The sequence below is a fragment of the Poecilia latipinna genome, unplaced genomic scaffold (genome assembly GCF_001443285.1).
Source record: "Poecilia latipinna isolate Pla-1442-1.1 unplaced genomic scaffold, P_latipinna-1.0 Scaffold3003, whole genome shotgun sequence".
NCBI classification, from domain to species: domain Eukaryota; kingdom Metazoa; phylum Chordata; class Actinopteri; order Cyprinodontiformes; family Poeciliidae; genus Poecilia; species Poecilia latipinna.
The window spans coordinates 1-60,135 of NW_015115619.1; the positions used below are offsets into that span (position 1 = coordinate 1).

At 38.3% G+C, this 60,135-nt stretch overlaps 4 protein-coding genes and 1 long non-coding RNA gene across 9 annotated transcripts; 3 read left to right on the forward strand and 2 right to left on the reverse strand.

Moving 5' to 3' along the window:
* Positions 1-1,660: 1,660 nt before the first annotated feature.
* On the forward strand, positions 1,661-11,819 carry LOC106939855 (pyridoxal kinase-like; the record flags this gene model as incomplete). The annotated part of the gene is made up of 6 exons (XM_015022418.1): positions 1,661-1,774; positions 1,876-1,987; positions 2,875-3,011; positions 3,100-3,166; positions 3,718-8,106; positions 8,187-11,819. Coding segments are annotated over 5 exons (546 nt in total), but the record flags the coding sequence as incomplete, so codon positions are not given.
* Positions 11,820-13,021: 1,202 nt separating this feature from the next.
* LOC106939854 (kelch-like protein 10) lies at positions 13,022-18,525 on the reverse strand. The gene is made up of 5 exons (XM_015022417.1): positions 18,266-18,525; positions 16,540-17,026; positions 15,860-16,453; positions 13,449-13,598; positions 13,022-13,371 (listed from the first exon to the last, which is right to left on the reverse strand). Exons 1-5 carry the CDS (start codon positions 18,397-18,399, stop codon positions 13,066-13,068), a joined length of 1,671 nt encoding a protein of 556 aa, XP_014877903.1. The 5' UTR covers positions 18,400-18,525; the 3' UTR covers positions 13,022-13,065.
* A 753-nt stretch (positions 18,526-19,278) lies between these two features.
* On the forward strand, positions 19,279-33,944 carry plekha3 (pleckstrin homology domain containing, family A (phosphoinositide binding specific) member 3). Its single transcript, XM_015022419.1, has 8 exons — positions 19,279-19,619; positions 23,716-23,832; positions 23,900-24,049; positions 24,153-24,274; positions 24,708-24,812; positions 25,402-25,445; positions 26,199-26,293; positions 30,450-33,944. Exons 1-8 carry the CDS (start codon positions 19,565-19,567, stop codon positions 30,557-30,559), a joined length of 798 nt encoding a protein of 265 aa, XP_014877905.1. The 5' UTR covers positions 19,279-19,564; the 3' UTR covers positions 30,560-33,944.
* Positions 19,884-23,678, reverse strand: LOC106939858 (uncharacterized). Its single transcript, XR_001422932.1, has 2 exons — positions 21,667-23,678; positions 19,884-21,629 (listed from the first exon to the last, which is right to left on the reverse strand). It is a non-coding gene; the product is annotated as an uncharacterized LOC106939858 (long non-coding RNA).
* Positions 33,945-38,429: 4,485 nt separating the features above from the next.
* LOC106939859 (protein phosphatase 1 regulatory subunit 1C-like) lies at positions 38,430-53,152 on the forward strand. 5 transcript variants are annotated; one of them, XM_015022422.1, is made up of 6 exons: positions 38,434-38,699; positions 40,705-40,762; positions 41,916-41,968; positions 42,767-42,821; positions 46,787-46,990; positions 49,347-51,836. In XM_015022422.1, the coding sequence occupies exons 1-6, from the start codon at positions 38,451-38,453 to the stop codon at positions 49,400-49,402; spliced, it is 675 nt and encodes a 224-aa protein (XP_014877908.1). In that variant the 5' UTR covers positions 38,434-38,450; the 3' UTR covers positions 49,403-51,836. The 5 variants fall into 5 exon arrangements, with proteins under 5 accessions (XP_014877906.1, XP_014877908.1, XP_014877907.1 ...); XM_015022420.1 differs by lacking the exon at positions 49,347-51,836 and having other exon boundaries at positions 38,430-38,699; positions 46,787-47,554; XM_015022421.1 differs by lacking the exon at positions 49,347-51,836 and having other exon boundaries at positions 38,438-38,699; positions 41,916-41,953; positions 46,787-47,554.
* Positions 53,153-60,135: the final 6,983 nt, after the last annotated feature.

The following is a 60,135-nucleotide window of genomic DNA, read 5'->3' on the forward strand; positions in this document are numbered from 1 at the left end:
ATATATATATATATATATATATAGCATCTGGGTCCTGTTTGTCTATTTGTATGTTCTAAACTTTGAAAACTTAAAAGAAAATATAGTAATAAAAATAAAAAGGAAAATTGATAAATCAAAACTCCAGTGGAAGCTTGCAGAGAACAAAGTCATGTCAAGAAAGATTTTTCTACCAATTACTGAGAAGAGTATGAATTGTTTTCAACATGACATTTTCCAAATGGGCAGTACATTAAAACAAATTTCTTTTTTTCCAAAATATTTGCTCCTTTTGCATCAAAAACACAACTTCTAGGTTGTACGAAAAATAATTATGCATCTAAATTTGCTGGGAGTGTGAATAATAATTGTTCTAAAATGAATTTGGTCTTTTAATGTGCAGTTTAGTTAAATGTTACATATACCATATTTTCTGGACTATAGAGCACACCAACAAAGTTTAAAAAATAAAAAAATAAAAAAACTGGAGCAGGCTATAAACTGCTAATATCTCCACCGCTCTCAGTTTTTCACCAGGATGGTTTTTCACAAAAGATGCAGCCCTCTGGTTTATTAAGGACGCATCCCTCCGTCTCCAACGCCGAACCATTGATTTGTTCACGCTGAGCTTACATGCAGCAGCTATCAATCTGTACTGCTAGATTGATAGCCTTTAACTTAAAAGCTGCATAATATGAACTTATTCGTGTGGTTTCCTTGATGAGGGGGTTGGAAGCAATTTCTCTGTCGTGCCTGCTGCTAGCATGTGCTTGTTATAAATGAAAATTGACTTCCAATGATTCACTTCCTGCTAAAGTTGGAGAAGAATCTACAGAAAAGCCGCACTAGGCTATAAGCCGCATGGTTCAAAGCGTGGGGAAAAAAGTAGCAGCTTATAGTCCGAAAAATACGGTAGTACTTTTAGAAATGTCTAGGCTTTAAAAATATTTTTCTTTTACACATAATTGTATTTCGGTGCTGTTTCAAGGGGGCTTTCTTTGGATGTCTCTTTGTTTTATATCTAGACTTAATCGCTTAGGATGTGTTCTAAAGTATTAAATCTGTCTTAGCAAGGAATTCACTGCCCCTTATTTGGAGTGAATTAAAATCATCCAGATTATTTGATGATGCATTGTGTTAATTGTATGGGATTGGTTTGTAGTCTCGGCTGTCTTTACATGAATTAACATGGTGAAAAGAAAGGGAACACTCTCTGGCCTTTACTTCATTTAACTGACCATCATCCAGAAGCCGTTAAATCATTGGGTGCACTTAGTGTTTCATCAACACCTATTTAATTTTGACTTGATTTAATTTTAATTTTGACTTGACTAATACCAAAGTGAACTTTTTTTTCTGTAGTTTGAGTTAAACCTGGTAGTCCAGATCAAAATTATGTCCTGAAATGTAAAACTACACTTGAAAGAGGGTGTACTTTCTTTTTCACCATTAAAAAGTATATCTAGGTAAATGGGAAAGTTGCCACAACCTATTCTGGTTGTCGTGGCTTTATAAACAGAAGTTTGTTGGATGTAGCTGAAGATCCCTAGAAAATGTTTCTGGTCCAGTTTTGTCTTGTTTCTCCCCCTACTGGTCTTTCAGTTTCACTTCAAACAGCTTTCTTTCAAAAAGTTGAATTACATAAAACATTTTAATCAAAACTCAACATTTAGTTTGAGTTTTGATTAAACTTGAGCTGTTTTTAGTTTTTTATTTGGACTTGGCTAACTTTCTACTCTGTTGTTTTAGATTATTAACAGGGAAAAACATCAGTTCTCAGAAGGATGCTGTGGAGGTAGTGGATCCAGCTTTCTTAAGCTATACATTTTCTTTTCTCAGCAGGAGTTTCTGATTCATAACTGAACTCTTGTTACCTTACTGTGTGGTGTTTTGTAGGTGATGGACCTTCTACACGCAATGGGCCCAGACACAGTCGTTATTACTTCCTCTGATCTTCCCCCCAGACTGGGAGACCGCTTCCTCGTCTCACTGGGTAGCCAGCGTCATGGTGGGTGGAACACGATACAATATTGTGTGCGTTTCTAAACACGTGTAGAAATTACAATGGTTTACAAAAGTACTCACACCCTTTGAACTTCTCCACAGTTTGAGGAAAATGTTTCACAGTTTTCAAAGTGTTTTATTAATGAACATCTGAGAAGTATAGCTCAGATTTGGCTTGGAACAACGTTTAATCAACTTTGTACATTTAGAAACTCAGATTTTATTATGTGAGGGTATCAGAGTAAAACCGGACTGCAAACAAAGGCAAACCCCAATTTCCAGATTTTTATTTAAGTAATGTAGAACAAATCAATTTTTTCTTTTTTTTTATGTAGAACAGCATCCATCCATTTTCTTACACCCTTGTCCCTTAGTGGGGTCTGGAGGGGTACTGGCGCCTATTTCCAGCGAACATTTCGGGCGAGAAGCGGTGTCACTAGTCTGTCGCAGGGCAACACAGAGACAGACAGGACAAACAACCATGCATACATACACTCACCTAGGGAGAATTTAGAGATACCAATTAACCTGACAGTCATGGTTTTGGACTGTGGGAGGAAGCCGGAGAACCCGAAGAAAACCCACACATGCACAGGGAGAACATGCAAACTTCATGCAGAAAGACCATGGGTCGGGAATCGAACACAGGACCTTTTTGCTGCAAGGCAACAGTGCTACCTAATGTGCCACTCTGCAGCTGTTGAACAACATATATTTACTAATTGAAAAGAAATTCCTCCTAATTATGCTGTACTTAATATCTGTCACAAAAACTGTAAGAATATCCATCAAAGTTTATGGTTAAAATGTGGAAAATAGTCAAAAAGTTCAAAGGGTGTAAATAATTTTGTGAGGCGCTGTCCCATACAGTGTCTCTCCTCTGCTGCTCAGTTCGTCCAGATGGAAGCAGGACGACACAGAGAGTTCGAATAGAAGTCCCCAAAGTGGACGCTGTCTTCGTAGGAACTGGAGATCTGTTTGCAGCCATGCTACTTGCATGGACACATCATTACCCCAATGATCTAAAGGTGTACAAACGCACACAGAAATGCATAGTCATTCACACTCACTCCTTTCAAGTCACAAATGAGAATAATTTGTTTCTGTTTCTCTTAGACGGCCTGTGAAAAGACTTTTTCAGTGATGCACCATGTTATCCAGAGGACCATATCTTATGCTCATGGTAAGTTGTACACAAGTCTTCAATTTTGTTGTTGCGGGACTATTTAATTTCATATATGCCATGTTTCTTGCTGGACTTTACTGTTAAGCAAAACTTTGAGTTGCATGCTGAGTTCTGTGATTCAAGGCGCTTGGTTGGCTACTGGTAACTAGCTGTTAATATACCCTTGCCAGCCAGCTAATATGGTCTTACAATGGTGTCTTAGCAGCTAGTTGGCTTTTTCATGTCCACTAAGGGTAAGTTCAAATTTTATTGGCAGATGGCTGGATATTTTTTTTTTCTCAGCCACTGGCTGACTTCTGTTGCCATAATGGTCTGATGAAACTTCCAGAAACCCTGATTTAAGAGTACACAAAACCCACTTATAGAATTTAATCTAAGTATTTTTACCAATAGGGATCGCAGAATCGGCATTAAAAGCTTTTGTTGTTACTGTGGGTTTATTACGGATAAGCACCAGGGTTTCCATCATACATTAATTGAAACCCGTCACAGTGAAATCTATTTTTCCTTTGCCTCGTCTCCCTTCCTCCCCCCCATCTCTCCTTCAGAGTTGGCAGGTCCCGGTCGGAGGCCCAGTCCGCCTCAGCTGGAACTGAGGATGGTTCAAAGTAAAGCCGACATAGAAGATCCCGCTATAGTAACGGAGGCCACCATCATATCCTAACATTGACATCTCATAAGACTCGCATTAAGTCCCCCACCCTCTTCACCCCATCGACTTCTAAAATACTGTATCTCAATAAATAATAATAAAAAAAGAAAATGCCATTAGCTTCAACATGTCACTATCCAGACGTCTCAAACACTTTAGTATCATAACACCTCCCTCCTGTGATCCTGAAACCTTTATCCCTTTAAGTCCTCAGTGTCGTAACTGTTTAAACCAGACACCCCCCCCCTCCCCCTCCCCCCACTTGTAACTACCAAGTTGTTTTGCCCCGACCCCGTTCTGGAACCAGAGCCATGGATAGACTGAAACTTGGAGCTGACTGGATTGTGCCCACTTATGCTGACAGTAGCTGTGTTTCCATTAAATAAGAAACACAATTAAAATCACAATTGAATAAGTTTAATTAAAAACGTAACATGCCATGATCCTTCAAATACATGTTACATCGCCCCCCCCCCACCCCCCCTTTGTGAGGAGAAGGGGAGTAACACAACAACCACAAAATATTCGACAGAGTCCAAGTGAATGTGATATAAAAGAGGGATTTATTTACAACAAAAATCCCAGAAAGGCTCATACAAGCTGTGGGGGAGAAAGGGACAGTTAGGTGGTGCCAAATTAAAGAAAATAATAAAACAAAACAGGGCCTAACTACCGTCTGTGCTGAAGAAAAGAAATAGAAAACAAAAACCCTGCTTACCTGATCTAACAAGTTTCCACCAAAACTTTACATGGGTGGCACCCACCTACTAACCTAGTGTGTCTAACAGAAAAATACCTACGTGATGGAAATGTACAGGATACTCCAAACTTACCTGGTCCTCTAACTCCCACCACAAACCTTTACACAAAGCACCAGCAACAAGACATGTGTGAGCTAGCCAGCCAGATGGAGCAGGCTCAGTTCCCCAGGTGGGCTGCTTATATATCCAGGCTCCCTAGATGCTGATTGGCCCATGGGTGGAGAGGATCAATCAGGGGAGATCGACACCAGCTTCCCTACAACCTGTGAAGAGATAAACAAAGGAAGGGGGAGGGGAAAGGAAAAGCACAAACAGCCTGGCAGGCATGTAACATACTTCTTTGTTGTTGTTTTTTTGTCAGTTGTAACATCCAGTTGTTGATCATTTGATTCAAAAAAGTATTTCCATTGCAGTTTCCTGGAATAAATCAATTTTGATATAGTCAAAAAAAAAAAAAAAACACCTCATCCTAGTGCCAAAACCTTTTATAGAGAGGATGGAGTTTTTTTTTTAATTGGTGTGTTTCCATGAAGGGAATTTATTTTCAGAATGTCAACTTGCGCAATTATATGGTCAATAGAAACACAGCTAGTGACGCAGTATTGAACCTCACTCTCAGTGTTGCACTTATGTGGAGGCTAATCACACAAGCACAAATAATACACGTTGCCTTGCAAAAGTATTCACTCTTTATGTATTTTGTAGCGCCTGACATACCTTTGCAAGGTTTGTCAGGCGCTACAAAATTATACTTTTTTAATTAGTTATATGTTATCATTCTGATAATGCACAATGCAGTAAACACCACAAAATCTGATATTTAATGTAGCATTTGATAACAAAAATCATTGAAATAAATTAACTTTATTTACGTAGCACCAATTCACCACAATGTCATGTAAATTGTACTTGAGTAGAAAAGTAATTTCATTTCAATCACACGTACATTCCAATATAGCTCAGTTATCAAATAGATAATTAAACTCAGTTTATTGTTGAAATTAGCTTAAAATGTTTCTATCTAAGGAAACCCAGCAGATTGTTTCGAGTCATTGACTTGCGGTCTTCACTTTGCCTGGACAGACTGACGGTAAAACTACCCTTTACCAGGAAGAAATCTCCAGTAGAATTAGTACCTGGCTCAGAACCAGGGGTCTTCTGCCATGACTGACTGGGAGTTTGAGAAGGCAGAGCAGAAAAACAAACAAACCAAAAACACAGGAAAACTAATGTAGACATCATATTAGACCCATTGCAGATAGTATTTCTGAGTTTTTTGGTGAAAATTTAATCCTCTTTTTTCCTGAGATTGCTTGCAGATATTTGCTAGAAAAAACAAGGAAATTTCTGTGATTAATCTCAAAATTTACAGTCGTAACTTTCTATGTTAATGAAAATTTAAAAGTTAGTCACAAGCCCATTTAGAACACTCTCCTGAACCTCTCTGGTGATCTCTGACTCTGACCACAGTGATTAGTCGCTCTAGCTATGGCTCTGTCTTCCTTTTACTTTAACCCCTTCTCCCCCAGTCTTACAGCAGTGACGTAATGGTGACCAAGTCTAACCCTCAACATAAAGAAGAAAAAAAACTGCACAATGTATAGTTGATGTATAGATGTTGTACTATAATTGTATTGGACCATCTGTATGATATCTGATCTGTCTGCTGGACCATTGTGTTAACGCTATTGTAATATAGACCAGATGCACAACAATATCACTAAGCAGAGACCATCTGGGCTGGTTGTGGCACAGCCGGACACGTCAAGTCATTGTAACTTCTTAGTAAATGTCTGATAGTCGTAGTGTCAAGTTGAGCTTATTTCATGAAGAGAAAACTGGGCGGCAGAGAGCTGTTTCCAACCCAGTCGGCTTCCCCAGTGCCATAACCACCCCACATCATGTTGGCCACTTAACGGCCCAGTTCTGACCCAGAACCTTATGTCTTATATCTAACCCTAACCTTTGATATGCTGCCTTTAGCTAAATACATAGATTTTGACTGAAATTATTTGTATTTTCTTTAGATTTAACCACTGATGATGGTGCTTTTATGGCCTCTCTTCCTTTTTTTTATTATTGATGTATGAGTACAACAATCAGCTGCATCTCTGTTAATTACTGCAGCAGCTCAGATGAGGAAGTTATAATGAGTCTGCAGAGTTTCCTGGACGGTTATTTAGTTTGTCTGCTGCAGAAGAAACCCAGCCGTCAAGTTAGGAGGTGTCGTCCACACATAATGAGTTCTGTTTCAGAAAACTAAACTGGCATCTACATCAGAAGACAATGTGGGTATAATAATAACTATGATGATAAAGATGTGAGTATTGAAAGGAGTGACTATAAACATGTTGTGTCTTATTCAGGAAATGTCATACATGTGCACAATGCTGGAGGGCAAACAGGGCATTCTTTTACTTGCCATCCATTGCTGCGCTGCCGCAGTAGAACAATTCTGTTAACTAAATGAAATCTGGAAATGTAGTTGTTAATTCAGTGCAATGCACAATGTGGCAAACGTTTTTCAACAGAAAAACTGTTCAAAGTGATCATCTGGACACAGTGGTGCTTGATTAGCTAATTTAAACATCTGCTCTACTGATGATTAGTAAGAAAGTTGGTGTGGGGGTCGTCTTTTTTTTTTTTTTTTTAATGAACCCAAACACCACCAGTTAAGGCCCTACTTCCCTCTCCCTCATCATTTTTTTTTACTTAGAACTCTTTACTGACCTGTGAAATGTGACTCTCTTAGACCTTTTTATCTAGTTGTAATATTGACAATTAGTAGCAAAACACTGTGTCGCTTTTTCTTTTATATATCGCATGTACGTTTAAGATTTAGCGCCTCATGTTGATAGCTAAAACTAATGGTAGTTATCATCACCAAGCACTTTTTCTTGCTCCTGTCGCAAGCTGCAATGTGGGATAATCCATTTCTAGTGTTGTAGATTTTGAGCAAGCAAATATGAGAGATTTCTGATTCCTTTGAAACAGAAACGTGATGGAGGGGAGCATTGGTGGGTCCCAAGTAAGAACAATCAGGTTGTGCCAAGATAATGAAGCAGATTTTCTTTAGCTGTCCTTGTTTTAATACATCAGTTTGATATGTCAATATTCAGTGGCAAAATGTAAGGACCAAAATTTCTTGTTCAAATTTGATCAGTCAGCAAATTTTTTTTTTAGGAGCAGTAAATTCTTTTGTGTTGGGGTTAAGCTTTAAAATACTTTTATTAGAAAAATATACATTAAAAGCAGAGACTTTAGAAAGCTCTTGAAAAGTCCCACCCAAGTGGATATAAGGTTCTGGGCCGGTTTGTAATTCTGTACTGCTGTTGTGTCTCTATGAAGTGTTCTGTGATACTGCCTTAGGAAGCTAAGATCATAACACCACAGTCCTGCTCATTCAGAGAGAGGTGGAGGGGGGAGGGAAGTATGCATGAGTTGTCTTAAATGTCAATGTTTTTTTTTTTGTTTGTTTGTTTCTTTTTTTTTTAGTTCATGCTCCTTGGTAAAATCTGAAAGATGTTCTGTCCCGAGTGTGTGTGTGTGTGTGTGTGTTTTTTTTTTTTTTTTTTTTTTTTTTAATTTTAAGCTTTTAAAACAGGCTTTAGTTTAGGTTTGTTGGGCCCTGAAATTTGACCAGAAGAGCGGAGCGTGAACAAAAGTATTTACCTTACTCTAACAAGACTTTAATTAAAGAGAAGAAATTAGATTTTGGAGATATAACTGCAAAGCTTTTTTTCCACCTACTGGTAGATATACATAATACATTCTGGTACATACAGGATTCCTATAGGGGTACTTGGAGGACACATAACTACAGGGTGCTTCAGGTTTTATTTTCCATTAAAACATGTTACAAAGTGTTAGCCATGACAGTGTTTATTATAATGGAAACATCCAGTTAGTCTGGGTTTCTTGATTGTAACTGGGGGTAAGTTCAAACAAGTCTTGATGTTTATGGTTGTTGGAGTAAATATTGACAAATGTTTAATTCATAAAGTAAAATCTAATGAATTGAATGAATCATGCTCATCTATTTCTATAGCATACAACCCTGGTAGTATCCAAGAACAGGATGCAACTGGGTGGTAAGTGAATACTCATAACCCCAGTGTACTTACAGGGTACACCTCATGATCCACCTCCTGGTATACCCTGTAAATACAGCAGGTTGTGACCAAATGTAGCCTGTAAGCATTTTTTAAGTAGGCTGCAGGTAAATTTTTAGCACAGACAATCATGTTGTCTCAAAACAGTCTGATGCACTTCAACTGAACGATAGCTGTACTATTGGTACACTCTAGCCAGGTAATGAAGCAGAAAGGGTGTGTGTCCCATGTGTCTCCTTTGACAGTATATTCTTCATTATGTGGGCGTGAATATGGGCGGGCCGTGACAATGCAGGAGCAGTGGTTGATGTTGCGATGATGTTTTGTGTGTGTACCATTGGGCGACTGGTTTCTCCAACATCTCTTGGGATATATTTGTTGCCACAATTGATAGAAAGGTTTGAACCTCAAGGTTTCACCATGGAATTACCAATTTGCAACTTGTCCTCTTCGCCAACTACTACAATCTTGTCGTGGATTGGTTGAGAAGTTGTTTGAGAAGGAATTTACAGGACCAATCAATGAATGCAGTGTGCTGCCAATCAAAACACTGATGTGTGCAATACACGGCTTGCAGTTGTGGAGAAGGGGCTCATGAGAACCAAATAAGAAGTCACCACTTACTTTATTCCAGTCCCCCACTGTATGCAACCCCACCAGTGTTTACCCAGGAGGTATTCTGTAAGAATCGCCAATAGGAATCCTGTAAGTACCATTGGATGTAATAGGCTGGTACCATAGGTACCTTTGAAGGATTGTTCTGACAGTAACATAAGTATGTTAACTTGCAGATTGCCTGTAAATAAGCTGGCAGGTACCATGTACTGGACTGTTTATTGTTGTCCCTTTAAAAGACAATACTCCTTCTCAATTCATAAACATAAGAAGGAAAACTTTGAAAATTGAATGCAAGAATCAGATTTTCCTTTTATTTTCCAGAATTCAGTAAAAAGTCTTGGCTGTATAAAAGATGGCTTTAAATGGATAATGTCCCTTCTTATTACTGTTTTTTCATAAACTTAACTGTGTAATTTTAAAAAGGATGAAATTGTTTAAATTCTTTAACAATAAGAGATTTTTTTTATTCTGGTTTGATTAATCACCTGAATGCAAAGGACATTTTTTTGTAAAGTGAGGTGTTTATTTTAAAGAACAAAATCATATCTTTATTTACCTGGTCTGGGGAACAAACAGCTCTCTGACCAACATTAAAATACAAAATTTTCCAAAAACTGCTGTAGTTTCTCTTGATGTCATATTGTGCCACTGTAGCACCAGTTGTTCGATCAGTAACAGACTGCTGTGTCTTTGTGGTTCTGGCCAACTGTGTCTCTTGGTTCTGTGAGGAATCTCTGCATCCGCTGTGTTCCCGGATCAGAACCCGTCAGCCTTTTGTGTCTGTGTGTGTGAGAAAGTGTTCATACATGTTTAAAGTCTTATGGAGACAGGGTCCAGTGTGTATGAGTGGGAGCTGTTTATATATGCTTTTGGCCATTAGTTGCTGTTCCTACCTTTCCCTCCTCTTTGTTTCCACTTTGCTAGTCATTTTTGGTTTCAGAAACGTTCATCTTCATTAAGAGATTATTGACAAACGAGGTGCACTTTTTGACGTGTCTCATAACTTTGAAAACATGAACTTATTGACCTGAAAACACCTCCCTCCCATCCTATAACACAACTTGAAGGAATGTGGTTCCAAGAAACCAAATAATGACTTTAGTTATGTGGTGCAGCCTGTTTTTCTCCACTTATTCCTAAACGAAGTAAAAACATCTCAAACTGCTCCAAATGGACATTTTTGAGCAGATAAAGTAGAACACCAGGGTTCCTGCACAGGGATGAAATGGAGTATGACATTTTCTTCTCAAATCCCCAGATAAGTATGGAAAGACATTTGTATTTCCATATTCTGTTTATCTTTATTTGCTCATAATTAAATAATGTTATATATTCACATTTATTTAAATCTGATAAGCAACAACTGTTTCCACTGCAAGAATAATTATTATTCTTTACATATATTCTTGTTTTAATTTTAATATTCTTGTTTGAATTTGAAGGCTTAGGCAGAAATATTGAACAAAGTTGGACTCAAAGTGCTGTTACCTTCCAGCAAGAAGGTCCTGAATTCAAATCCTGGCCATGGGACTTTATGCATGGAAGCTGCATGTTCTGTCATGCATGTGTGGATTTTTTCTGGGTACTCCGGCTTCCTCCCACAGTCCAATAACTTCATTTTTAGATTAATTGGTCTCTTACGTGACCCTAAGTGTCAGGGTATGTGTGTGTTTTTGGGGTGTACAATAAATCGGTATCAATAGAAAGCCCCAAATTTTCTTAATATTGGAAAATTGGTGATTGGTTAATACTTCCATGAGAAACCAATCTAATTCGCTAATCTTATCTTCAAAGGTCTGAAAATCAGCCGCAGTACCCTTCTGCTCTGCTGTGAGGTCACATCTTGCACAGTTAGCAGTATTGGCAGCAACAGTTGCCAACTTGGCATCTGACATCGGTTAAAATCGGAAGTAGCATGTCTGGCATTTTAAAGATCGGGATCAGCCAGAAAATTGCAATCGGTGCAGATCTAGACTTAGTTTCAAAATATTGTATTTAAAGATGAACAAATTCTACTTCAACATATTTCCAGTGGTTTCTGAGGTTCAAGTTGTCTGAGATGTAACAAACACTAGAAAAAACATCTTCCACACATTATTCTATAAAGTTCGTTGTTTAAAATCCAACAACAAAAAATAACAAAGTGGAATTGCAGGACTGTCCCCATTTCTGCAATAAAAACATATCTTTAAGTGTTGTCTGGTGAATGTTTCTCTATACATGTAAAACAAAAATAGCCTCAAAGTTGACTAAACTTTGGACCCCCTGGTGCAGGGCTCCAGGTCCAGGGGAAAATGTGCTGGAACCCTGGTGCACAAATTAAAAGGCTGCAAGACCTTAAGCCACTGTTCTACCATCACAATTGCTGCTTTTCTTTCTGCTTTAATATATTCAGACCTGATTAATATCTTCATTTGTGTCAGTAGTGGAAGGGCTATTCACTACTACAAGCTATTGTCAAAATTGAATGAACTAACAGAAAAATGCAGCTTTAGCAAAAAAAAAAAAATTACCTATTTGTCTTGTGCAATAAATGTTTTTATTCATTTCTTCTATTTAGACATATTAAAACTAGATGGGGAAAAAATCATGACCCCATGCACCCATATCCATCCATTCCCCCCTTCCTCATCTCTTCCCTCTCTCTACTTATCCTCTCTCACTTGTTTGGGTTGTAAAAAGCTCCCACATCAATGTGACGTATCACATCCTGTGATCCTCTTCTCTCCTCTCGATCCACAGTTGCAGCTCTGTCATTTTCTTTTCCCTGTTCTCAGTGGCCAAAACAAAAATGGAAGAAATGTAATAATCATTGTTTGGTAACTGTTTTTAGTGCTATGTTTTTGGAGCATTATGAGTATTTTCTAACATGTTACAATAAAAGATTGTAGTGTACAAATTCACATTTATAATATATATATATATATATATATATATGAAAAATGTATGTTCTAATGCAATAAAGAGAGAATAAGACTTCTGAAAAGTTTCTTGCTGTCTTTAAGTTTCTCATTTGTAATTATTGATAGTCTGTGTCGTGTTACTGTTTCATAATTATGTGATTTACAAAAGTATTCATGCCTCTTGACTTTTTGGTGTGTTTCGGGTGATGTGCAGAATTCCAGAAAAGGAACCAGTTGAATTTCCATCTAAAGTGACTTTCCTTATTCCATAAGGATTCATTTTTGATGACTAATAGTTGGTCTGTAAAGAGATTCTACCACCTAAGATAGTTTTATGATCTAACTCTCTAATCTTATCTATTGCGTAATCATCTCATGTTCTTTGATTTTCAAGATGCCATTTGTTCACCAATGTTCTCCAGCAAATGTCTGAGGCCCTCAGAAAAACTGGATTTATGCTGAGATTACATTAGACACAGGTCAGTTTTGACAGGTGAGACATGGAACCAGTTAATTGCAGTGGAATCTAATTTACAGATGTCGGAGGAAAGCAGCATGAACACAAATAGACACATTTCTCAGATTTTTGTTTAGAAAAAAAGTTGCTCTGTCAAGTCCAAATGATCAAGATTAAGAGGAAATCAGAAAGCTATCAAAATGAGTCAGTTTCTGCTTCCAGGTGAACCATATCTGTGCCAGAACAGACAAGATTGCATGTGAAGTAAAAACATAACCAACCAGTATGCAAGTCATTCTGGAGAAGTTGTTATAGCAATCTTCTCATTTTCCTGGTAAACAAAAATCTGTCTAAGATATATCAATGCATTTATTGACATGTCTAAGTTGGTGTTTAGGATACAAAGGCAGCAGCATGGGGGATTCGCTCCACCACACAGCAGTTGACGGCACCACGAGGAGAATCCAGGTCCCGGACAATTTGCCATGTCTTGGTATTTCCGTCATAGCGCTCCACTTTAGAGCACAACTGGTCATTATCGTCTGTGAAACCTCCCACTACATAAAGCTGGTCCTCTAACACCACAGTCCCAAAGTTGCTGCGGGAATGAATCATGGGGTTCAGCATGCACCAACATTTGGTCAAGGGGTCATAAGCAGCAACCTCTGATACGTGCCTTCTACCGTCGTAGCCACCAAGCTGGAAGAAAGACTGGAATTAAGACTAGGATTACAGCCGAGCTCAAGTCATGAACACGTTTCTTTAGCTCTCTTTACCACATAGAGCTGGTCTTTGTAGGCAATGACACCTGCTGCCGTTCGAGCGGTTTCCATGTGTGTGATAAGCGTCCACTGATTGGTGTTAGGGTTGTAGCACTCGCAAGAAGATAATGCATCATCCATTAAGAATCCACCGCATATGTACACCTGAGAATTGGTAAGGGAGAACGGGAATCATTCTTGACAATACCTACATTAGGAATTTCTGTAATTTGATCATGCACAGTCATGTCAGAAGCAAAAATAATTATTCTTTTGCTGGACTTTGTTTTTAACAGCTCGAAGCTTCAGCATTCCCAAGGCCAGGACAAACATATACTAAATTGCTAAAACTATAGATTCATCCCTCTAACTCACTGAATTCATGTTACTATCTCTTCCTTGTCCTCTGGTGGATATATCCATCATGTAGGCATTAAAATTGGTTCTACAAACACTTGTGAAAGAATGAGTTGCCTTTAGGAGCTCAGTGACTCTCAGCTTGGCATAATGAGAATTTTCTCTGTGCATTAAACCCAGACAAGAAATTTCTTCACTGCTAAGAATCCATTCAACTATTAAACCTGCTCTTCCTTGCAGGGTTGTGGGGGGAGGGCTGATGCCTACATCAATGGGCAAGCAGCAGCAGGGTACAACCTGGACCAGACTAACACAGAGACACAGGACAAACAACCATGCACACACAGCTATGAACAATTAGAGAGACCAATTTACCTAATTGTCAGGCTTTTGGATTGTGGGAGAAATCCAGAGTACCTATGAAGAAACCATGCATGCACAAAGGAACATGCAAACTCCATGCAGAAAGACCCCAGGATGGGATTGAAAGTAGAACCAACTGGGAATGGTAGCAACATAGCTGAGAAGTGCTGGCCACAGATCAATGGAGCCTGAAAGACAGAATGAGCGAGACTCCTGGGATGCCATTTTGGAGCATTCTGAGTGAAGACTTGATCTCTGGGGCCATTACTCATGCTCTTCTGGCACTTTGATGGACCAGTCTGGGTTTGGCAGTTGCCTAGCCTACTAACCTCACAATTGCACTTCTTGAAGTGATCAAAGATTCCCAAAAATAAATTTTTAAACCTTGTTAAAAGCCTTCCCTTCAAAAAGTTTAAGTTTTTACTGGTGCAAATGGTGAGCTCACATATGAAATGCTTGGTCTGTTCTGCCATCACTCATAAAAAAGACACCAAAAAACAATCAAAACAAAATACTCATCTCATAGAAAACATTTATCAGACAACAGGACTGATTTAATGGTATATAGATTTTTAGAAGGGGGCTGCACAATTTGTACAATGTTGCTTTGCAACAAGAAGGTCCTGGGGTCTTTCTGCAAGCAGTTTGCATGTTCTACCTGTGCATGGATAAGTTCTCTACAGATACTCTGGCTTTCTCCCACACATACCATTCAAGGTAACGGTGCTTTTTTCCCCCTGAATTGTTCATAGGTGTGAATGTGTGCATGGTCGTTTGTCCTGTATGTCTCTGCATTGCCTTGCGATGGACTGGCAAGCTGTCATGTTTTTTTTAATCTGTTGTAGCCATTCTGAATTAGAAGGTAGGATTGAGACTTTCCAAGTCGGAATTCCAAATTCGCCATGTATTCCAATTGATTTTTTTCTGCTTAGTTCTCAAAATTACAACTTCTTCAAACAGAAGGAACACACCAATATCTGGAAATGAACAGAGTTCCAACCTCCGAGGTTTGCCCATCTTAGATTTCTTCTGATATCCAACATTAAACAAAAATAATCTGAGTAAATACAAAAAGTAATTTGATCATGCACAGATCATGCACTGCCAGATTCTGAGAATTAAGAAATCACTTGAACAGAACCTGAGGAAGGCTACCAGTTTTCAAAAAGTAATACACCAGGCCCTGATAAACAGATGAGAAACAAAGTCACTGAAATATTTCTGTGACTCTACAGATACTCTGGCTTTCTCCCACACATACCAGTCAAGGTAACGGTGCTTTTTCCCCCTGAATTGTTCATAGGTGTGAATGTGTGCATAGTTGTTTGTCCTGTATGTCAAACAACCATGACATACAGGACATGGTTGTTTGATCATGTCCTGAAGGTCTTTTTCCAGACCTTACTTTAGGTCTGGAAAAAGTTAGAAATCCATTTCTAAGGCTTTGGGATCCCAGTGAACCACAGTGAGAGCCACTATTTACAAATGGAGACAACATGAAGGAGTGGTGAACCTTCACTGGACTATCCAGCCAAACAATTATCCCAAGAGTGCATTGAAGACTTGTCCAGAAGACGACTGTATAAACCATAACAACATCTCACTCAGTTAAGGCCAATGCTCATGATTCAACAACACTTTGGCTAAAAAGACCTTTCAGAACCACAGAAGGTCAAATCTGGTCTAAGAACACTTAATCCACTTACCTTCCCATGAAGTGTTGCAGACCCAGCATCGGCTCTGTGTTCATACATCGGTGCGATCAGGGTCCATTGATTGGTGTCAGGGTTAAACCGTTCTGCAGTTTTGAAGGTATCATACTTGTTGCAGCCTCCCATTGCATAGATCTGGTCATTGAGCACCGCTACACTGACATAGCATCGAGCTTTGTGCATCGTCCCCACTTCTTTCCAAGTTTGGGTGGCGAGATTGAACCTTATGACGCTGCTCAAGTAGTGATCAGCATGGCACCCTCCGACACAATAGATGTTTCCTTTGAGGTAAACACAGCCACTGAACTCTGGGAATGGTGCTGGATTTTTGTACACTGTCTTCCAGCAGTCTTTTCGAACATTGTACATCTCCATTTTGTCAGAAGGGTAATTGTCTTCAAAGCCCCCAATGGCCAGCAGCACATGAGAAGGTAGACGGGTGGAGGTGAGGGGCATCTCCACGCTGGACCCATGGAGGATCTTCATCGCACTGATTACCATGTTTACACATTGTAAATTGTTTCTAACCAGATTATCTTTGCACATAGTTTCGACTAAGTAATTAATGGGTATTAGGAGCAGGCGAACCTGAATAAAGACAGGAGATTTTTATGTAGACACTAGCAATAGTATATCTAGAGTTTGGGGAGATCCGTGCCCCATCATTTACTTACATGAGCGAAAAGTGTCCCCATGTATCCCCTACGATCCTCAGGAGCAAACTTGACCCAACGGAGGATGGCCTCAAACACAAAAGTCTCCTTTCTCACATTCAACTCATCCTTCCTGATGAGTTCCACCAGCTCCTCAACAGGGAGCTGCTGAAAGTCAGCACAGACCTCCACCACCTCCTCAAAGTGTTGCAGGATGTAGAGGTAGGCCACTTCCTTCAGGTCAAGAATCTTGTAGTGATCTGCTAGCTTCCAGGTCTTGATGCAGTTCTTAGGGCAGAGTGTTTGCTGGAGGAAGTCGCAGCAGGCCTGAAGGATCCCAGGGACAGCAAAGCGGTCTGCTGCAGCCAACAGCTCTACCACATTGTCCTCCGTCACCACAACAGAGGAAGTGTAGGCATACTCAAGAATGAGCTCCATGATATTTCGTGACAGGTCAGGGAAGCTGTAGACTTGCTGCCCAGATGATTGGTCACTGAGGAAGAGGTCTCTGTGAGAGATCGGGGGTTTAAGAAACATACATCAAGCCACTAAAGCAGTGAAGTACAGCACTTACAAATTGTTTGAACCTCTTTTCCCATTCCTTCATGGAACAGGACATTTCTACTGAGATTAAATACACACAGGTGAACTCTCTTTGCTAATTAGATTACTTCTATAATTGGTTGAAATGAATTTTATTTAAGAGTACAAGAGTAAAGGGGGCTTAATAGAAGCCCCCTTTACTCTTTTCAACTTAGTCATTTGAAAAGCTTGAAAGCCATGTTCAATTTCACAATTACACAACTTTGTGTTGGTCTGTAACATGACATGCTGTTATTGAATGGGAATGAATACTTAAGCAAGTTACTGTACAGTTTCTTCACCTTCAAATGAACTTTAATGACTATAGAAACTTAGGGTAACTTTGAGTAACTTTGCCCTTTTATCTTTCTGAATGTTACAGATTTCCTTCATTTATATCAAAACCTGATGCCTGGTGCGAGCTAAGCTACTGGAGAGCGTCGCTGCACCTGTCACCATGGAAACACGCATTTGTTGACATTCTAACCCAGGGGTGGGCAACTCCAGGCCTGGAGGGCCGGACTCCTGCAACTTTTAGATGTCTCTCTACTTCAACACACCTGAGTCAAATAATGAGGTTGTTAGCAGGATTCTGGAGAACCTGACTGCACTTAGGAGGTGATTCAGCTGTTGGATTCAAGTGTGTTGGACCAGGGAGACATTTAAGAGCTGCAGGACACTGACCCTCCAGGACCAAGTTTGTCCACCCCTGTTCTAACCAGATAGATTGAAGCAGAATAAGTCACATGTTACAGATGTAAAAATAAAGAAAATGAAAGATTAGTGCTAAGTCAATGACTTAATAGGCAGGTTAATGATTTGAACAGAAAATGTTTATGTGATATGATTACTGAATTTCCCTTTGGGACTGCTAATGCATATTTGAATTTGATCACATAGGATGGATCATAAACAACTTCTTTTAATAACTCCAGAGTAGCAGAGCTGTATCAATCAATCTTAATCCAGATTCAATAGAACAATTTAAGGAGCTTTTATGAAATGCAAGTCCTGTGGTAGAATTATATTTTTAACCTGACAACTTTTTCTCCCCAAAAGATGTCAAAAGCACAATTTAGTGCCTGTCAAACCTCATAACCATTTTACAATACGTCATGTTGAGATCAGGAATTAAAGAGAAAATAACTAAGGTTTAATGATTTACCTGAAGAAGGCACTGGGATTGCAGAGAACGAACCTGTGAACTTTAAACTCTGCATCTCTGACCCTGATCACAGCATCGCACAGTGTTTCCTCCAGAAACATCTCCTTCCACACGTTATTAGAAGCAGTGCTCATTTTTCTAAAGCCTTGAAATAGTTCTAAAGGATAAAAATGTAGTTTTGTTAAAAATAGCTAGTTAAAGCTGTTAAGGGCTTTTTTCACCTTCAAGTTTGATCTGTTTCTATATAAAGAATGACTTTTCTATTTGCTTCTTAACAGAGTCTCTGGGTTGTATCTTTTTAAACGATATTTTCTATAGAAACTGTTTCAATTGTCAACATAGCTCTGTATATTGAATATACAGAGCTATATTCAATATACAGACTAGCGACCTGTCCAGGCTGTACCCCCCTCTCACCCAAAATGTCTCGCTGAAGATAGGCTCCAGCAACCCCTCCTGACCCCACTAGGGACAAGGGTGTATAGAAAATTGATGGATGGATGAAAATATACTGTTGTGCAAAAATTATAACTGTCCAATTATCAGTATAACTGATTCCACCCATCCTCTCCATGGTCTGTTCATCCGGTTGGCATCTGGCATCAGATTCCGTAGCATCTGCTGCAGAACAGCCAGACTCAGAAGCAGTTGTCTCCCATTGGCCATCAGATTGCTCAACAATCCCATCAAGAAGACTGTCTGAGACTGCTTGTAAATGCTAAATTATGTATATTTAGCTTTAGCAATATATTATTATTTGTATATTATGTATTTATAGGCACACTTGTGCTTTTGTGTGTGGTCTGGTGGCCAAGCGATGACATTTTATTGCCAATTTCACTTACGTGTCTGTGCAATGACAATAAAATAAGTCTAAGTCACCTCAAAGAGTTGCAAAAATGATTTAAGCTCAAAGTACATTTAATTTATAAAAAGGAAACACTGAGAGTGTTCTTTGCTTGTGCTTTGTTAATGAATTGCATGTATCTTGTATGTTTTAACCCATTCCTTAGGGTTAGAAAGAACAATTGTCCCTCGCAGCTTCCCGTACATAATCTGCTGTTTTGTTGACACTTTTCTCCATCAGCTGACTGCCCGCTGAGAGACGATGAGCAGCTCCGTACAGACTGACCTCCTCGGCTTAATTTTCTCCGGCGAACAATCGGCAGATTTCAGGAAGCCTCTCTTTCATGCTGAGGAGAGCAGCAGCTGAGAATGGCCGCTGTTTGCTAACGAGTTACTGACCATTAGCCAGCTAGCAGCTTTAGCTCCCAGCTAACATCCACCTTCTTTAACCCGATGTTTGGAGAAGTCATGGAGGGCATTTTATACAAGTGGACTAATTACATGACAGGTAAGGACTCTGGCTAATATGTTTTTTAATATAATTTGATTTCAGACCAATTTTATTTTATTATTTTGCTAATGTTAATTGCGTTACAAATGTTCCTTTCAAACTCTTAAGCAACTAACATTAATTAAAAACTGTTTAAGCGATGGAGAAACACATAATATAAATAATATAACCTCGAATAAATAAATATGGAGATATTTATAATAATTTAGCAATGCCTATGAGCGTAAATGTTAAAATGATGTACGTAAACATTACAGGTAAACAGTTTCTATTTACCTACATAATTGTACAGTTCATTTACTATTGCTTCATAATAAATCTATATTTTTCACATTTCTGTGTGGCTCTAAATATTTAAGTTAAAAATAAACATTTTCTATCAAATCTTTTTGTCTTTTTTTAGCCGCACTGTCTAATTGAGAAATATTAATTAAAAAATAAACAGGTAACAGTTGGAAGGACTTGAAGTTTACATGAAACAGAAATAGTTTGTGATAATTACTCATGCTATTTTAATACAATTTAGTCACTACGGTTAAAAATAATATTTAAAAAACTGTCTTTATTTAGTTGCTTAATAAATATTTTTTAATATTTAATATTCATTGGGTTAATTGTTCCTATAACAGTTTATTCTGTTCACCTATACAGTTCTTATGCTATTCAGTCAGTGCAGTTACTTAATAATTCAAGTAACATAAAAATGACAAATATTTATTTTAATCACATTAACTGACTTTAAGTGTGTTCCTGAATGAACCTGTGATATAAATTACAGGACATGTTGGAGGTACATAGCAGTAACAGGGGTGTCCTGATTCAGTACTGATATCGGAAAGTGGTCCGATATCAGTCAAAAATGAGTATCTATCTATTATATCGGCCTGCATCTAAAATCTCAGGTTAATATCACTTGATCAGGTCTTTTTCTAGCATGCCACATGACAGAATCAGTATTAGAAGTATGTATGATTCATGCTGGTATTGTATTGGGTCAGTATCAGTATAGGTCAATACTCAGACCTGCAATATCAGTATCAGAAGGGAAAAAGTAAATGAAAACAAGTCAGGGTTTGTGATAAATGGTTGTTTGTTTATCTACATAGAATAGTGACAATTCAGAGTATGTAAATAATGAATAATTATGCATCTTTACCATATATTAAGTGTTTATTTGAAGGTATTTCTTAATATGCTTAATATAAATTGTAGAGAATGCAAACATTTTATAAACACTTAAATTCACCAAATATTACTTTATTTTTTATGTCAAATCTTATTCCATAAAGTAACTGGGGTTGCAAATGTAAATAATGTTCTGACATAGATGTGATTCCTATTGGACCAAATCTGTTTTTAATAGAAACACAAACAGCAGCGGATAGCTACAGAGTCCTATTCTGCTGCAGGAAACAAAGACTGAGCCCAGGACCGGGGTGTGAGGAGTTCAGTATTTAACCTTTATGACAGCAGCATAACTTGTCTATTAATAATAATGGTGGATAATGAGACCGTGTTTCCCCACCCTGATTCACAGGACATGATTATCTGTAGGTTTCTGAAGCTTTTTTGTTTTTGCTGCTACAAAAAAAAGAAAAGTCAGCTAAAGCAGTAAGTTGTCAGGTTGTGTGAAAGCCTGTGTGCTGCTGCAGATAAGCATCTTCAACATGCAGCATTCTGGCCCAGGGAACAGGTTGAACTCTGTCATCTGGAAATTTAAGTGTTGTGATTTGTTACTTTCAAATTCTGACTCATGTGACAACTTGGTGATTCTGAGACAAACACCGACAACGATGTCAAAGTACTGAAGATGTGCTGCTTTTGTTATGAAGGTAATGGTGCTAATCCTGCCAGAGAAGACAAGGGTGGAAGGTTTTCCTTTAAGTGGAAAACTAATTTCCCTTGAGAATAACAGTTCACACTTTGTCTACAGATAGAATGTTAGCAATGTAAACGTTAGCACTTGTATAGTTTGAGGTTTGAGTAACAGCTTTTATATGAGAAGGGCTTAAAGCTGAAAAGCATGAAGCTGCACTGGAAAAACAAATGGTAATGTTGAACAAATATGAGCAATATTATATCAGTTCCAATCACCAAAGCAGGTGTAAATCTGTCTGTAAAACCTATTGACTGAGGTTTATTCTTGCCCATTTGTAAGTATTCATACCACTTAAACTTTTCCACATTTTGCTATATTAAATCCACAAACTTCAATGTAATTTAGGTGATTTTATATGATAGACTAAAGAGCATAGTTGTCAAGTGGATGAACATTGTGGCATTACATTTTAGTAGAGATAAAAATCTGAAAAGTGTGGTGTGCTACTGCTGAGTCAGTACTTTGTAAAGTCACATTTTGTTTTTACTCCAGCTGTGAGTTTGTTATGGTTTGTCTCTAGCAGCTTTTCTTTGGAAATCTGAATGTTTACTGATATGACCATTAGTGAAGATCTTGCTACAAAATTTGGAACCAGCTGTTGGTCAGAACTTTGACTGGACCATGCTGTTGTATGTCGGGGTGTGTGTTGTAAAATGGTTAAAATCCAGCCGAGCTTGTGGTTGCAAGAGGCCAAAATGTGAAAAGGTTCAGAGTCCATTTTACAGGTCGCTGTTTTCTGAATAAATTTAGTTTTCTAACACAGATTCCAGATCTCCGATTCAGACAATCGATATGACTGTGGAGAAATTTAACATCCATGCACCCATTTGGGAATTTTTTAGATTTTTTGTCATCTAGAATAAACAGTTTAGTTATAATACAGTCTGTTTCAGATAAACTTCTTCTTCCATTGAGCTATAGCGATGGTAGATTGTCAGAGAAGGTCAAAGGGTTTACAAGATCAGGTGGAATTGTTTTTTTCGTCAAAACTAATCTGCTACCGATCCCTGTACCATTCCTGTATAAGTTTATGTAATGTTTATTTTTTACTGTAAATCCTCCTCTGTTTAATCAGGGTTTTATGTTGGGTCAGATTGTTCAGGATTACAGGAAGTATCTGAAACAAAGATGTTTATGTAGAGTTTCTGTAACATTAAAAAATAGAGAAGCTGATCGTAGACCAGATACTTTCAGCCTCCAGCCGATTTTCCATGAACTCTGGCTCCAAAGCCAGATTGTTAATCCAAAATTAGCTGCAGAAGGAGAAATCCAACACAAGAGCAGCTGCAAAAGGCAAAATGTCTCTTTTATTTACACGACTTGCAGGTAAGCTTGTCACAATAAGGACTTAATTAATTGCATGATAAATTAAAATAAGCTCAATATTTTTGAAGAGCAACCTTCTTTTCAGAGAAATCATAATCCACTTTATTTATGTTTTCGGTTGCATGTGGTTTTTACTATCTGTTTTATTAACTCGTTTGTTGTGTTTTATTTTGGATATTTAAAATGTCTTCCAGTTCCTGTGTGGAGTGTTGTTTACAAAATTAAAGTTTATCAATCTTTGACGGGACAAGCTTGCATTATTTTGCCATTATCTTTATTAGTTAATTAATCAAAACAACAATATTATTTATTGCAATGATTTTTGCCTTCAAAATTAACGTTTTTCTGTTTGGAGAAGACGGAGAGTTTTGCAGAGAAATCTATGAAACGGCTAAGCCTGTCGCAATAAGCTATAAATCGATGAATCACATCAGAAGTTAAAATGAGCTCAATAGTTTCCATTTGGTGAACAGTTGTTAAAGAGATGCTGCCCTTAAAAATGATTGAAATGTCGACATTTTGAGAAACGTTGCAAACATTTGACAACCAGTACAAAGTCTGGTTGCCACTTTTGCTTGTTTTTCTTGTCTAAACTGACTTTTACTGTTAAAATAAAATTTTGGCTACAGAGACTTCATCATCCACTTAAATTATTGTTTTGTTTGTTTATTTTGGATATTTAAAAATTGTCTCAAAATGACATTATTGTTTATTGCAATAAATTGTGGCCAATTTATCGTCCATTAAAGTTGTTGTAGTGACAGGCCTAGAAACCGTCCTGTCATTTGCCTCTGTTTAGTCTGATGAATTTGATGGCATTAAAGTTTTGAAGTTCTGTCAGGTTTTTTCAGAAATCTTGTGGGATGAGTGTGTGTTTTGTGTCTGCAGGCTGGCAGCCGCGCTGGTTCGTCCTGGAAGACGGCGTGATCTCGTACTATGACAGCGAGGACGATGTCGCGAAAGGCAGCAAGGGATCCATCAAGATGTCCGTGTGTGACATTAAAGGTTGGTCTGCCTGGCCCGGTCTCCTTACTGTGAAGGTCAGTGTATCCAACCACATGTTGTGTTTCAGTCCATCCCACAGACTCGACTCGCCTGGAGCTGATCATTCCCGGTGAGCAGCATTTCTACGTGCGAGCTGTTAATGCCGCAGAGAGGCAGAGGTGGCTGGTGGCGTTGGGATCCTCCAAAGCTGGAACTCTGGAAAGCCACAAACACAGAGGTACGTTGTGATGTAATCAGTTAACTTGATCAATAAAGCTTTGTTATTGTAAATAAACTTATCTGATCGGTGTGTGTGTTTGTGTGTTTGTGTTTGTTATCAGGTTCAGACTGTCTGAAAACCAAAATGTCTGAACTTCGTCTGTACTGTGACCTCCTTGTCCAGCAAGTCCAGACTATCCAATCACAGCACAGTGGAGACGCAGAAGACCCACCCACTTCAGAGGTAAGAAAAAACCAACCTGTTTGGATTAAACCGGCCTAAACCTAGGTCAGAAATGACCACAAGCTAATTGTAGAGAGGAAAATAGACATTTGGAATCTTTGTTCTCAAAGTAAAGAAATTGTACTTGGCATTTTGTCGCAATAAATCAATTAATCGCATGATAATTTTAAACCAGCTAGATCATTTCTATTTACCAGATTGTTTTTTTTTCTCTCTTTTTACCAAAGATTCACCTTTGAAAATGTGTTATTGCATTATTATGCCATCACTGTATGTTACTTGAAAATGGCCTCAAAGCAACAATATTATTGTTTACCGCAATAACTTCTGGGACAATTATTGTGATGGATCTTTCCAACATGTCATCCAACACTGATTCAACTGAGCAGAACTTCACCCTGGATGTTAAATATGATGGTTTAACTCTGTTCAGGCCTCGTTGCTCAGTGCCACCTGTGAGACGTTCATCAGGACTTTGGAGGAGTGTATGAGCCTAGCCAACCAGAGTTTGACCCCGGACCTCCGACCTCCTGAAAGGGTAATTTAGTTTTCATGTGCATTATGTCATGCACTGCATGTTTGGACAGTTATTCTTTCTTGTTTTGGACGCTGTGCACCATAACAACGTTTAGACAGTTGCTATGGTGTGTTATCATATCAACAAGGTATTCATAGTCTCTCTGCTTGGCCAGACAGAGACTTAAAAAGGAGAGGCAAAGCAATGGAAGTGGATCAGCAGAGATTCTAAGACCTGATTTAGTCATCCAGGAAATGTTACTGTTGAGTATCGTCTCTGCTGCCCTGACATTGAGCTGTTAGCATGGCATACAGCAACAGTCTTCAGTCAGAGGCCTCTTAAGATTTGTTGCGAGACTGACTGCCACAGCATCACCATCCACAACAATTCTTGGAAGCTACTTGGATGATATGAATTACAATAACATTAATTTCCCCTTTAGAATACATAAAGTATTTTTTAATTGAAAAAAAAAACTATAAACTAAAACTTGCAAATATTAAATGTCCTATGCATCTGCTCTTTTGTGAAATTGTGTGATTTATAAAACCAACATTTTCCAGTCTGGTTTGATCACGTTAGCATCATAAATGTTTCTGTCCCTCTGCAGATGAAGCGCTCCATCAGCCACCCTGGTACTTACAGCTTTGACAGGTCAGTTCACCAGTAAACCCACAGCAACACCGTGAAGACTTCAGAACTGAGGAGTAAAAAAAACGAGTTGATCAGTAAATGTATTGAAGCTTCTTTCTTATCATTAAATTCAACCAGCTGCAAAAAAATCTCAAGCTTTTATCCAGATCTCTGTGACTGCCAAACCTTTTCAGGTCTGAAACATGTTTGTTTTGTTTTGTTGTTTTCTACCTCCAGGAGGCAGTAGTGCTGCATCTCACTGCTTCCTGCAGCAAAGTGTTTTTCAACGTTTTTCTGAGCTGTGAAATTCCTGCTGAGATTAACTTCAATCCTCTCACCAGGAGTAACTCAGGAATTTTTAACAAGGACAGAAAAAACGTGTGGAAGTTTTTACTACAGAAAACAGAGAAGTCTTTATTAGCAGAGCTTGACAGACATGAGTTGAGCATTAATTAGTAGAAAATGTAATAAAAATGTAACAAAGGCTGCACTGAATCATTTTTGTTGGTTAGTATTAAAGAAAACATTTCAAATGAACAGAACCTCAGTTGTTGAGAGAAGAGCCACCACCTCAGACATGTTATGTGTTTTAAAAACACACCACCAGCAGTTTTTAAATCGTTTTTTAAAGATTGACTTTTGCACTTAAATAGCAAACAGTTTCTGAAAACATCTTTTTGTACAGACAGGTTTCAAATGTCAGTCAGACTACATTAAGTGTGTTCCAACCTGCCTGGTGGATCAGGTGTGTTAAAGAGGCTAATCTCCCTCCAGGTCAGGCGTACTAAAGGAGTATGTGAGTGGAGGTCAGAGGTCAGCTCCACGCAGACATCGGACGTCCTCTGACAGCTCCGTCTACGAGACTGAACGTAAGACTCAGACATTTTACTGAATGTTTAAATGAGTTATGTAAAGACTTTCTACATAAGTACTAAAACCCCTCAAACCTGTCTACATTTTGTCACATTTCAGCCACAAGCTTCAGCGAATTTAGTTTTTATTTTATGTGACAGGGCAATAATGTTTGGTGGAAGAAAAATGCTTGAAATGTTCCTCTGACAAAGAGCCACAGTATTTTGACTGGTAGCCATTATTGCCAGTTTTGAGCACAACTAGCTAACATGCCAGTCATCAACATTAGGTCCACAAACGCTTAAGAAAAGGTGGAGGTCTGGCTACAATTTTTAAATCCAGTTTTCACTGTCAACAATCACACATAAAATCATTTCTCAGTTTTGAACTCCTAGCTTTTGAACTAAAATTAACTGTACCAATTTTGTGTGTGGTGATTTATCGTCTGCCAAAGTTCAACAAGGACTTTATTCATGAATTCTCTGAACTTTTGGCAGGGATTGCCCTAGAGCACGATCGTATTTTAATTATACGTGATTTTAACATACACATATGCTGCCCAGATAAACCTCTGGTGAAGGACTTTTTGGACTTGATTGACTCATTTGATTTTATACAATCTGTGGTTGGACCAACACATTCAAAGGGCCATACTCTGGATTTGGTGTTATCACACGGGCTTCGTTTGGATATCATTGAAATCTTTCAGACTTGTATTTCAGATCATTTCCCTGTTTTATTCTCTATTAAGATTTCACCTTCTGTGGTTACAAGCAATGCTAAACCTTTACTTTGTCGTACCATTAACTCTGATACTGCTCTTCAACTGAATGCAATCTTAGCTCCTACTACATTCCCTACTGATAACCTTGATATTGAAGCTCTTATTACAAATTTTAACAATGTCTGTTCTAATGCTCTAAATACTGTAGCTCCTTTGAAAATTAAATCAACTAGAAGAAAGAAAGTTTTGGAGCCGTGGCTTAATGAAACCACTCCTGCGCTTAGACGAGAATGTAGGCGCGCTGAGAGGAGGTGGAAAAAAGATAAACTGCAGGTTTCCTTTGAAATTTTGAAAGACAGTTTAATTAATTATCAGAATGCTGTCAAATTAGCAAAATCGAAATATTTTATTACTTTTTTAGCTTCAAATAGGCATAGGCCGCAAGTCCTTTTTAATGTCCTGGATAGGATTGTCAATCCCTCGATTTTATCTAGTCCTTTAGGCTCTGTTGAACGTTGTGAGGCTTTTTCTATGTTCATTATAGAAAAGATTGAAGCTCTTAGAGGCTTGAATAAGCTGGTAGATTTAGATTCCCATGGAATGCCACAATGTGCAGCTATTCTAGAGCATTTTCAGCCAGTTTCTATAGATGAACTGACTTTGGTTATTAAGCATTTGCGGCCTTCAAATTATCCATTGGACTGTCTTCCTACTCGTCTGATAAAAGACATTTTTCTGATTTTTGGCAGCTATATTCTTACGGTGATAAATACCTCATTGCAGTCAGGTTGTGTCCCATCTACTCTTAAACATGCTGTGGTCAAACCCCTTCTTAAAAAAAAATTCTTGAGAAATTAGTTTTTATTCAGCTTGAAATGTTTTTAAAAGACAATAATATAACTGAGAAGTTTCAGTCTGGGTTTAATGTTGCTCATAGCACTGAATCTGCCTTGCTCCGAGTGTATAATGATCTCCTCTTAACAGTTGATTCAGGCAATGTTGCAGTTTTATTACTTTTAGATTTGAGCTCTGCATTTGACACTGTAGATCATCAGATTCTCTTACATAGATTAAAACACTGTGTTGGCCTGAGGGGCTCAGTATTCGAATGGTTTAAATCTTACGTAGAAAACAGAACCTTCTCTGTTCATCTTGACCAATCCTGTTCTGGGGCCAGACCATTAAAGTATGGTGTTCCCCAAGGGTCAATTTTAGGCCCCATTTTGTTTATCTTGTATTTACTGCCTCTTGGTAAGATTTTCCAAAAATGTAATATTTCCTTTCATTGCTTTGCAGATGACATCCAGATTTATTTGCCCCTTAAAATGCAAAATGGTACAAATGATTCTCTTCAGCTGTTGATAAACTGTTTAGCTGAAGTTAAATTATGGATGGATAAAAACGTTCTTCACCTCAATGAAAGCAAAACTCAAGTTCTATTATTTGGTCAGAAACTTCAGACTACGAATCCAGATCAGATTCTTGGTTCTTTAGCTAGGTCTTATCAGACCTCTGCTAGGAATCTTGGTTTCACTTTTGACAGCTCTTTAAAACTAGATAAACAAGTTAGTTCTGTCGTTAAATCGAGTTTCTACCACCTTCGACTTTTAGCAAAAGTTAAATCTTACTTCTGTTTTAAGGACTTTGAAGGACTCATCCATGCCTTCATAACAACTCGTCTGGATTACTGCAACTGTTTATATAGAGGGATGGAAAAATCACAGATTCAGTGACTTCAAATGATCCAGAACGCAGCAGCACGGCTTCTCACAGGAACCAGGAAGCCAACTCTGGCATCCTGGTTCTCACAGGAACCATATAAGGCCAACTCTGGCATCTTTACACTGGCTGCCTGTCTTTTATCGAATAGATTTTAAGATCCTTTTGTTAACTTATAAAGTTCTAAATGGGTTATCCCCCCCCTTATCTTCGGGACCTTTTAAATTTCCAGTCTGTGTCCAGAACTTTACGATCAAATAATCAGTTATTACTTGCAGTTCCTCGAACTCGACTTAAGAGGAAAGGAGATTGAGCTTTTTCTGTTGCTGCTCCTGTTTTATGGAATAACTTACCTTTCCAGATTAGATCTGCCCACAGCCTGGATCATTTTCAATCACCTCTTAAAACTAATTTTTACTCTTTGGCATTTAATTGATGTATTGTTTTTACTCTGTTTTGTCATTTGTGTTTGTACAGCACTTTGGTGCAGTTTTATACCCGTTTTAAAGTGCTATATAAATAAATTTGACATTGACATTGACATAAAGAGCTACACCAACTTTAGCAGAAGCTAATGTTAAAGCTCTGACTTCCATTCAAATTCTATCTGTCCTTAAACCTAACACATGATCAATAATGGTTTTAGATATTATATTTAAGTTCATATCTTAGTGTTTGTGTTTAGTTGTTGCTGTACATCTGAAATAAAGTTATTAAGAGTGAAAACAAGAGAACTGGAGGAGAGGAAAAGGAAGTGCTGCGTAAACAGTTTTCACTCACTTCAAAGTAAGAGCATGAATGTAAACGGCTAACTCCTTGAAGAATAGAGGCCTTTATATAGCAGTTGTCAGACAGTAATGTGGGTAAAGACCGAGGGGGAAGACGTGCAGCATCACTCATCGGTCTGCATCGAGGACTGAGGCCTCCATACCTGAGTTGTGCTTCACATCTGCGCCAACGTCACTCTGCCCTACTTGAAGAACTCAACATCTGGTGACTTCATCATAGACGTTGCAGTTTATTCAACTGAAAGTTCACAAAACAGCCAAGTAAATTAGTGCTTTAGAATTTATCCAAAAAATAAATTTAGGGGAAACTAAGTGCTAAAATTAGCAAAAGTCAAATGAAAAATTAGCTCCTTCATTAACACATTAGTGGAAGTGTTCTCACCACTGGTTATTGCAATATTGATGAGTGTAAGGACTTCTTGTATGCAGTACATAGAAGGACATTGTACTTCAAATTTAATGGATGGAAACATGCCAGTGAAATATTCTGACTGTTGGACAGACTTGCTGCCTTCATTGTCCAACCTGATGGATTTTACCTAAAGAATGGCAGGGAAATGGTGATTAAAGAAGAGTCAGAATGTGGGTAAATATCACCTTTAAAATATTCAGCAAAGGTATGATTGTTTTGTTTTGTGATATTAAGGCAAATTTTCTTTTTGCAAGTATGAAAAGTCGTAAATTCAGTAAGTATTTGGGCCCTGTTACTCCTGAATAAATTCCAGTTGTTTTCAGGAGCATTCTGTTTCTGGTCAGACGTTTGTTAGTGAACAAACAGCGTCATGGCAACAGGTCAGGGAGGAAGATGTGGAGAGTTGGGTTATAGAACGATACTCTGACCTTCTCTGTCTTGCTCTCTAGATGAGTTTCCTGTTAGATGTGTGGCTGAAAAACTCGGGTTGGTGTGACATTTGTCTTGAAGCTCCTTTCCTGTTTTTTCAGGTTTGCTGCCGGCTCTGAACGGCGACTCGTCCTCCATCCCGGAGGAGAGGGGAGGGAGCGCGAGCCCGAAGACCACGCCCACAGACACAGACACCGACCTGTCCATCTGAACACCCGACGCCCGACGGGGTGGACAGGAAGGAAAGGTCATCTTGGTCTAGGATTTTTAGGATCGTCCCTCCTGTGTTTTCTCCACAGAACCAGCTGAGGACTTCAGAGTCATTCAGTTTCTTTCTGTCGGTGGTTCATTCAAACTCTGGAGAGGTGGGACTCTGTTTGGGAGGTGGGGTGCCACCATGCCGTTCCAGATGAACGGTAGAAACCCGGGTCCCTTTCCAGTGCTACCCCAGCTGGTCGTTCCAGGCAGCTCTATGTGAACATAATGAACTGTGAATTGCTGGGTTTTGGACATGCGCTGCTTTAAAAGGACCCCAGAATGTAAATCTGTCTGTTGGGACGTTTTAGTGGCTCTGATGGTGGCGTCTCTTTGGACGGTAGAACTCCATCTCCATCTGTGACGGCTCTGATCTCAAGCTGTTCCTTACAGAACAACCTCATTGAGTAATTCAAATGGACATTTCTCCACAGACCTCTGCCACTTGTCTGACTGCCTCATCTTATTACTACGGTGAAGTGAATCCTACAACTGATTGATGTTTCTTTAAACTGACCTCAGTTTACAATTATTCACCCAAATTCCATTGTTAGTAAGCAGGTCCAGTCCTGAGGAGGTGGACGAGCCGCAGTCGGGTCAGATGAAGGGAGCTGACTTGTTACTGACAGCTTCAATGTGAACATGTGGCTTTGGTAGTATTTGCATTTTGCATTCACTGTATTTTAGTAGTGGATTCCAGTCCAGTCTCACTCTAAGACCATGATGAAACTGATTTTTTAAATTTTTCTTAATGAATGTCTGTTGGGAACAGATTTGTTGAAGAGGTGATAAAACTGGTGGGTGCTGGTTTACTGTAAGTCTGTCTTTAACTGTTCTGATGTTACAGAGTCTAGATGTAAAACTTTAACTGGGACATTTTTACTGGATTGCAAAAGTAGGAAGTGATTTTGTTTGTAGCTTTGCTCCAACCACATGACTGTTTGTACCTAACAGTGCAACATTTTTTTGTACCTGATTTAAACAACTGATGGTTTCAAGTCATTTTCTACCATCAACCTGCAGTCTGCTGTCAGGACATGTAGGTCTGCAACTCCAATAAAGAATATCTGCAGTTACTTGGGTTTAATCAGATGTCACAATCTCTTTTATTTCTTAGGGATCAACTGAATCAAACAGGGATGAGAACCAAGATAAACTCATGGAAACACTGAACTGCAGATAAACCAAGATGTAAAGTTATGATGATTAATAATACTGAGACATCACCAAACTGACAAAACACAGAGCTGGAGTTTAATTGGTTTAAGTCACTGGAGTGATTAGATATGATGCCTTCCATAATGATTCTTAGTGCCATTGTGATGCTAGAAAATCTTCAACCACTAGGTGGCACCAGAGTTGAAGTGTTTGAATCTTGTCAGCACAATGAGCAGCAATACTTTCCACCCTTGAAGCTTCAGCAGCACACTGCTGCCCACATCTTCATCACAGCAGTAGAAAAATAAAAATAACATACTGGTGGGAGAAAACCCTCTGCTTTCCTAAATGACATAGTTACTCTTCTCTTTCACTTCATGAGAGATGCTCAGAATGCCCCATCTTCTACCAATTAACTACTTTACAGGAGTGATGAGCCACATCGCTCCTGTAAAGTCTAAACTTCAGCAGATGTAGAAAATGTTCCAAATATTTCGCCATTACAGATTATAATGAGGGATTCTTCATAAATCATATTCATAATTATACCTACAGTATATGTATCTTATAAAATGTTTTAGATGATTTTAAAGTCATAGTCCAACCTTTAAAAATTGTGATCCTGAACATAACAGAAACTGAATGTAGAAGATATCTGAAATGATGTGGTTGTGGTTTCATCTTAAATTGTACAACAACTATTTTTTTTCTTCTTTTTGTTTTTTATACCTCCTCTACCCTAACAGTGATTGGCTCTCAGATCTTCATTGTCCTACATGAAGCAGGCATTGCAGGGTTTGGGGTGTGATCCGTTCTGGTGATCCTCAGTAGATTACAGGACTCTAAACTATTTCAAATGGTTGTTTTATGTAGAAGCAGGTCAGTCCTGGAGGCCCTTTGTGCCATCGATGGTCATTGCTGCATTGATTTGGTGTGGAATGTTTAAGCTGCGTCTTCATAACTTATATTCTGTTGTGGCACTTAACATGAAGTAATAAAAACCTGTGTTTTTTTTCTGTGACTATGATTTTTGATCTGTCTGCATGCGCCTGACTGACGGCTGTAACGTTATTGCTTGTTACCAACAGATGCACATTTTACACTCCTGTAAAGAAATCATGTGGAAACAAAGAAAAAAATACCGGATAGTCATGAAAACTCTCAAATCTTAACTCATGCCAAAATTTGAAGCTGTTGTATTTTATATTTTCTTGGGCAAACACTTAATTATCTGCATTTTTTAAAAAGTCATATACATGTCTCCACACAAATTCACCACAGCTTGTAATTTTTCCACAGGCAAAATGAAAGTATTCCGTAACCATGTATTACCTTCTCCAACATAAAGTCTGTAAATGTGGCTGTTTTTCACTTTAAAGTGATTCCGTCAGTGTTAAGGCTCTGAAAGTGGATTAAAGTGACAACAATGTAATGGATTATTCTGATTATCATACAGGTGTCTGGAACTTCATGATCTCTGTTACAGGAAGTTTCTTTAAATTCAGTATAAACATTTATACTGAATTTCTATCTGATCACGGATTGAAGTCTGTGATCAGATCAGTTTATACGCTGCTTCTTAATTTTCTGTTGCGAACATTGTTTGTCACATCATGATGAAACAACATTTTCATATTTTACTCATGAGAGCATCAGCTAAGTGATAATACCCATCAGGTTTCATTAATGTGATTTAGCCAGATCTTGTTTGAACATGTGAAGAGTGTGTATGAAAATAAAATATGGATATTAGGAGAAAGTTCTATTGTATTAAAAGAAATCAAATTTTAAGATGAGCCAATCATCTTGGAATTACAATCTTAATTCTTAGAGATTTTTTATTGCAATGTTTAATCAGTCAGTGTTTATTTTGGAACCAAAGGAAATATTCTGATCACTTGTAGTTTTTACATTTGTTGGGTAAATAATCAGTGCAATTCTCTTAATGTGGATTTTACTCAGCCCAGTTTCCACAATGTCAGACTAAAGTTGAAGTAAATGGTTTTTGATTTTTATATTTATAAAGTAGAAAAATTTAATTAATCTCCTGAATTCCTTTTATGTTTTTATTACAGCCTGGTTATGTTGGCCAAATATCAGGATCTGCCTTAAGAGCTGCACAGAGGGACATGTGTTTGTATCGCATCTGATTTTTATTGTCTGAATAAAGTTTTTGAAGCTGATTCAGAACTCTGCATATTTAACTTGTGTAAAAATGTCTCAATATTCAACCTCTGTTATGCACACACACCCATCGTCTGTCATGTTCAAAAACCTGAGCTGCTCTGCTTCTCATGAACATTTCAAATTACAGACACCATGGACACCAGGCACAGTTCCCACTTCTTCAGAATTTACTCAAGTACAATCTAAATGTTGCAGTCATGACCTGATAATGTTAATAAGCAGATGTTCTGTTGAAGAATGATTTGCATTAGCAGTTAATTTTTATTTATTGCTATTTTAGTGAAATCAGCAGCTTAGCTGCTACCTCTACTAACAGGGTTTTTTGGAACAAACCTCTTTGTATTTCAGTGTATAGCTCTCTTTAGGTTTAATTTGTCCTTCAAATAGCTTTTTCTGGTGCATTTGTTTTAACTAAGAAACTAATACCTGGAGTAAAAAGCATTTTCACAGGATTAATGCTAAAGTTGTGTGTGTGATGTACAACTGCTCTGCCAGTCAGAACGACTCCCTGAAGAAGACATTTTTAACGTGGGAACCAAATCCTTATTTCTGTTCCCGCAAGCGACTTTTCTTTCATTACATCTTTAGAGCTGCTGTCTGTCGTTTTGTGAAGCTTTCCAGGCCAGAAGAGACTCTGAATTCAATTTGTTTCGGTCACTACAACCACAGGAGCTCCAGGTTTTTAAATGAGTGGTGGTAAATCCTGGGTCTTTCTGGAGCTCCACCAGCAGCAAAAACACTTTCCTGTAACATCCTGGAGGAATTACATCACTACCACATAACTCTTTTTATTCTTTAATCATGTGATGATAATGACAAATCATTGTGATTTCATAATGTCTTTTTTCCTTCCAAGGTCAACAGTTTTTTTTTTTCTTACTAGAAAAAGAAGAGGCTGAGAGAATGTCTCATCACTTTACTTTTATGCCTCTCATGCTATTAGTATACAGTTGCACCAAAATCATATTTGGCAGAGCGTGACGTCACGCCCCACGCTGAGGAGGTCGACCATTATGAGTGGAAAATGCAGGAGCTAGTTTCCTGCAGACAACAGAGCAGTCTTTTCTACATCACCTTTACTGAGCAGAAATGGACGGATTCCAGCAGAGTGGAATCAACAAGAGGCTCTTTGTGTGATCTGAGAGCAGCTTGTTCCACCTACAGTAACTATTAAGCCTCTCCAGATGTCTGTTGAAAAGAAAGGGTTTCCACTATGGGTGCCAGCAAACATGCAAATACATCTCTGAACTAATGCAGGGGACAGAAGATAGAAATCAACCACAGAGCAGCTGAGAGTCAGAGACCAGAGAAAAGATGTGAACTGGTTGTTTTTTTTAGGTTTATTTTATAATAAAATGCTGCAAGACATGTTTTTCTGCCCGAGACTCAAACCGGACTGAGAACAAACGGTTGAGTCCCAGTCAGAGTGAACTCCGTCTCTCTCCCAGTGACTGCTAAAGATTGGCACCAGAACTCCCAACCATCCAAGGACAAGATGGTATAAACAACAGATGATAATCAGATGTGTTAAATTAAAGTGTTCTATGTTAAAATGTGTGTAATTGCATTCTGAATCTGTAATGATTTGGATCTGAATTAAATTAAACTGGACTAAAATCTTGGACTCAATCTTTTCTGGGACTGAATTTACTGGGACTGCTAAAAGTCCTGGACTGAAGTGGACATAGTGAGGGGAACCGGTCCGTTGAAATAAAATTAAATCTACAAAAAATGTAAAAATAGACTATTTAAAATGGCTGGCTTGAACTTGATTTCTGTTCCTGAACTTAATATTAATTCTATGGTAAAATGGATTACATTATATAGAAATAAAGCGTTAAGCATTGCACCCACTCTCTCCCACTTGGTAAAATTTGCTACCATCACGTCAACATAAAAATGTCCATCTATCTTGATTCCTTTTCTTCTCTTATCTCCATTTTCTTTGCTGTCATTTGTCCTCTCTGTCCTCAGGGAAGAACTGATCACAGCTGCAGGAGATTATTTTAGGAGCAGCTCTATCCTTAGGAAACTTCTGTCACTCGAGTTCTTCACATATTTTTGTTGACATTCAGTGACTCTGATGGAAATGGTTAACAGTACCCGGGAATAGATTCTTCCTAGAAAGGAAGCTTTGGTATCTAAGGTAGCTATAGCAACGGCAACTTGTTGGACTTTGGCTGCTGACTTTCAACTAAAGCTCATTAAACAGTTCCTCAATCTGAGTTGGGAGCATCAGGAGTCCTTGTGGGATGAGTTCCTGCGACCTTTGGTCACGCCTCTGCTTCAACACACCCGATGCAAATATTAGCTTATTAGCAGAAATCTGTAAAGGTTTTAGGCAGGTAGGACATCTTGAAGAAAAAGATGAACTGTTGGAATGGGACAGAAAGATTCCTAAGTCCAGGTGATTATTGTCCTGCTACTTTCAGCTGCGTGTCATGAATTGAGGGTGGAGATGGTGAAAGTGAACCCAGAGCAGCTCGAACAGTCCAAGAAGCAGGTAGTACAGTGAGCTGAGACTAACCTAACACTGACTGAAGACTGACCACAAGAGCTGAAGCCAACACAGGACTTAAACCAGTTCTACTGTGAAGACTAACTAAACAGACACTCAGGAGTTCACATTCCCACTGAGCTGACTGAACATACGACTCGACTGCAATCTGACTTACGACAAGGACCCGACAAGAGACAAAGACAACAGGTGGGCTTAAATACACAGGGAGTAACCAAGGGAACTAGACACACCTGGAAACTAATCAGGGGGCAGACAGGACGACACAGAGACTCAAATGAACACAGATCTAAATAAACACAGAAAACCTAAAGTAAACACACAGAAAACTCAAAACACAGGAAAAAACCCAAACCCCGACACTGCATACCTCATCCTACACACCAACCCCGACTCTTGGATCTACCTCCAAGAATTGGGGGTAGATCTAACTCTACCTCCACTGCTTCTGGCCTGGACTCCCTCCCACCTGTTGCCCCATCCTACACTCTGGACTTTCCTTCTCACTCTTTAGGCATTATTCTTCTTTTCTTTCACCCGTTGAAAGAAACTAGGGAACCAATCGTTCCCTAGTTTTTGTCAACAACACTGGATGCGGATGCTGACTGACCTGTCGTACAAATGATGATTCACATATTTACTTTGGGAAAGGTTGTGTGCCAGATAACCTTTGTTTTGGCGTTGATATGCAAACTACATTTCAGTGTTCCATAAACCATATCTGTCCCCAAAGACAATTCAATAACACATACACATACACATAATCCAGCATTGTAATCATAATAGTCAAAATTAGGTCTATTTCCTGCTCATTTATTTATGGGGGGGAAAGTAAAGACAATAAGAAAGAGGCTAGCAGCAGATTTTACAATCTACTTTTCTGATTAGTCACTCAACATTCAAGTTTTTTTTTTTTTTTACTTTGATCATATGCTGTGTTCCTGTTGTACTCAGAACTGGGAAATTCTGACTTCCCAGTCCAAAAAATCAACTGGAACACCCACCTAAGTCAGATTTCCCACTGCTCACCGTTATGACTTGTAAGGTGGACTTTGGGATCCAATATGGCCGCTCCTCACATCAACAGCAGTGAGATGAGGAGGAAACATGTTTATTATACAGGATACACACGTAAGACTGTGTCTAAAATCAATGTAACTCTAAACTGAACAAATTAAAAGTGATCTTTGCTCATGGAAAGTAAAGTCTGAAATGATGTTGGTAACAAACTATTTTTATGGGCGTCTCTTTATCCCCTGATGGAGCAGCTTCAAGGTTCCCAATGTGTAACCTTGACAACGAACTCCTAAATGATCAAAAATGAAAATCACCCGTATGTATACAGACTTATGGATGAGCATTTCAACACAAGTTCATAAAAACATGAATGAGTTTGTTGTAATATCCTGAGGCACCGTCAGCGTGGAGCAGGAGGCTGAGCTGAACGGTTCCACCCTGGACATCTCAGTGTGTGAATGTGTGTGTGAGGTGAGCTCAGGCTGTTTGTGGATTGAATTAAACTCACTTGACTTTCAATCCACTGGAATACACTGAAAAGAAACTGGATTTATTTCAACTGAGTGTAAATGGATTTTAATTACACGACTTGTCTATTCTTACTTTGTCGTAAGGTGACTGGCGCCTGCTTAACAAGAACATCTGAACTGAACTGAATTATATTATTAGCCAAAACTTCTCTAGCGCCTCCTTCAGGTCAGTTTTTGACTCTAACCGATGTTTCTGCTAATAATAACAGCTTTGTTTCTAATTTAAGCAAATGTTCCATGATGGACGCTTGTTGTTATCATCACATGATCTCTCCCATCATAAAAATCAATGCCATACTCATAACTGATTAAGGGCCGAAGCTTTGACTGAGGACAATAAAAGTAGCTGTAGGATGTAAACATGAGCTGCTGCTGAACATCACAAGACAGCAGCACAGTTTCATGTTGTCTCAGATGGTGGTTTGGAAAATGGTGCAATGCCTTGGCTGCCGTTCCCATCCCTCCAAGTCTGTCAATTAGTGATAATGGACCCGATCGGCAGAGAGAGGCCACTCCTTCGCTCCTTCTACCCTCCCTCCCTCCTTCACATGACCACACTTTCTCTCTCTCTGCCCATCATTCTTTCTACCTCTCAGTCAGTAATAATGGAGCCCGGCAGTCCAAAGAAGATCCAGTTTGCTGTGCCTCCCCTGCAGGGACAGATTGACCCACAGGCTGCTGAACATGTGAGTTTCTTTGCATGTTTCTGATGTTTGCTGGGGGCAGGAGAGGGTTCCTACACGTGAAGCGCTGAATGAGGCTGCTTCATTGTGAGTCTTGTCTGGAATTTTGTGTGTGGGTGCAGAGCAGCAGTAGTGCTATGACAACTGATTTGTGCGACTGAATGTAGTTTTATTTGTAAGCGTTGTGTGTTTACGCCCATTTTTAGAAGATTTAAATATTTCCACCAAAATCCTGAGTAATTTTAATCAGCTCTGTGCTGATTTATTCTGCTACTCCATCAGTTTCCCTTGTTTTCCTTCCATGGAGACACAGAAAGGTTAATCAACGAGATTAATACCATATTTACTCCAGATGGTTTTCCTCTTTCTTGAGTAAACAGGAACTCTCTGAGTGTAGAAATCTGGTGGAGGACCAGAAAAGATCAAACATTGTGTAATATTCCTTCAGCTTGCATGTGAATGGAGGCTTCAGAAGGAAGGAACAGAAGCTGCTCTTTCATAAATCCAAAAACGTCATGAGTTTTAACTGGTGGCCCCCGTTTTGCTGCCGTCTTTACGAGGCGTTTGGTCGATGGAGGCCGGACGCCGACAGAAGCTGCTAATTTATCCGTCAGAGTTTAGAGTCCTGCTGTGGCTGTATTTGGGTTCTTCTCTCAATATTTCCACAAGGTTTTAAAAGCTTATGCATTTTGTCTCACCTTTACGGTAATAAAGAACTTTTATAGTGGTGTGTGTCAGCCAAACCTGGTCTTTACATTAATGTGTCACAAGATGAGGCAGTTTAGTGGCTAAACAATCAAAAATGCATTGGATGGAATCAGATGGAGAAATTGTTTTACAACTTCATAGATGTCTTCATCAGGCCTCTGAAATGATCATATGAGGGTAAAATAACCTGATCAAACCAAAAAGCAGCTTTTTATATGTAAATCTTTAAGTAACAAGGTATTCTAAATGCATAAAATACTCATTAACTCTGTAAGGTCTTCAGTCAGTAGACTTTATATGTGCTGAGCTTCTGTTCAAAAAGCTCATTTCAGACAAAACATGATAACTTTGCTATCATACAGATATTGAACATATTTATCGGTACCCCTGGAAGGATGATCAAAAAGCCTTAGAATAAAAAATATCATTTTGTTAAGAGATTATCTATTTTTTATTTTGTATTGGCTCATTTCCTGTCTCACTCATGACATTCCCATCACATCCTTGTGTAGCTCCCAACAAGATGGATCTCATGTCTGTCTTTGTTGGACAGTCAGAGATGTTGCAGGGAACTGTTGGCATTCTGTGAGGTCGCATTGACATTAACATGTTCTAATTGCTGCGTACTTCAACTGACCTGATTTTCCATCAAACCGGATGGCAAAACAAATCTGGTGTGTTTTGAGCCTGAGACAGGAAGCGAGACACACACCTGCTTTGGGGGAAAAATATAAACAAAAACTTTTCCTCGCAAAAACAGCAGTGTACTTACCCATGGTAGGACCTCAGAAGCACAGAACAAAATGAAAGAGTGAGCTTATTAACAGACCGGCTTGTATTTACAATTCCTGGTGGATGCTCTCATGTGAAAGTCCAGTGGTTTGTAGACTGACTGTCATGTCACTTCATGCTTGGAGTGTTAAAAGTTGGATGCATACGGTGTGTTTTGAGCCTTAGGTGGAAAAGGACCTGGTGGTCACTGCTAAGCATGGTGGAGGGTTAGCGGTTAGTGTTTCTCCAAAAGATTCAGGAACCTGGAGTGTGAAGCATCATGAACTCTTTGAAATTTAAAATTCGAAATCTGGTAAACTCCACCAGAAAGGGCTGGTCATTGGGTCTTTCAATGGGACAGTGATGAATAACACTGCGCCAAAAATAATTCAGAGGGCCACAAACAGCCCTCTGGTGACACTTTGGACATTCCTGACATAGAGAGATATGAAGCAAAGATGAACACTAAATGACAAATGGCCATTTGTGATTTTGTTAAAAACATGGACTATTGGATTTTCTCCACCAGATCCGCCGCAGGAGACCGACCCCCGCCACCCTGCAGATCTACAGACAACCTGGAACAGGTGAGGAAACACAGGGAGCAAGCTGTGGGAGGCGGGAGATGGAGGGTGATGGAGCAGCAGCTGCAATAATGGAAGCTTTATTAGATTACTTTCTGTAAAGTGATCCGAGCGTCCAGGCTGGACGGATGGACGTAGAATCAGTGAGTGTTTGTGTGTGGCGCTCAGCTCCTGTAAGTCCATCCACAGAGGAACCAACTGATGAAATAATCTACCTGACTTCACTCAGAGGGTCAGGTTCCAGCACTGCAGCCCAGACAACTGCTAGCTTGTTTCTTCAACATGAACAACATAAAAACTGAACCTGAAAGAGCTCCAGCTTCTTCAAGCTAAAGACTGGAATGTGTCTCTGTTTTTGCCTTGTTATTACAATGAGACGCATTTTCAACATCTTCAGTTCTTCTGCTGGCAGCTGGAAAAACAAAAAATATGTTCATGATCTCAGTCGGGAAACAAGGTCAAGAACTCTGCAGCTGTTTCTTTATTTTCATTTTGCTAAGATAACAGCTAAAATAAATTTGGATATTTTTAAAAAAGTTATCTAATTTAAAAAGAATTCAACTTTTTAGCATTTAGTATTTTGGGGGGAGATTTAGGTCCATTTGATATTTTGATTAGGACAAATCTGTCCATTTTATTTTTTACATTCTTTTAAAATTAGACAAAAACACCTAAACGTGCACAAAATTCCACTAAAATACCTTGCTGCTTTGAAATATTAATAAATACAATTTTCTTCTTTTGACTGACAGTGTCACTTTCATACTAAATATTGATAAAAAGTTGCACCATCAGCAAAGATCAAATGTGATATTTAAACATCATTTGTAACTTTTCCCCTTGTCCTGGTCTTTTAAACATGTCACTGTTTTCTGTCTCGCTTTCTTTTCCCGTATCAAAAATACCTCAAATGTGAGCAAATGAAGATCAGTTTTTGAATCAACAAGCCCTGGAACATCTACAACAGAATGATGTGGAAACCTTGGTCTAAAAGAACGTTATCCAGAATAGTAAATCACAGCTTTTAAGGTTTCAGAAAACAACAATCAGACAAAGTGATGTGAAAAATGTGGAGACCAGCAGATCAGTGTAAAAGGATGGAATCTGTTCCTGATTGGTTGGAACATGAACCACTGACTGCTTGTCTCTCCTGCAGATGTTGGAGATCAACAAAACGCCAGCGGGGAGCCACAGGTTTGGAAAAAGCTTGTAATGACACACACACACACACACGCACACACACACGCACACACACACGCACGCACACACACGCACACACGCACACACACACACACGCACACACACACGCACGCACACACACGCACACACACACACACACGCACACACACACACACGCACGCACGCACACACACGCACGCACACACACTCACACACACACAGTCACATGAGAAGCAGCACAGAGCTGCTGGAAGCTGGAGGTCCGTCTGAGGGGAACACGCTCAGACTACCCCTCACACTGAAACTAAGCCTATAATCTGTCCTGATTAACAAGTAAAACCAGCTAAACATGACCAGAAAACTGAACCTAAAAAAAATATACATAATCATAGTTACTTCTAGATTTAACATGGTTGTATTTCTGTTTTCACAGAGGCGCAGGTTACATTGGAGAGCTTTTCAATTTGTTCATAAAACTGAATTCTGCATTTCTTCAAATTATCTTTGTCTGATGTTATGTTTCCTTCAATGCAAAGGTAATCATTTGTAATGAGGCAAGCACATTTTTTGACTGATTAGAGTAGTGATATTTTTTACTGTCATACTGAGTTTCTTCAAATGTTGAATCAACTCATGTTTGAGATTTTTACCCAGCTAAAGCCTCACGGCAGCATGTGGAAACAAATAACTGCAGAGCAGGTTTCCTTCTAAATTATTTTACATACAGTATTTATGTCAGAATTAGTTTTCCCTTTCTTACCAATATTAACTCACCCAGAAGGAAATGTTTCGGGGGATTCTCAGTAGTTTTGGGGTTTTGTCTTGCAGGCCTCAGACGCCGCTCAGAGGAAGCAGAGCACATACGCCCCCCCATCAATGAAAGGTAAACACTTCAATCCTGACTTCATATCGGTTAGAAAAGTTCAACATTCCTGTAAAAATGAATGAAAACCACTTTGAGAACAGAGAAAATGACCAGAGGAAAAGTTTTCTGGTTCAGTTCAAAGGTTTTTTTTGCTGATCACTAAAGGGGCTGGATAAAAATAACAGATGATTATAAATACGGGTGCCCTGATAAATCGCCTCTTGGTTTTCTTAAAGCTGCAGTGTATAACTTTAATAAAAAATATTTTTTGACATTTTTTTTAAACTCACCATGTTGTTGGTATGGTGTGAGAGATGATCTGTGAAAAAACTGAGATCCTGCCTTCCCACAGTGCTAACTAAAAACCACCAATCAGAGCCAGTAGGCAGATCTTTGCGCTGTCAATCACCATCCATGTGGCACTGCTCATCCTCCTGTCCCCACAACGCTGCAGCTAGCAGAGTCTGTCCTGAATGCTAAGGTGAGTTGAAGTAGCCACTGATGACGACAGATAAACGGTTTTCCTGTAATGTTGTAATGCTACATTGAGTAGCATGTTCATGAGGATGACTGACAGCGCTAAGACCCTCCTCATGGCTGTGACTGATTGTTTTTGGTTGGGAGTGGTGGTGGAGTAGCTCATGAGGAGATCAATCTTTTCACAGATTATCTGTCTCCACACATGGTGAAAGGTTTAACAAATATGTAAAAATGATTTTTTACCGCTGCTTTAATCTTGGCCGATCTTATCCACCGATCTGAAAAGCAGCCACTGTCCCTGACTACATACATGTGAACATATGCAATTAACAATAGTCACCACACTGTTCCCAACTTGGAAACTGTTTTGCTATATAGTAGATTTTCAGACAAAACAAAAATTGGTATTTGCCAAAATCGGCATTGGCAGGTCAGGCTTTTAAAAGATTAGTGATCGGCCAGAAAACTGCAATTGGTTGCAGTTCATTCTGAGAGGGAATGAACTGAGAATGTAACTCATGAACAAAAGGCTCAAATCCAAACACCCCACACAGCTCAGAACCTTTCATCCTTCCTTTCTCTCTTCCTTTCTCTCTTCCTTCCTTCCTTTCTTTCTTTCTTTCTTTCTTTCTTTCTTTCTTTCTTTCTTTCTTTCTTTCTTTCTTTATTAAAGGCTCATTTTGCTGGTTCTGATAAGTTTATTTGTAAAGGTAGTTTTACAAGTTAGCACCTTGATTCTTATTTTACTTTAAGAATTTTACTTATTCTTATTTAATCAGGTTTCTTTGTATTATTAGTTTTTAAGATTCACTTTTAAAAACCTAACCAAGGACTGGGTCTATGAATTAGCTTTCAGCTAATTAGCCTTTAGCTTAGCCTACAGACTGGACAATGGTTTCTGTTAAATCTAACATTGCTTTCATGTCTTGTTCCTAAATAAATACATTTGTGGTAATAATAAAGCACTTGGTAAATCTAATAAAAACATAAACAGATTTTTTCTTAAAAAGTTGTGTAGTCATCATTGTTGTCCAACTTATACTAGATCTACTTGTGACATAATTTAGTAACACAGTGATAAAATTCTTTGATATTCTAGGAAAAGAGATGAAATGTTTGAACCTTTGTTATTTATTACTGCATGTTCAGAATCACTGGATCTGTTTGGCATGCCATGCTTTTTTCTGTTGTTTTCATAGTTTCTGTTTTTTTTTTGTGGCTGGATTGGGGTTTTTTTATTTTCCTTTTTTAGCCTCTGGTCTTGTTGTCAGTGGAGTCCAGTTGGTGGTGTGATGCTGGGGAGGAACACATGTCCATAATCACACAATTTATCTAATTTTATTATTATATTAAAACTGAAGTCAAACACTAAAGAGAACCCAATAATCTCTCAGCACCACAGCATATCAGTTTTCTTGCACTGCTGTTTTTGAAGTTAAACCTCTTTGGAAAACTATTAATACTTCTTGACCATTTCTATATTTTGTCATTTTACAATCAAAGACTTCAATATTTCTTCAATGAGATTTTGTGTAAAGACCAAACACAAAGCAGCACATAACTCTGAAGAGGAAGGGAAACAAATAGATTAAAAAAAAGAAATCTGTCTTTGTATTCAGCCCTGAGTGAAATTTTTGTAAAACCACTTCCAGGTTTCACCAGCTAGAAACTGAACTTTTTATCCAGCACCATTGCTCAAACTCACAGAGACTGGATGAAGTGAACCTCTGAACTTTACATTTTTTGTCTTGTCTTCTTTTTTGGATTTAGATCAAGGCTTTGACTTATTGCATGAGCATATAAGTCAAAGTCTCACTCACTGAAACTGAGTGAGAAAACACTCAATTGTGGTGTTTCTCAAATGGAAACACCGCAATTGAGAAATTAATTTTTTTTTTTGACATTAACGGAATCAGATTTGTAAAGGAACACTTTCAGTCTCTAGATGGGTAAAAGTTGCGAAATATTCCCCCAGAAGATAGCAGCTCTAACAGCAGAAAAGAGATTCATCAAAGTATTTGTGGAAATCAAATGTAATTTTCTTCTACTTCACAATCTTCACTAATTTCTGTTGGGCTGTTGCACAAAAGTCCGATAAGAAAGCATAGAAATGTGTGGTCGTATTATGGCTAAATGTAGAAAAGAAGAAAAGCATCAGAATATTTTTGCAAGACAGTGCAGCTCCTCACTCCTGATGGAATTAGAGGCTCTACGTTTGCACAGTGAGAACATCACTGTTTTATCACTTTTCAAAGAGCTTCAGCTCATCCTATGGCAACAAAACAATGGAAAGTGCACCTGTATGATGGCTCTCAGCCGTGAATAATTCATCAAACCGTTTCTTGCAGAAAAGCAGAATCACTTCCTCCAGTGAAGTTTGAAGGAAGTTAAATAAAAGTGTTTTCTCTAATACATTTAAGATAAACTGCATGTTGGAAAAGGTGGATATTCAAAAAAAATAAAACGAGGGGAAAGAAGATGCGCAACACATGATTGACTCGAGCTGACTCGATTCTGGGAAGAGCCGGAGTGTAAAAGCTTTTCTTTAATCGATCCCAGCCGGGTGAATCTGCTAAAAGCCTCCTGAGTGACTGCCAACGCACCAAACACTCAGGAAGACTTAGACTGGTCACAGCGCAGAAACAGAAGGAGGACGGTTTAGGAGCAACACATGTTTCTCTCTTGCGTGGTTAGTGATAGTAATATTTTTAAAGTAGGGATACACAGATCCACTTTTTTCTCTTCTGATAGCAATACTGGTAGCGATTTCTGAGGTCTAGTATTGGCCGACACTAGACCTCAGAAAAAATACAGAAAAATAATAAATAATACAGAAAAAAGTGCTGAATGGACTTAAAATGTTTCTTTGTTTTTAAACACAGACATAAATGAACTGAATTACAAATTTATTTAATAACTTACATACACCAACAGCTTCACAAGCTTGTTCAAACAAGTAAAAACAACGATTTTAGGTTAGGAGTATAAAAGTTATTTTAAAGGCACTAATAAATAAACTGAAACTGACAGAAACAATATTTTGACTAACTTGTAAAAATAAACTAACAAACCTTTCGAGGAGTTCAGAAAGTGCTATTAGGAATTGTCAATATAATATAAAATAAATAATAAAGCATGATGCTGCTCAGAGCCTAAAGCATAGAATTATACTGAATAGATCTGCCCTCATGGATCAGGCATGATATTGATATCAGATCAGTATATCTCTATTTCAGACTGTAAAACAACAGCGGTTTCTACAAATGCTAAAAATCCAGAGAGATATAAACCTTTGGATTAGATCCCAGAAACTTAGAATATTTATGCTCTAACCAACGCACTGGATTACTGGACTCTTGTATTCATCCCTCTTTTCAGTTAGAATCTTTACTTATTATTTTATAGCTTTTTTCCCTAGTTTTCTTAAAACGACTGCTTCCACTTTGCAGCATTGTACCTGTAGTTCAAATGTATGTCCACTAGAGGTGCTGTTCTCTCCTCAGACCTTCAGCTGGGGGTGGAGCAACATCTCCTGGGGGCGGGGCTCTGTGAAACAGACAGCCAGCTGAGCCCAATCACCACGCAACTGTATGCCACTGGTTACACGTGGGCCAATCACAATCAGCCAGAGGAAGCCAATGGGAATGAGGCGTGTTTGCTGTTAACCAATCAGGAGAGAGGCGTGACAGACAGCAACAGCTCAGGCGGTAAACTGTTTATTAGATCAAAGAAGGAAGTTTATTTTTTTATAAATTGTAATGTCATAGACAAATTTGATTGGTCAGATATAGTTTGCATGTATTTTAGACAGAATTATTGTTTGAAGAATCAGCCTTAAGTAAAAATGAAAATAAGTGCAAATATAAACTGGAAAAATGTAGTATTAACTTACAAAAACAGTTGCAATAAAGTTAATTTTCCGAGAATATTTTTTTTAAAGTTACATTTTAACAAAATAAATGCATAAAAAATTCACAAAGTAAGATGTACAACTATGCAGTTCTGTTTATTCATGAGGTGCCAGTTCACATGTATTATCTAATATTTATTCAATTTTACAGAATCCAGTTCCGTTATTATTTTTCATTGCTATTTAATGCCAAAGAACAAAGTTGTAATCAGGTATTAGTAAGTTCTACTGTAAGCTTGTCTCCTTTGTCTTATTTAAAATATGTTCCTCTGCTCAGTCTCACAGGTCTCATCTTGAAAAAAAAAGTAGTGTTTTTCAAGATGAGGTTTGAATCTTACATAAAGAACAGGAATTTCTTTGTTTCAATTGGAAACTTCTCATCAAAGAGGTCAAAGGTCACATATGGGGTACCCCAAGGTTCAATCCTAGAACCCCTCTTATTCAATATTTATATGGCCCCACTGGTTCAGATTATAACAGGAAATATGATTATCTGGCATAACTATGCAGATGATACACAGCTCTACATTACGATGTCACCAGGTGACCTTTGACCCCATCCAATCACTGAATAGATGCTTAGAACAGATAAATGTGTGGATGGGCCAAAACTTTCTCCAGCTGAACAGAAACAAAACTGAAGTTATTATCTTTGGACCTCAAGAGGAACGAACTAGAATCAGTGCACAGCTTCAGTGATTACAACTGAAAACCAGCGATCAGAACGAAACCTGGGAGTAGTGATGACCTCTGACCTGAACCTTCAGAGCCACATTAAGACAGTCACAAAGTCGGCCTTCTATCACCTGAAGGACATTTCCAGGATTAGAGGACTGATGTCTCAGCAGGATCTAGAGAAACTCATCCATGCGTTTATCTTCAGCCGCATCGATTACTGCAACAGCGTCTTCACAGGTCTGACTAATAAATCAATCAAACAGCTGCAGCTGATCCAGAACGCTGCTGCTCGCGTTCTGACTAAAACCAGGAAGATGGAGCACATAACACCAGTTTTAAAGTCCCTACACTGGCTCCCTGTAGCCCAGAGAATAGACTTTAAAATATTGCTGTTAGTTTATAAATCACTAAACTAACAGCTAAACTAACAAAAGGTTGATACTGCTGTTGCTCTATCAACCTCTGCATGGTTGCAGTTTTTCTGTTTTCTCGGTCATCTTTATTTATTCAAATCATAACATCATTAATGTTTTCATTTATTCACATGAATTGTAACGTTTGCTTTCTTGATTTCAAACAATTTCTTTCCAAAGTGAAGATACAATGTGCCAGTTTTGGAGGAATTTGTTAGTCACTTGTCATTCGCTATGTCAGAGCAGCTCTTGTCAGCCGCAGGAGATTGTTTGTTCTCTGGTGTGTGGAGCGACATAAAGCCAAATGCCAGCAATAAACCGAAAAAAAAAGGCCTTTAGTGTTTCTAAAGATCTAATTTTTTGACAAAAAACAGCATAAAAAATTTATAATTTTAATTTTTTTCCAATGCCATAAAAGCTACACTTGCAAGCAAACATATGATAGAAAGGTTATAAGACGGAGTGTTACGGCCATAGTAAGAAAAAATGAAAATGTAAAAATGAAATTATGAGAATACAGTCACAATATTACAAGAATACAGTCACACTAAAGGGAAGTCGAAATAATACCAGATTAAAGTCATAATCTTACAAATTTATTTTTGTAATACTAAGACTTTATCATATTATTTTGACTTTAATCTCTTATGACTTTTTTTGTAATACTATGACTATTCTCATAATACCAGGACTTTATTCTCACAATATTATGAATTTATTCTTCTAATACTAAGACTTTTTTCTCATTATTTTGACTTTACTCTCATACAACTTTTCTGTGGGAATAACATTATTTTACTCTTCTATGACTGTATATCATGACTTTATTCTTGTAATAGCATGACTTTATTTTCATAATTTTACCTTTTCATTTTCTTGAAAAGGTAAAATTTTCAAGAAAATGAAAATACTCTGTCGTAAGATTAAAAAGCCAAGTGGTTCTGTATTGTGTTGAACAGCATTCATATTTGTCCTGATAAAACTCTACTGCTGGTACTAACTCTCTGTCTCTCCCTTTCGGTTTCTCCTTCTCTTGTGGTTTTATGCACGTTTCCCTCCCAGATTTGTCCACCACCACAGCTAAAGAAGCGCCCAGCCCCGACTCCATCTCCCGATAGCTGCTTCTGCTTCATCTAAAATCGCTTCTGTCTTTTTGTGTCTCATTAACCAACTGTTCTCCTGTCTGCTTTCCCACTTATTCCAATATTGCTCTACTTTGCTAATATCCAGAACTTAATTAGTAGTTTGATTTTTTTTTTGTTTGTTTGGGTCAGTCTGAATTTTTAATATGTGGCTGTGAATAAATCAATATTAAGGGCAAACAAATGTCTGAGTGTTGTCTTCTTAAACAATAAGGCAGATTTAAGTCCTCTATTTTTAGAATAATATGAAAAAAAGTTTGGATAAAATTGAAATGTTCCACTGTTATTCCTTGAAATGATCTAAACAGAGTGGAATGAGCCAAACCCAAGCTGTTAGAGATTTAACCATCAGGGACGGTACCGGCCGTCTGAGAGGCCCAGCATTCATGTCGCTGCAATAGCAGCTGAAATAACTTCAATGTTTTTCTAAAGAAGAGTGTATGGGGAGCAAGAAAAAAATGCCCCCACTGTTTCTTATAGATATGGCCCCCAAAAGACTGAACATTCTCAGGAAGGATATCCTCCAAAAAAACAAAAGAAAATAAATTTACCAGAGGTCTGACCACTGTTTGTGTTTCATCCTCCACTCAAAGGATGGTGAAAAGATTTTTTCAGTTGCTCGTATATTGTTATTTGTGTCGCTTTGTCTTTTATGCTATCTGTACATCTGATCCGAATATATGTGGTTTTTTTTCTTTGAATTTTCATCTAAATTTTGGCCTTGATTCCAAGAAAACATGCAAAGAATTGTTGACTTGATCTGTGTTTGTGGGACCACAGTGAATATAAGTTAAAAAGTTCCTCATTTATATCTAGGGGGATTTTCTGGTGCCTTGTGTGAGAGAGACCTCTTGTCTGATAAAGTTTAGTTGAAATTTCTCATGCTTGGGGTTGATAGGAGATCCTACATGCCATCTGCTTCCTGGATGTGGCCGGTACATCCAGGAGTAAGAAAGAGGCTTGCAAATATGAGATGTGTGTAAACAAGATGTGGCTTCCTCAAGTCCGGCCTAATTTCCCAGAATGTTTAGAAAATCATTCAATTTCTTTTAATCAACATCACCTGTTTGTCTGGCAACCAAGAAGTGACTTTTCTGAGCTACTTGTATTGCGTCACCATCCACTGGAGAACCTCCCACATATAAGCTCAGTAAATAACCATGTTCTTTCAACAGCTGTAAAACTGATGCAGAGTACCGCCTGGGATCCAAAGAACCATCCAAATCTGTTGGACAAACATTCATTGCCTCTGCTCCTTCCTTCTAAAGGTCCCACATATTTGGCCTTACTTCAATCCATGGAGGTCCGTACAGATTCAAAGCAGACTCAAAGCGGATGTCTGTCTGACAAGTCCATCCAAAGATAGATTTTTATGACCATATATGTGTACTTTGTGTTACGTGACACCAAGCTGATTCAATTGAGAATCAATTCACCCAGTGGCGAGAATGCACAGTGTCACCACCATTCTCTGTTCCATGCTGACAGGTGTGTGAAGGCTGCCCAGATGGAGAAACAAACGGGGTGCCCAAATGGCTCATCAAATTTGCTAAATTTGTAGGTTTAGTGTGACAAATTTAGCAAAAATGATTGGGACTATGAAATCCCAATCATGTGCGGAAAGTCAATGCAGCTCATAGAGTATGCACAGCATGTCATGTGTCATGTGGGAACCTAAAGACCAACAGGTTCAAAGAAATAAAAAGCTGGACTGTAGTCCTCCTTGATTGTCAGCAGCCTTTTGTCTCATTTCCACTGAGCAGTACGGCAGAGTTTGGTACACTACACTATTTTGTTTGCTGACATTGTAAAAGCAGCGCGAATGTTGTGTGACCAATACCACAACATTCTTTGGACCCCTACAGTTCAGAGGACAACTGTAATGTGGTTAGGGTGGAGCTACTGGCATTACACAACACTGTCCGCTGACTGGCCAACAGAAAAACTTCACTATGTGGAGGCATACTGGTGAATCACGTTTGTCGTCACACTAGTATGCCGCCATGTTAGCTGTGTGGGTTTAACCCTACCTCACCAATGAGAGGCCACCTGGTGGAGGAAGCTCTCTCCTGCATGTCGAACTGACCCGTTACGTACTGCTCAGTGGAAACAAGGCATTAGATCTGGAGAGCGAGCAACATTCCCCAATTGTTATTTGGGAGATCTTTCATGTTGCCTGCTGTGAAAGTGGAAATCTGTCATAACTGAGAGCTTCAAAGACCTTCCCTGCCCTTTCCCTTAGATCAGAAAAAAAAATGCAGATTAAGTAGAGATCTTTTGTTTTATGAAATAATTAAAGTCTGGATAACCTGGGGCCTCAGTTCAATTAGAAGCCTGAAAACATTTTTTAGTGTTAGTCATTGTTAGCTTGCTGTATTACTTGTATTGCTTATCAGTAGATAAGGGTAACTGTCAGAGTTGACACCTATTAAACACAGCACATAATACAGGAAAGACAAGAGAAAGTTAGATTCTTAATACTCGCGAGAACAGACAGAGATGTGCTTTCAGTTACAAATCTCCTACTGCTCTGAAGCACATTTGCCTGCCCCTCTCTTTTTATTGTCTTTAGGATCCCTAATCACAGAGAGCGCTCTAACTCTAAAGGGAGGGGGAAAGATACTTCATCACACAGTCACAGCGCCAGATTATCACTAACTAACAACACAATCTATCTCGCACTAGCTTATCCAGTTCCTGACCCAGGATCAAGCAGGACAAGTTGTACATCTTCACGGCGATGGTTTTATAGCTATCTAAGAGGTCAAAGCAGGGCGTTCTGTGAAGAGCTGCTGTCACTGCTCTTCTTCAGAGAGGCCCTCTCTGAGGAAGGAAGCAGAGTGATTAACAATACAGAAACATTCCTTAAAACATATGACTAAACTAAATAAGTAAGACTACATAAACTAAGAACATAGTAAAGATATAACAAATAGTTGATAATAATACAATTTACCTAACAGTAACTGAATAATAATTCATTTACATTTCGATTCTCTAAGTAGGGCATGGTGATCTTCTCATAATCTGTATGCGACATTTGTCTGAAAATAAATCTTTACAGAGATAAATTAGACTCGTGACCTTTTTGTTGAGTGGAATTGTTCAATGAGAAGGAAACAACAGTGAAAATTCACCACATTTACTCAAGTCTAGTTTAAATTTCACATTGTTTTATTTGCTTAAGTTGAACATATAAATTATGCATTTCACGTTTCAAACTGAATTGCTGAAATCAATGAACTTTTTGATAATATTCTAGTTAGCTAAGATGCAATGTAAATGCATCAGCTCATCAGGGTAGAACACTGGGCTGAACTGAATGGAGGAAAAAATTGTCTAGTGATGATGACTGCGTTTCTTTTTTTTTAATGAAGGTAAACTGGAAAGAACTGTACCTGAGGAAGAAGAGGAGGAAAGCAGCCATCAGGGATGACTGATCTGCACCAGCAGCAAAGATACTTCAGCACAGAAGAAGCAGGCATATATTTTGAAGTTTGGAAAAATCAAGATGAACGCCTACATCAAATCATATATAATACTAACATGACAGGGAATCTATCAGAGTGATAGCACACATAGTGTTACAAAATATTTTTTTTTTATTTGAACATGTAAATAAACTGTATTCAGCATTAATACCTGCTGAAGTTTTCCAGAAGCACCTCACCATCGTGTTCTATAAACTCGAACAGTAAGTTTACACACTTATTGTTCCAACCTTTACATCTGTATGAGTGAGTTTATTCGGAGACAGTACAAAATCAAAATGGTGTACTTATCTTTTCACCCTTTTAATTCTTGCATTGTTAAATGTTTCATTTCTAATATATATGATAATTAGGCAACCAAATGCCTTTTAAACAGTTGCAGAAAATAATTTGAGGCTGTAAGTTAACAGGTTTTAGACTTTTCTTAAGTTTCAAGATTATCCAAACAAATAAGCAAATAAAAAATGCTTAGGATACAAAGTGTGCATTTTTAATTGTTTGCCAATTAGCCGCTCTCTGCAACAGGATAGCCACATTAACTAGCTATGGCAGAAGCTAGACTTACAAAGGTCAACGATTTGAAAGAAATTAAAAAATAATTGTTAACTGACAAAATATTATTTTCATTTTATGTATATAAAATAGAAACAGTTAAAAGCTTAAAAAAAATAGACACTTAAAAATGTTTTTCTCCCACTTCCAGCTTTAATGACACATTAGCTTGAGCTAATATTAGCTTAATTAGCAGGTAGAATGGGGTAAAATGAGTCTTTTTTATTTGTATTTTTCTACTTATGTTATCTCGGCATGTACAAATGACATGTGACTGTAACAAAAATGCTTACCTTTATTTCAGAATGTCTTTTTTCAGTTGAAATGCAAAACATCACATGAGGAAAACACTGGTCCTGTGGTTCTATTTGGCCCGGTAAACTGACCGCCTACATAAGCTCTCGAACATCCTACCAACACAACTATTTTCTTCCCAGAATTTAGGGACAGAGATTCTGTTTCTCTCTGCTAATTCAAATGGCAATTTATAGCATTTTTAAGTCAGGCTATGGAAGTGGTGTTTACCCCACAGCCACCAACTGGCCCACCTTAGCCTAGCTTTGCAAATCAAATGTACACCATACATGTAGATGACTTCCCATCTACATGTATGGTGAACATTTTAAGAGCTAGGCTAATTTGTTCTCAAGTCCTTACAACTGAAATGTTAAGCAAAAACTTACGCTGACATGCAAAAACACTTCTTTTTTTTAAAGAAAAAGAAAAAAGCTAAAACTAAACAAATTTGTCACATTGCCACACAATTATATCAATTAAAGGCACAGCGACATACCTAAAAAATATTTTAGTAAAATAAACAGCAGTCAGACCTTAACAGAAAATGAATCTATAAATGAGTGTTTGAAATATGAAAAGGAAAGATGCATATCAACTAGATTGGGATTTGGCTCACATTTCAAAAATACTGTATTTAGCCAAATTTAATGAATGGAAACATCAAAGTCTGCTGTTGAGTGAAAGCCACTAATGTTTGTGTTCTGACTTACTATGAAACTAGAATGAATGAAAAACAATGTGAGTCATGAAAGACTCAGTTTATGTTGTATTTAATATTTCCATTTTAAGGTTTTTATTTTGTAAGTGAAACTATAATAATAATAATAATAATAATAATAATAATAATAATAATAATAAAGTCATTTTTTCAACCGGCTGTCCTGGATAATTTCTACCATTCTTAAATTGGAATTGGGTTAGCACTTTTGGGAAACCCTGGCGTAGTGTAATTCAGATGAGATGAACAATATGTTATCATATTGTGCCTTTGCAATTTCTACATCAGACAGTGATATTTAACTGATTCAATGTTTTTACATAAACTCTTTTTAATAAGAGCTAATGTGCATCTGATTTTATATTATCCTGAACACCCATACAAAGCGACACAAGCGCTGTTTTTGCATAATAGTAAGAGTTTGAATAGAGTGCCCCCTGCTGGCGTCTGCCAGACAGCAGGACTCTTTCTGGGTTGGATTAGTTTTTAGCTCTATTTTATTATACCCAGGGTGTTGTTCCATTCTTCCACAGAAATATGTACCAACTGCAAATTGTTTTATAGCTTTTACTCAAAAGAAACCAACATGCAAGAGTGAAAACAAAAATGTTCTAAATGATTTTTGGCAATCATCAAAAGTGTTGTTTTGGTGGATTTGTGTTTAAATGTTTTTTGTTTTTAATTCATTTTTGGTTTCTTCTGACAATACATAAATTTAATGTTTTCAAGCTAAAACGTTAACAGATTTAAGACAAGAGTCCTGACTGTAGTCTGTGGAGGAAGCTACACATTAGGGTGATGGTGAGACACTTTCCCGCCTTAAAACTTGGAACTCCTCACCAAAGATGCATTGAGTCACAATACAAGTTAAAAACAAGTAAAAATCTGGTCAACCAATCATAATTAATGGAAGGCTTGAACAGATTTTTCTATTGATCATTGGGGAAAGAAGGTGGAAACCATTGTTGGTGTGCCGTCTACAACAAAAACCAAGACAAAAAAGCTTTCCCCCCAAAACTGATGCTACTTTCATATTGCTTTATGTTTTGAGAAACATATTTATATTTATTAACTAATTAACTGCTTGATAGTTGATTAATTGTACTGACAGGAGTGTGAATAACTTTGGACTTAACTGTACATCTCAAAACTGAGCAGGAACCTTGTCTGTCTACATCAGTGAAAGTCAGCAGACACAGAGGACGCCAGTGAAAGAGGTCCTTGTGGACTCATTGTATCTTGAAGATAACTGCAGGATATGACCAGCTGGCTGTGTGAAAACCCAAAATCTGACCCCTAGCAACTTGTAATGAATCTAGGAAGTGTTCTCTTTGTGGTCACCTTCATTAATGTTTTAGCAGTAGAATAGAATAGAATAGATTACAATATACTTTATATACTTAAAGGTTGGGCCCAGTAGCAGCTGCCATTAACACTCCACAAATGCTCTGGTTCCAAACATAAACCTGCCAGCCACTTACAATACAATGCACTCGTATCGAATTGCATCAAAATCAAAAGATTCCTTCTGGATAATTAACTGTTTTTAATCACTACACATTTTGTACTTAGCTCTGCTCTACAGGTCAGTACATCCATCAGAAACCGTTGCTGTTATGAGCAGGTGGTGCCCCAATCTGTTTCAGGTCTGAAACAGATGTAAAGTTAAAGTCTGTCCTAAACAATCGTCGGTATTCATGCTTTCTTTTCCTGGTTCAACATAACCAGATCATTAGTAGCCTGGTAAAAACCAGGCCTTGTTCTGCACCTTACTTCACCCAGAGGGTCTGGACCCCAGCTGTTGAGAAATGATTGCTTCCTTGAGGAGTGGACTCTGTTGAAGTTGTAAATTTCACTCCATCGCTAAATATTTGCTTATCAGACACGTGTTTAATTTATTATACTGGCATTACACCAATTCATGGTCTGTTACACACCCAACATCTAACTGTGACATTAGCGCGCTCCACCTGAGTGTCGCGCTAAGATCGCGGGACAGTTAAAAGGTTAATATGCTGTTTATACAAGGACCAAAATAAAAATATATACATGTGACGATTAACATAAAATATTGCAGATGTTTTCCATTTGTCCCTTAAAATCCTAATACCAAACTGTAAACATACAGCTGATAAGAAAGAAGAATCCAGTGAAAACACCACCAGGAGTGTTTACATATATATATTTATTTTGTCTTATTGCAGCTCCAGGTTTTTGTAGTTTCACAGGTCAGAGGTGGATTAGCGTTTGAGTTGCTTTTTCAGCAGAGGAACTGGTTGAATTTATTTCCTGTTAATAAAGTTAAGCACAACGGATTAGTAAAACCTCGGAGTGTGGATGGTCAGCTTTCAGCTTCACGAGTGTAAAAACGGGGCGAGGAAAACACCAAGTCTGCTCCAATAAGGTCCTCCGAAGAGGGAACAGCTGAGGGGAATGTCTGCAGCCGTTCCTGTCACTTGTTCCCTCAAAGTTTTTGTTCCTGCTAACAAAACTGCCGCACAGTCCCACTTAAAAAAAAAAAAAAAAAAAAAAGAAAAAAAAAAGGCATCACACACCATTAATAAAACACTTCACCACTTCCAAGCCCTGATACACAAGATTTTTTTTTTTTTTTTTTTAGTGTTAACACATTTGGCAAATCATCATAAAAATAAAGCAGAAACATTAAAAACAGACAGGTTCAGTTCACATCGAAGTAGAATACAGATAGCATATCTTTACCCACAAAAAAGTTTGTTACGACTACCTAGAAAAAACCCAACACAATTAAAAAAAAACAAAAAAAAACATCACCGTGTTATACAAATGTATGGTTTTTATGTAATGAAATGCAGAAAGATTGTTAGATAAGTATCAGAGTATCAGCTCAGGATGTCTGTCAGTGTGTGGAAACCTATGAGTAATGTGTTTTTCGGCATTGACCCGTCGTCATCGACGACCAAAAGAACTTCCACGGCACACAGAACCAATGCATTCCCAAAAAGTAAGCATCCAAATCATCAGAGAGGTTTCAGCTCAACGATAGAAATCTCAAAACGTCTATTAAAATTAAAAAATAAAGGAGAAAAAAAAGGAATATTTCAGTGTCAGCTTTATATATATACTATATCTTTATATTTTTGTTCAATAAAACATTGTATATTAGCCGTTGCAGTGGTCATGGTCCCCAGCAACATCATGAAAAACAATGACAGAAATAAAGACACTGATCCCCCCTCAGGTCATCCAGCTGTGTGTGTGTGTGTGTGTGTGTGTGTGTGTGTGTTTTGGTTAAAGTAATTAGCGGCTTCTTTAGTGTGTTAACGTTTTTTGCCGATATAGTGTTGGTTTTTAGAGGATTCAGCCGAGGCCTTGTGGGCCAGCGTGTTGCGGTAGTGTTTGTGTTTTTATGTACATGTCAGTGCCTCGGCCGTGCGCTTGCTGCGCCTCTATGCGCTGGCGCTGATGCTCTGTTTGTAGACGGCGTGGTAGGCATTCCTCAGCAGGACGTAAGGGAAGCAGGACTCCAGCAGGTCCATAGTCAGGAAGGGAGACTCCTGCACAATCTGAGGAAGAAGAAAATAACAATGTGTGTGTGTGTATATATATATATCAGTGACGTGCGGTCAGGTGAGGCAGAACCTCGCCTGCCATCATGGAAAAATAATATATAACAATAAAATAATTTATATTGCTATTTTCGCCCTGTGGTTTGTACTATAAAGTATCTATTTTTTACGTAGCTTAACCAATTCTCATGATTTTTTCTTCAAAATCGCTGGATTTTCGCATTTTCCCATTCAAATGCTCAGAACCGAAGCCGGTAAGTAAGGCAGCAGCGAGCTGAGCCTCACCTGGGATTGCGCAACCTCTCGCGAACTGCACTGGCTGCCATTCTATGGGAGCATGTTCGTCCTGTCTGTACGCCAGCAATAAAATGGCTAAAAAACATTTAATATATGGACTGATTTTGCGTAATTTAGCTTATGTATATAATGTACAGTGTTTTTTTTGTCACCAACTGTGTGTGTATCGTGTTTTGTGTGCGGAGGAGCGATCAGAAACGGCAGAGAACAGACTTAAGGTGAGGCAGGCAGTTCTCCTGCCTCATGGCAGGGGGCGCTCATGATCCCAGATATTGCGACTCCACAGCTGCAGAGTAAGACACAGTGAGCTAGCCATGGAGCTAGCCATACAGTAAATAAGTAAAGTACAGCGATATATTTGTTTTCTCCTCTCTTCCGACGTAAACATGAAAGACTACATTTCTACACTTAAACAGTTTTCTAAAGTGGATTTTCAATTGAAGCAGGAGATAATAACTAAAGGAAGACCAACACCGGAGCTGAAAGTTTTGCTGAAAGACAGTTTGATGATTTTTAAACGGAATAGAAAAGACATGCTGAGGATAGACTTGGCTTTTGGATGAACGGATAATTTTGTGCAGAATCAGTGGTGCATGGATTTCATTGATAAGTAAAGATAAGGCAGCAATAAGATGTTTTTGTTTAGTTTTTTAATGAAATGTGCGTTTTGTGGGCTACAGTTTGTATGTCTAAATAATTCAGTAAAGTAGAAGCGGTAGCTAATCTACCTCAGAAAGTATTTATTAATAAAACATTAAGCCTAAAACGTACTACAACAACAGACTGGATGTTCTGTTCTGTGTGCAAAATTCTTTAATGTTTTTTTGGTGTTAAATCCTAAAACACGAAGTGGCATTGTTGTCAGTTACTATGGCAACGAGTCTGCGTGTAGCTTGGCGGATACAGAGCGAGAAAGAACTTTCTTGCTCTTTCCCTTTGCTGTGGATCATAGCACGAAATTAATACCTACATTTCTAAGTTTAACTGAGTTAACGCGGCTACGGATGACATGTAAAAGGTTAGTCTTTTTGCCCCTCAGCGTTGTTGCTTGTGCGAAATTTCTATATGTCCAATAACATATGGTGTCTATATAAGGGTGCGTTCACACTGCAGCCTGAAGTGACCCAATTCCGATTTGTTTTGATGTAATGTGACCTGTATCCGATCTTTTCACGGCAGTGTGAACAGCACAGGTCGGATTCTTTTTCGAATGTGACCCATATCCGATATGTATCCGATACGTAAATGCGACTAACGTCCAGGTCGCATTCATCCAAACTGAACGTCACTGATACTCAACAAATCTCACTATTCTGCTTCCTGATACGCACAAGCGGGAAGAAAAACAACAACTATGACGGACTACAATGAGGATTAAGTTGTTAATATGCTGCTCCGGTTGGACAACAAATTCAAATATGTAAGCTAAGCTCCGCCGTTAGCCTCCATGTTTACTTCCGCAAACACTGAGCACTTCTTCTTTTTATGGCAGTTGGCAGAACACTGAGAACGCCGACGCTATTGCGCCCTCTACTGCGCATGCGGGACACTTTCAGGTCATTTGCCCGTTCAGACTGCAGAACACATACAGGTGGCATTTACTGGCAGTGTGAACGGCCCCGGCAAAAAAATCGGAATTGCCAAAAAATCTGAATTGGGTCACTTCAGGCTGCAGTGTGAACGCACCCTTAGTCATAAGTCAGTGCCTCACCAGCAATGAACCTCTTATATATATATATATATATATATATATATATATATATATATATATATATATATATATATATATATTTTTATTTTATATAT

Coding starts and splice junctions, on each gene's coding strand:
- LOC106939854 (XM_015022417.1), bottom strand. CDS start 18,399: ATGAGCACTGCTTCTAATAACGTGTGGAAGGAGATGTTTCTGGAGGAA. Junction 13,599..15,859: donor CTGCAACACTTCATGGGAAG/GTAAGTGGATTA, acceptor ACCAATTCTCAG/GTGTACATATGCGGTGGATT. Junction 13,372..13,448: donor ACAAAGACCAGCTCTATGTG/GTAAAGAGAGCT, acceptor TCTTTCTTCCAG/CTTGGTGGCTACGACGGTAG.
- plekha3 (XM_015022419.1), top strand. CDS start 19,565: ATGTTTGGAGAAGTCATGGAGGGCATTTTATACAAGTGGACTAATTAC. Junction 23,833..23,899: donor GTCCGTGTGTGACATTAAAG/GTTGGTCTGCCT, acceptor GTTGTGTTTCAG/TCCATCCCACAGACTCGACT. Junction 26,294..30,449: donor CTCCGTCTACGAGACTGAAC/GTAAGACTCAGA, acceptor CTGTTTTTTCAG/GTTTGCTGCCGGCTCTGAAC.
- LOC106939859 (XM_015022420.1), top strand. CDS start 38,451: ATGCCTTGGCTGCCGTTCCCATCCCTCCAAGTCTGTCAATTAGTGATA. Junction 41,969..42,766: donor CACAGGTTTGGAAAAAGCTT/GTAATGACACAC, acceptor TTTGTCTTGCAG/GCCTCAGACGCCGCTCAGAG. Junction 42,822..46,786: donor CGCCCCCCCATCAATGAAAG/GTAAACACTTCA, acceptor TTCTCTCCTCAG/ACCTTCAGCTGGGGGTGGAG.